A 72089-nucleotide genomic window follows, 5' to 3' on the forward strand; every position below is an offset into this window, starting at 1 on the left:
ATTTCAAGTTCCATTTCGTCCTTGTTTTCGAAGACCGAGTAACTTGAGGAATAAGATTATTAGGGCTGATATTGGTTCCACACGCATAGTTCCTAGACAAACTTTTCTTCAAACCCAACGAAGGGGTACGTTCCCATGCCTTCAATGCGCTCAATGTGCAAATGTCCTCAAAGGCCCCAAAGTTTCCCATCCCCTCACAGGTTTGGATATCCCAATACAGGGTTTCCACACTTGCGAGTCTAAATCTGTCATATATGCCATAAAATGCCCGTGTGGCAAAATCTATGTAGGGGAAACTACCCAGGCAATTAAAGATCGGATTTCACATCATAAATCGGACATACGTTGCTAACGGAATCACCTTCTGGTACCATATCATTTCAATACTACAGGACACACAATAGCACAGTTACGTTTTTTGGTGTTGGAGCAAGTTAATATTAATAGAAGAGGCGGGGACCTAGTACAAAGGCTTCAATTAAGAGAAGCATTTTGGTTTCATTACCTACAGAGTCTTGAACCTATGGGACTAAATAGGGAATACGACGTTACAGGCTTATTTTGAACTAATTCGGTTTTCAGAGATATATGTAATAATAAATGTAATAATAATTGTGCAGTAATGAGTATTTCTCATGCAATATTAATATTTGATCTCTAATTGCTCTAACATGATGTTTTATTACACATGGCGTTTCCTTATTTTCTTGTGTAGTGATATTATTTTATATCCTTATTGTTCCATGTTTAGACAAACTAAATAATGCTTCTCTTTAATATGCACTTTATTTAATGAGATCCTTTTTGATGTTTCCTAGGTCCCGTCATGATATTCCTTGTTTCTCTGATATTTCCTGTACACACGCTTTCCAGTGATGAGTCATCTCTCATTGATATTCCTGGACTGCCTCCTGCACTACTTTCTTCCTGTTTGTGTTCCACCAGTATATTTCACTGAGTACTTCCGTACAGAGAGATCCCAGTGACGCACTTCTGGTCTGCTTCACATAGCGTCCGCACTTCCGGGCACATCGCTATTTCAGAGCGTCCTGGTCACCGGTACTCTTAGGGCGCATTTCTCATCGGCTCTCACCGCTACCACAGAGCGCTCCGTCTCCCAGGTTCTTTTCACATGACACCTAACCGGTAAGACGCTTTCTGGGCATTTCCACGTTGTCTCTTATAATTTATGGTAATCTCACAGATGGTCTCATTGCTTTCAGATGCTCCAGCTTTCTATGTTTATGGGGCTTATTCACATTAGCATAAAACTGGTAAGCGAGGCCATTTACATTTTCTCTGTATTTTTCTGCATTTTCCTTTATATTCTAGCTTTAATATACCAGGTCCTCAGTGAAATCTACAGTATAGTGCACTTATGTATATCCTGAATATTCAAATATGCATTGAATCTCTATAAGGGTCATACTAAGATTGTACAATTGACTCATTTGAATCATGTTTGTTTTTCATTATTTTTGTAGTGCATTTGCTTGTTATTGACATACACAGCTATGATCGTACATTGTTCATGTTGTCCCTCCCCTCCTTTCATTATTTTTAATTTTTGCATGTTTTCTTGTGATTCACCTTTGATATAGGACATGTACTGATTCCACTATTCTATTTTGTTTGCTTATTTCAGTCTGATGAAGGTCACTGAATAGACCGAAACGCTATAATTTGGAAAATAATTTGGAAATATAAAAATTTTCTTCTATAGCAATCATTTGAGTGCCAGATTATTTTTTACACTTCTGTAATAGCTGACCACCTCTCACTCACCCCAATTGTGGTGGGTAAACTGGAAGCTGGAGTTTCATGCAAGTCGTTAACAAGTTATTGCAATTTTTGCCTTTACTGAGTTTTTTTTGCAAACCGTTCCTGTCAGACTAATCTGATGAGTTTCTATGAAGAAGTAAGTTCCGGACTGGACCAAGGGAACGCAGTGGATGTAGTGTATATATGAACTTTGAAAAAGCTTTTGATACGGTGCCACACAAAAGGTTGATACATAAAATTAGAACAATGGGGATAGAGGTAAATATGTGTAAGTAGGTTAAGAGCTGGCTCAGGGATAGGAAACAAAGGGTGGTTATTAATGGAGCACACTCGGAATGGGTCACGGTTAGCAGTGGGGTACCACAGGGGACGGTGTTGGGCCCGCTTCTTTTTAACATATTTATTAATGACATTTTAGGGGGCATAGAGAGTAGAATTTCAATATTTGCAGATGACACTAAACTCTGCAGGGTAATCAATACAGAGGAGGACAATTTTATATTACAGGAGGATTTATGTAAACTAGAAACTTGGGCTGATAAATGGCAAATGAGCTTTAATGGGGATAAATGTAAGGTCATGCACTTGGGTAGAACAAACAAGATGTATAATTATGTGCTTAATTGTAAAACATTGGGCAAAACTGTCACTGAAAAAGACCTGTGCGTATGGGTGGACGACAAACTCACATTTAGTGTCCAGTGTCAGGCAGCTGCTGCAAAGGCAAATAAAATAATGGGATGCATTAAAAGAGGCATAGATGCTCAAGAGGAGGACATAACTTTACCTCTATATAAGTCACTAGTGCGACCACACTTAGAATACTGTGCACAATTCTGGTCTCCTGTGTATAAGAAAGACATAGCTGAACTACAGCGGGTGCAGAGAAGAGCAACCAAGGTTATTAGAGCACTGGGGGGTCTGCAATACCAAGACAGGTTATTACACTTGGGGTTATTTAGTTTGGAAAAAGGAAAGCTTAGGGGTGTTCTTATTGCAATGTATAAACAAAGACCTTTCTAAAGATCAGCAACAATTTGGATTTATGGATCACGGAGTGAATTACCTTTACGATGGACTACTTGCTAGAGATGGGGTGCACCTTACGAAGACTGGAAAACATGTATTTGGAAGTCGCCTTGCTACACTTGTAAGGAGAGCTTTAAACTAGAACAACATGGGAAGGGAAGCAAAAGACCAGAAAAAGCCATACACCTGACAAATGCTATTGAGAACTCTGCTATTAGAAGTGGAAAAGAAGAACAAAGACAAAAGAATCTAATTAATAAAAATATTGGAGAAAGAGAAACCAATCACAAACTAAAATGTTTCTATACTAATGCACAAAGCATGGGCAACTAACAAGGAGAATTGGAACTACTAACACAGGAAAAGAAATATGATGTCATTGGAATCACTGAAACTTGGTGGTGCGATACACATGATTGGAATACAAGACTAGAAGGATACAACTTATTTGCAAGAAACAGACTTGATAAACGAGGAGGAGGTGTCGCATTGTATGTTAGAAACGCGTATATCTGCACAGAGATTGAAGCTTCAGAGACTGGGAGTTCTGTGGAAACTGTTTGGGTAAGAATACAAGGACAGAACAATGGAAAGGACACCATTGTAGGCATTTACTACAGGCCGCCTGTGCAAGCTGAAGATATGGATGAACTTTTTATGCATCAAATGGCCAAGTTCTCCAAAAAATATGACATAGTTGTCATGGGAGATTTCAACTATCCAGACATATGTTGGGAATCTCTCTCAGAAAAAACTAACAGGTCAAGGAAATTCTTATCCTCTCTTGCTGACAACTTTATCTTCCAAAAGGTAGGGGAGAAAACAAGGGGAACTGCTACCTTGGATCTAATCCTTATAAACAGGGAGGAAATGGTTGAGGAGGTAAAAGTGGCTGGGACCCTAGGAGGTAGCGACCATGCTATTTTAGAATTTTGGATAACTAGAGGAGGAAGACCTGTGAAGACTCAGACGTCAAGGTTAGATTTCAGAAAGGCAGATTTTAAGGGATTCAGAAAGAGAATTGGAGGGATCCAATGGCTGGATATCCTTAAAGACAAAAATGTCCAGGAAGGATGGGAAATCTTGAAAAAATGAAATTCTCAAAGCACAATTGTTAACAATTCCGAAAAGAGGGAAGAATAGGAAGCATTTAAGGAAGCCAGGATGGAGGAACACAGAACTTAAGCACATGCTAAAAAGGAAGAAAAAAATATTTATAAAATGGAAAGAGGGAGGCATATCTAAAGAAGAATATAATGCTGTCTGCAGAACCTGCAGGGCATAAATCAGATTATCTAAAGCTGACAATGAATTGAGGCTTGCAAGAGATGTCAAAAGCAATAATAAAGGATTTTGGGGATATATCAAAAAGTAAAAGAAAAGTCAAAGATGCTATAGGACTTTTACAGGATGAAAATGATGAAATGGTAAGACAGGATGTTGAGAAGGCCGAACTTTTAAATTCCTATTTTGCATCTGTTTTCTCTCAGAAAGGAAATGTAACATCAACTGTTCTTCACTGTCCTATTAAGGGAATAGAAGAATCCAGGATATCTATAAACAGAAAGATAGTGAGGAAACACTTAGCTAACCTAAATGAATTCAAGTCTCCAGGTCCAGATGAATTACACCCCAGAGTACTGAAGGAGATAGCAGAAGAAATTTTTGAACCCCTCTCCATAATCTTTGAAAATTCTTGGAGAACAGGAGAAGTCCCAGAAGACTGGAGAAGAGCAAATGTTGTTCCTATCTTCAAAAAGGGGAAGAAGGTGGACCCAGGCAACTATAGGCCAGTGAGTCTGACTTCTATACCAGGAACAAATTATTAAACAACATGTATGTCAGTACCCGGATTAGAATGAAGTGATTAAACAGAGTCAGCATGGTTTTGTAACTAATAAGTCATGTCAGACTAACTTAATTTCCTTCTATGATGGAATCACTGATTGGGTGGATCAAGGAAATGCTGTAGATATAGTATATCTTGACTTCAGCAAAGCATTTGACAAAGTATCTCATACAATCCTTATTGAAAAAATGACTAAGTATGGAATGGACAAGGCAACTGTTAGGTGGATTCATAACTGGCTTAGTGATCGGACCCAAAGAGTGGTCGTAAATGGCTGCACATCCAGTTGCAAGAATGTCTCAAGTGGGGTACCACAGGGCTCTGTCCTGGGCCCTGTATTGTTCATCATCTTTATCAACGATTTAGATGAAGGAATTGAGGGTAAACTGATTAAATTTGCTGATGACACAAAGATAGGGAGGATAGCTAATACTAGAGAAAAGGGAGAGAGGAGGATTCAAAAAGATATAAATAAACTGGAGAAGTGGGCAGCAACTAACAGAATGGTTTTTAACAGGGAAAAATGCAAAGTACTACATCTGGGCAATAAAAATGAAAAAAGCATATACAGAATGGGAGGAATAGGCCTAAGCAACAGCACATGTGAAAAAGACTTGGGTATACTAATAGATCATAGACTGAATATGAGTCAACAGTGTGATGCAGGAGCAAAAAAGGCAAATGCAATTCTAGGATGTATTAACAGAAGCATACAGTCTAGATTAAGTGAAGTCATTATTTCCCTCTACTCCTCTTTGGTCAGACCTCATCTGGAATATTGTGTCCAGTTTTGGGCACCACATTTTAAAAAAGACATCAACAAACTGGAGCAAGTTCAGAAAAGAGCAACCAGAATGGTGACCGGTCTGCAAACCCTGTCTTATGAGGAAAGAATGCAGGATTTGAGATTGCTTAGTTTGCAAAAGAGAAGACTGAGAGGAGACTTAATAGCTGTCTACAAATATCTAAAGGGCTGTCACATTGTAGAAGGATCAACTTTATTCTCATTTGCACAAGGAAAGACTAGAAACAATGGGATTAAACTGAATGGGAGGAGACACAGATTAGATATTAGAAAAAACTTTTGAAAGTTAGAGTGATCAATGAGTGGAACAAGCTGCCACGAGAAGTGGTGAGTTCTCCTTCAATGGAAGTCTTCAAACAGAGGCTGGACAGACATCTGACTGGGATGATTTAGCGAATCCTGCTTTGAGCAGGGGGTTGGACCAGATGGCCCAGGAGGTCCCTTCCAACTCTACGATTCTATGATTCTATCTTTTTACTCACAGACCTGAGACAGGAAAAAGGGGGCACTCTCTACGTCTGGAGGAAATAAGGTTTAATCATAATCACAGACGCAGATTATTTACTGTAAGAGCAGTGAGACCATGGAACTCTCTGCCGTATGATGTTGTAATGAGTTATTCACTACTAAAATCTAAGAAGGGACTGGATGACTTTCTTGAACAGTATAATGTTACAGGGTATACGAGTATATACTAGATTCTTTGATAGGGCGTTGATCCAAGGAACTAGTCTGATTGCCATATGTGGAATCGGGAAGGAATTTTTTTCCCCAATATGGAGCTTAGTGTTTGCCGCATGGGTTTTTTTTTGCCTTCCTCTGGATCAACATGTTAGGCTATGGGTTGAATAGATAAACTTAAAGTCTCCAGCCTTAAATACTATGTTACTATGTAAATTTGACAGATAATATGTGTTGGGTCATCCTTTGCAGTCTCAAAAAATGCCCCAGCTAGGCAACCCTTGCTACCTTTGCAAACTGCACACTCATGACCACTGCTGACCACAGCCAAAGTTGGGGCTGTGGATGCAGTGCTTGTCGTGGTTGCATTACTTTGTGTCTGTGTGGGAAGCCGCAACATAACCTCCTCATCTTCCTCCTCCTCCACCTCCTATGCTGAGCTACTCAGCAGGGTTCACACCAAGTGGTATCTACAACCACATCGTCATCCTCTCTTTTCTCACACTCCTCACCCTGAGAGTCACCCTTCTTCTCTTCCTGCCCTGGCATCACAGTACAGTCCGTGTGTGACTCTGGTATCTGAGTCTCATCAAGATCACCTCCACTCTTGGTGGTTAATGTTTGGTGATGAGGGTCTCGGCTCGGATCCTACTTCATCCAGCTCTGGATCCAACACGAAAGAATTTTGGGCATCGGTGCAGATACTTTTCTGTGACTCTTCAGAGTAGAACTTTGATGCCCATGGAATACAATGAGTGAACAGCTCTTCAGAATGGCCCATCTGAGGTTCCCCACAGTCAGTTGGGTGTTTGAAAATTTTTCATGCAGGCGGATACAAGGTTGATTGGGGTGCCACCTCTAAAGGCTGTATTGTGTGTGATGTTAAGGTGGAGGAAGAGGAGAGGCTACTTGATGCCATCCACTGGAGCACATGCTCTTTCTGAGCATCATGTACAAAGAGTACTGCTGTGCAGATGCCAAAGAAAGAGAGTCCAGTAGGCCAGCCTGTAACAGATGTTGTCAGTGGTCTTTGGATAGGACGAGACGGTCTTTGTTAAGTTTAGCTTTAATTCACATTAACACTTAACCCATGACCTTTTTCCCACTCATTTTGTAAGTAGCCCCTGCTGTTTCACAAATTTAGGCCCACAGCTGAAACACAGTTTTAGCACAAAGGATTTGGAGTAGCTAATTGGGCCTCGTGGCTGCATCACTATATGAGACCTAACAATATTTACGTGGAAATCGGGCCTTTTGATTTGCCACTGAAACACAGTTTTTGCACAAACGATTTGGAGTAACTAATTGCGCCTCGTGGCTGCACCACTATATTTGGCCTAACAATTTTTAAGTGGAAATCTGCCCTTCTGTTTTGTCACTAAATCAGAGTTTTAGCACAAATGATTTGGAGTAGCTAATTGGGCCTCGTGGCTGCAACACTATATTAGGACTAATAATTATTAAGTGGAAATCTGGCTTTCTGAATTGCCAATGAAACACAGTTTTAGCACAAACGATTTGGAGTAGCTAATTGGGCCTCATGGCTGCAACACTATATTAGGACTAATGATTTTTAAGTGAAAATCTGGCTTTCTAAATTGCCACTGAAACACAGTTTTAGCACAAACGATTTGGAGTAGCTAATTGGACCTTATGACTGTACCACTATATTAGAAATAACGATATTTACGTGGAAATCTGGCTGTCTAATTTGCCACTGAATCACAGTTTTAGCACAAAGGATTTGGAGTAGCTAATTGGGCCTCGTAGCTGCATCACTATATTAGGCCTAATGATTTTTAAGTGGAAATCTGGCTTTCTGAATTGCCACTGAAACCATCTTTTTTCCTTCATCAGATGTAATCCATAAGGAAAATGAAGAAAGTGGAGAAGACTGTCAATAAAATGCATGCAGGGAAGACAAAAAATTTGAAAATACCCCTCAATAAAAAAAAACATCATCTTTCTTAATGAGATGTAGTCCATAGGGTACACGAAAAAGACAAATAAAATAACTTTTGATAAAAACCATATTCTTTATTCATCAGACGTAATCCACAGGGAACAAAAAAAAGTGGAAGATATCTGTAAATAAAATCAACAGATGAAATCCACAGGAACCACAAAAAATGGAAAATACCCAACACTGAAAACCATAGTCTTCATATTCTAATATGAAAAAGTGGAAAATATCCATCTTCTATATATCTTCAATATCTATCTTCTTTCTTCGACAGATGTAATGCCGAGAGAACACAAAAAATTGGAAACTACCCAACAATGAAAACCATATTTTTTCTTCATCAGATGTTGTTCTGTCCTCACTAAATGAAGCAGAATTCATGTAGCTTAGACAGGCAGCTAAACCGCTATACCGCTGTCCAATAAGGAGACTGTAGGTTGAATCTGTGCTTTATTGAACGTGGTGGTATATTGGCGCAGTGAAACTACAATACAAACACATATACACTCAGTCAGTACGGGGTACATGGGAATACATATATACATAATAAATCAACATCTGCACTACTAGCTCAGCAGGGGAGAACTAACTAAGCAGGGTAGTATGAGGTAGGAATTGGAACAAGGAAACACAAGTACATACCCGCGATGCTGTCACAAGGGAAGAAGAGAAATGAGATGCTTCCTGAATGTAGGCAGAAGGAAAATGGTGGACTGGAGGGAAAATGGGGCTGAACTAACCATAATCCTTTGCAAAGGGCTACCAGAATGCATTGCTATCTTACCAGAATGCACTGCAAACGGAGGGAAATAGCGAAGTGAAAGCAGGAAAATGATTCATTGAAAGTAAAATAACACAATAACGCTGCGGTTATGACTCTGGTCACTAGCTGGAGCCAGAAAACACTGAAAACATTAACAAGATTAACATTAACAACAGGGATTATGAATTAAATTTCAGAGACAGAACACTCCCCATCTGGCATCAAACGGATGTCACTGTCCTTTTTCTCCGAAAACAACAGTAGGACCAGCTCAGTTACTGGTCTGGCGAATGTCTTAAGTTAATTCCCTTTGGCCATCCTAAGTTCGACTTTGCGGACGTTGCCATCCTTACTTGGGAATGTTGCAGTCACTAGTCCAAGTGGCCACTGGTTTCGGTGGACTTGACAGTCTTTCACAAGGACGAGGTCACCAATCCTCAGATTAGGCCTGGTAGATTGCCACTTTGTCCGTGGCTGCAGGGTAGACAAATATTGTTTGCGCCACCTGTCCCAGAAAGTATTTGCAAAACTTTGTACCTGTCTCCATTGGCGCTTGTAGAGGTCCTTTGCGTCCAATCCTCCTGGAGGGGCACTGGATAGTCCTGTTTTCTGGGTGAGGAGAGTAGCTGGAGTCAATGTATGAAGTGTAGACACCTGTGGATTTCAGCATCTGAGTCCTCTCTCACAAGTTCAAATGTGACTGGAAAACGTTCTTCAGTATACAATAGTTTTGGTCCTGAGAGCCATGTTGTGCTCCCTATTCGACTTGCATCAACTGCTCTAGTTGCGTGGTCTGTAGGATATTGGTCCATGGGAATGTAATGCCACTGTTTTGGATGAACTGATCCCCTAATTCGTAGCACTCTGTTGTTGACATAAACATAGAATCGTCTAGTTTCATTGTGGATGTATCCCAGGACTACTTTGTTGTCTGAGTAGAACTTGGCTTGTATCAGGCCGATATCCATCTCGGATGCGATGAACTCTGCTAATTCAATGGCTAAGACTGCAGCACAGAGCTCTAACCTTGGTATAGCGTGCTCTGGTTGTGGAGCAAGTTTGGCCTTCCCGATAATGAATCCAATGTGGCTCTGACATTTGAAGTCCACAGTTTTGAGATAGGCAACAGCAGCAATTGCCTTGACAGAAGCATCTGCAAATATATAAAGTCATTGGCTTTGTATTTCTGTAGAAGGCACAGGGGTGTATGGTCTCGGAACATTCAGGTTGGAGAGGGCTGCTAAAGAGTTCTTCCATACTTCCCACGGGATTCTCTTATCAGGTGGCAGAGGTGCATCCCAGTCAGATGTTTCCTTAGTTAAGTCTCTTAGTAAGGCTTTACCTTGTATAGTAACAGGAGCTGCGAAACCCAAAGGATCGTACAGGCTGTTGATGGTAGACAGAACACCTCTGCGTGTGAAAGGCTTTTCTTCCTGGCTGACCTGAAAGGTGAAAGTGTCTGACTGTAGATTCCAGAGAAGCCCGAGTGTTGTGAATTCTCTCTCTGGCTTCCCTCTGGTGATTACTGAAGGTAGTGGAGCTGGTCAGATTGACAGAGGGGTTGCGAGTTTTCTTTCTGGACTCCCTCTGGTGGTTACTGGAGGTAGTGGAGCTGATCTGATTGACAGAGGCTTGCCACCTGATAATGAGGAAGACGATTGGAGATCTGGGGTTTCTGATTGGGATTTAAGTCAGCTGACTCCCTCTATCCCTGCTGGTGATTTTCTTCCTGTGCCTTCTAGGTCTGATGTATCCTGCTCTTTCCCTGCATGGTTCAGCTAAGTGGTTCATTTGTTACTCTGTTTGCATTTGATCTGGTTTTGTTTATCTCTGCTTTGTGCGGATCAGCCAGCTCCGGCTGGGGCTGTGCTGAATCACCGCCCATATGTTACTGCATGTCCCAGTTTGTTTTGTCTCCTGTTATATTAGTCTCTTTTTGCTTTGCTTTCAGAACATACCAGAGTGCTGATATAGTGGGGGCGATTCTTGCGACTTCAGTGTTTTTGTACATCAGACGTGTTGGGTTTTTTGCGTGCTTGCAGACATGGTCTTTCCTTTCCTGTCCTGTCTAGTCAGTGTGGGCCCCATCGTTTGCTCAGTCTATTTTTCTGTCTGCGTTTGTGTTTTCATCTTGTCTCACCAACAATATATGTTTGGGGGCTATCTATTCCTTTGGAGTCTGCTCCGGGGAAGTTTAGATTTCCCCTTTCTTGCTTTATGCTTAGTTAGCTCTCCGGCTGTGCCAAGGCATCTAGGATCATCGTATGCACGCTCCACGGCTACTGCTAGTTGTGTGGACAGGATGAGGGGTCTGCATCCGCTTAGTTACCAACCTCTCTGGTTTTCTGTGGCTTAGCTTGGGCCTGCTGTCCTCCTCGAAGCCCATTCATAACAGAATCACCAGCCTAACTGTAGACTCTAGGGTACTCTAAAGAATGAAAGAATTTAAAAAAAAAAAGTCTCAGAATTTTTTTTTATTTTTTTTTCCTCTTTTTTTTCTGGGGCTGTAGGAGGATATTTTTTGTCTAAATATGGAGACTAAGCAATTGTCTGATCGTGTTGAGCAGTTCGCTGCTGAAGTGCGGGGAATTTCTGCCTATCTCGCTCAATCATCTGCTGTTGAACCAAAAAATCCCTACTACTGGGGATCGGTCTAAATTTTTGAATTTTAAGAATAATTGTAAACTATTTTTTGCTTTGAAACCTAACTCATCGGGGAGCTCTGTGCAGCAGGTTAAAATTTTCATCTCCCTGCTATGCGGCGATCCCCAGGATTGGGCCTTTTCTTTGACACCCGGAGATCCTATTCTGGCTAATGTGGATGCGTTTTTTCAAGCCTTGGGGTTGCTGTATGATGAACCTCATGCTATTGATCAAGATGAGAAAATTTTATTGGCATTGAACCAGGGTCAGGATTCTGCAGAGTTATATTGTCAAAAATTCTGAAAGTGGGCGGTCCTTACTAAATGGAATGACGATGCCCTAGCAGCTCTCTTTCTGAAGGGTTTGGCAGAAACCGTGAAAGATGTTATGGTGGGATTTCCTGTTCTCACTGGTCTTGACGACTCTATGTCATTGGCCATTCAAATTGATCGGCGTTCACGTGAATGTAAAACTACACGAGAGGCGTTGCCGCCTTTCGAACAAACTTCTGAACCCATGCAATGTGATAGGGTTTTGTCTAGGGCGCAACGTCAGGAGTTTAGAAGGCGTAATAAGTTGTGTTTTTTCTGCGGGGACGCCTCTCATACTATTGCTGTCTGCCCTAAATGAGAAAAGCATTTTGCTCAAACATTTGCGGTGGGCAGTGTACAGCCTAAGTTCCTTTTGGCGATTACCCTGATCTGCTCCTTGTCTACATTTTCCGCTAAGGCTTTTGTTGATTCAGGAGCAGCTTTGAATCTGATGGATTTGGACTTTGCTAAACGTTGTGGTTTTCCCATGATACCCCTGCGGACACCTATCCCTTTGAGGGGTATTGATGCTACTCCTTTGGCGTAGAATAAACCCCAGTTTTGGACCCAGGTGATAATGCGGGTCGCCCCGGACCACCAAGAAAATTGCAAATTTTTGGTGTTGCACAATTTGCATGATACTATTGTTCTGGGTTTCCCTTGGTTGCAAACTCATAATCCTGTTTTAGATTGGAAATCTGTGGCTGTGGTGAGTTGGGGTTGTCAATGTGTTCTTAGTGACACTCCTGTTTCTCCACCTTTCCCCAGTCTCATGATATTCCTGACTATTTGGCTGATTTTTCTGATGTATTTAGTGAGAGTAAGTCTGCGTCTTTGCCTCCTCATAGGAGTTATGATTGTGCAATTCAGTTAATGCCCGGGTGTAAATTTTCCAAGGGTCGGCTTTTCAACTTATCGGTACCTGAACATGATGCTATGCGATCTTATATCAAAGAGTCGTTGGAGAAGGGTCATATTAGACCTTCCTCTTCACCTTTAGGTGCTGGGTTTTTTTTTTGTGGCTAAGAAAGATGGTTCATAAGGCCATGTATTGACTATCGTTCCCTTAACAAAATCACTGTTAAATATTAGTAACCGATAGCCCTGATTTCTGATTTATTTTCCAGAGTTAAAAGTGCCTGTTGGTTTACCAAGCTTGACCTCGGGGGGGCGTATAATCTTATTCGCATCAAGCACGGGGATGAATGGAAGACGACATTTAATACTCCGGAGGGACATTTTGAGTACCTGGTGATGCCTTTTGGGCTCACTAATGCCCCTTCTGTCTTCCAGTCTTTTATGAACGATAATTTCCGGGACTTTGTGGATAAGTTTTTGATCATTTATCTGGATGATATTTTGATCTTTTTCACTGATTGGGATTCTCATATGGAACATGTCCAGACTGTGTTCTGGATTTTGAGGGAAAATTCTATGTATGTTAAGGGATCGAAGTGCCTCTTTGGTGTACAGAGGATTACATTTTTGGGATTCATTTTGTCCCCGTCTGCTATTGAAATAGACCCGGCCAAGATACAGGCCACTTATGATTGGGTTCAGCCCACTTCTTTGAAGGCTCTTCAGAAGTTTTTGGGTTTTGTTAATTTCTACCGTAAATTTATAAGTTATTTTTCTGGTATTGTTAAACCACTCTCTGATTTGACCAAAAAGGGCACTGATGTGGTGAATTGGTCTCCAGAGGCAGTTTCGGCATTTCAGGAGCTTAAGTGGAGATTCACTTCTGCTCCAGTTCTACGGCAACTTGATGCCTCACTCCCATTTCAGGTGGACGTAGATGCTTCTGAGATTGGTGCAGGAGCCATTTTGTCCCAAAGAGATCCGGTGACTTCTAAGATGAATCCCTGTGCCTTCTTTTCTCAAAAATTCTCCCCATCTGAACGTAACTATGACGTGGGGAATCGGGAATTGTTGGCCATGAAATGGGCATTTGAAGAGAGTGGAGACATTGGTTGGAGGGAGCTAGACATCAAGTTGTGGTCCTCACCAACCACAAGAATTTCATTTATCTTGAATCAGCCAAACGCTTGAATCCTAGACAGGCTAGGTGGGCCATGTTTTTCACGCGTTTTAATTTTGTGGTCTCTTTTCTTCCGGGCACTAAGAATGTTAAGGCGGACGCCCTTTCTAGGAGTTTCTTTGTGGATTCTCTTGATGTGACCGAGCCTACTACCATTCTAAATGAGAGTGTAGTTCTTTCCACCATCTCACCCGATTTGAGACATGCCCTGAGGAATTTCAGGAAGACAAACCTGAACGTTGCCCTATGGGAAAATTGTATGTCCCTGACCAGTGGAGAAAGAGAGTAATGTCTGAAATTCATTGCTCCGCGTTGGCTGGTCATCCAGGTATTTCTGGTACTAGAGATTTGGTGAGTCGGTCTTTTTGATGGCCTGCCTTATCTCTTGATGTCAGGAATTTTGTGTAGTCCTGTGGGACTTGTTCTCGGTCAAAGCCCTGTTCTCGTTCTACTGGGTTGTTGATGCCCCTGCTGGTGCCCAGGAGGCCATGGACTCATATCTCAATGGATTTTATTTCTGATCTTCCTGTCTCTCAGAGAATGACTGTTATCTGGGTGATCTGTGATAGATTTTCTAAGATGGTCCATCTTGTACCACTCCCAAAGTTACCATCTTCTTCTGAATTGGTGCCCTTGTTTTTACAACAGGTGGTTCGGTTGCACAGGATTCCTGAGAACATTGTGTCGGACAGAGGAGTCCAGTTTGTTTCCAGATTTTGGAGAGCTTTTTGCTCCAAACTGGGAATTCAGTTATCTTTCTCCTCTGCATATCATCCTCAGACCAATGGGCAGACTGAGAGAACAAACCAGACTTTGGAATCCTATTTGAGATGTTTCATATCTGCTGATCAGGATGACTGGGTCTCATTTTTGCCCTTGGCCAAATTTGCGCTAAACAATAGGGCTAGTTCTGCCACTTTGATGTGGCCCCTTTCCTGTAACTTTTGGTTTAATCCTCGATTTTCTTCAGGGCAGGTGGAATTTTTGGCCTGCCCAAGTGTGGATTCTGTGGTAGAGAGAATGCAGCAGATTTGGGACCAAGTGGTGGATAAGTTGTCCAACTCTCAGGAAAAAGCCCAACGGTTTTCCAACCGGCATAGGACCATTGGTCCCTGGTATAAGTGGGTGATATGGCTTGGTTGTCTTCAAAGAATATTCCTATGAAGGTTGCGTCTCCAAAATTCAAGCCAAGATTCATTGGACCTTATAAGATTTTGGAAATCCTTAATCCCATTTCTTTCCGTTTGGCTCTTCCAGTTACATTTAAGATTCATAACGTGTTCCATAAATCCTTGAAGAGGTTTGTAGAGCCAGTAGTTCCCATGGCGGTGCCTCCTGACCCTGTATTGGTTAAAGGTAATTTGGAGTATGAGGTAGAGAAAATATTGGATTCTCGTTTGGCTAGACGGAGACTCCAGTACTTGGTCAAATGGAACGGTTATGGCCAGGAGGGTAATTCTTGGGTCTCTGCTTCTGACATTCATGCCGAAATATTGGTTTGTGCTTTTCACCAGGCCCATCCTTACCGGCCTGGTGGCGTGGATGTGGGTTCGGTGACCCCTCCTCAAGGGGGGAGTACTGTTGTGAATTCTTTCTCTGGCTTCCCTCTGGTGATTACTGAAGGTAGTCGAGCTGGTCAGATTGACAAAGGGGTTGTGAGTTCTCTTTCTGGACCCCCTCTGGTGGTTACTGGAGGTAGTGGAGCTGATCTGATTGACAGAGGCTTGCCACATGATAATGAGGAAGACGATTGGAGATCTGGGGTTTCTGTTTGGGATTTAACACAGCTGACTCCCTCTATCTCTGCTGGTGATTTTCTTCCTGTGCCTTTTAGGTATGATGTCTCCTGCTCTTTCCCTTCATGGTTCAGCTAAGTGGTTCATTTGTTACTCTGTTTGCATTTGATCTGGTTTTCTTTATCTCTGCTTTGGGCGGGTCAGCCAGTTCCTGCTGGGGCTGTGCTGAATCACCACCCATATGTTACTGCATGTGCCAGTTTGCGTTGTCTCATGTTATATTGGTCTCTTTTTGCTTTGCTTTCAGAACATACCAGAGTGCTGATATAGTGGGGGCGAAGTCGTGCGACTTCAGTGTTTTTGTGCATCAGACGTGTTCGACTTTTTGCAGGGTTTTTTGCGTGATTGCAGACATGGTCTTTCCTTTCCTGTCCTGTCTAGTCAGTTTGGGCCCCATCGTTTGCTCAGTCTATTTTTCTGTCTGCGTTTGTGTTTTCATCTTGTCTCACCGACAATATATGTTTGGGGGCTATCTATTCCTTTTGCATCTCCTCCGGGGCAGATTTGATTTCCCCTTTCTTGCTTTACGCTTAGTTAGCTCTCTGGCTGAGCCGAGGCATCTAGGATCATCGTAGGCACGCTCCACGGCTACTGCTAGTTGTGTGGACAGGATGAGGGGTCTGCATCCACTTAGTTACCAACCTCTCTGGTTTTCTGTGGCTTAGCTTGGGCCTGCTATCCTCCTCAGTGCCCATTCATATCACCCGAGGCTGTGTTGCATTGGTGTGGGGTCTGACCCCAGGTCCAGGTCTCTGAGACCGTTACACAAGTCTTGTGGAGGAAATGCTTTCATGAGCTCTTGGCTGTTTGAGGCTATTTTTTGAAGCCTGAGGTTAGAGCAAGCAATCATTCCTTGGGCTCTCCTGAGAAGACTGATAGCAGTCTCATTTGAAGGCATGGCTTTCAGACAGTCATCAACATAAAAGTCTTTTTCTATGAATTGTCTGACATCTCATCCGTATTCTGCTTCTCCTTCTTGAGCTGACCTTTTGAGTCCATAAATGGCGACTGCAGGAGGACTATTGCCAAAGATGTGCAATCTCATGCAGCAATATTCTGTGACCTCTTTAGTAGGATCATTGACTCTGTACTAGAAGAATCTTAGGAAGTTCCTGTCTCTCTCTCACATGGAAACAATGGAACATTTGCTGGATGTCAGCGATGAAAGCAATAGAATCCTTACGGAAGCGCATAAGTACTCCCAGCAGTTTGTTATTGAGGTCTGGTCCTGTCAGTAGAACATCATTCAGGGAGATATAATCAAACTTAGCACTAGAGTCAAACACCACTCTGATCTGGCCCAGTTTCTTAGGGTGGTATACTCCAAACATGGGTAGGAACCAGCATTCTTCAGAGTCTTTGAGAGTGGGAGCTAGTTCTGCATGGCAGTTCTCAAAAATCTTTGACATGAAGGAGAAAAAGTGATCTCTCATCTCTGTTTTTTTTCTGCAGATTATGTTTAAGAGAGGAGAAACGTTTTAATGCCTGATTTCTGTTGTTTGGTAGACGTGGTCTGTGGGTTCTGAAGGGAAGAGGTGCGACCCAGCTGTTGGTCTCATCTTTTACAAGTCCCTTGTCAATTACCTCTAAGAACAATTTCTCCTCTACCGACATTGCCACTTGGTTGTCTTGCTTAGTTCTCTGAAAGACTGTGCACCCTAACTGATCCTCATAGCTTCCTGACACAATACTGCTGTCATGAGTAAAGTCTATTAAATGATTGTGCAGTTGGATACTGTGTGGTAGTTCCTTGACATGGAACTCATTGTTGCAAGGTTGAAACAGAGATGGGTGTCCTTTCTCCAATGTATTTGTTAGCATACTTGTCACAGAAGATGGGGCATGCATATGTCCCAAGCATACGTTTCCTATTATGACCCATCCTAAGTCTAGCCTTCCTTTGGGCATAGGGAGCAATGTGGAGTCCATTGATATGACTTCTCACTTTATGAACATGTAGGATATCTCTTCCCAACAGCAGTATTATCTGTACCTGATGGTCGAGATCCGGTATAAGGTGAGCTATGCGTTTTAAGTGAGCATGATGGATTGCCACATCTGGCGTATTTATTTCAGATCTATTATCTGGGATCTGGTTACACTCGATGATTGTAGGTAGTGGTAGGCAGAATTGTCCATCTAAGGGCTCAATTTGGTAGTCAGTAGCTTTCCTACCTGCTGTTGTCACAGTACCTGCACAAATCTTTAATGAGTAGGGAGTGCTTGGTCCTTTGATGTTGAATAGGTCAAAGAATGTTGATCTAGCCAAGGATCGATTACTTTGATAATCCAAGAGAGCATACAGTCTTACAGCTTTGTCTCTATGGCCCTTTGGGTGCACTCTGACAAGGCATATTTTTTAACAGGACCTACTGTCTATTGTTCTTTTACAGACTTCAGTACATTGTGAAGTGATCTCTGGCGTAGCTGCATCAGTGCTCCTTTCTTCCCCGCCATACTCACTGTCAGCTGGCGTGTTATGTGCACTCCATGGAGCTGGGCCAGGGTGTAGGGCAGTGTTATGATCTGTGGTGCCACATTCTGTTCATTTTACACTGACCTTACAATCCTTGGCGAGATGAGTTGTGGATGAGCAGCACTTGTAGCAGATACCATTCTCTTTCAGGAAGCTTCTGCAATCTGGCATAGATTTTCCCCTGAAGGCTCTGCATTTCAGGAGAGGATGAGGCTTCTGATGGAGCGGGCACTGCTTTCCAGGGTCCTGTACCTTTGTCTCTGATTGAAAGTGGCCAGCTGACCTGTAATTGGAACTTGGAGAAGAAACATAAGTCTTGTGCACTGCCACAGATATTCTGCGTGGGTTTGCAGCTGGTGACGGTGTGGCATATGACATTGCAAAATCAAAGCTGGGATCATTTCTGATTGTCGCTTGTTTGTGTATAAAGTCTACAAAAATGGAGAAGGGAGGGAATGGAGCACTGTGTTTGTATTTGTATGTGGAACCATGTGTGAGCTACCTCTCCTATAGATTGTAGGGCAACTTTTGGACTATAGGGTTAACACCTTTGGCTGTGTCAAGGAATGCAAGTCCTTGTAGGTCACCTCCACATTTGGCAACTAGGACTTCCTTTAGCAGGTCACCTAGTTCTCTAAGTTTCTGGAGACTTTTGTTAGAAATTTTAGGAAAGTCATCAATTCTTTTGAACAAGGCTCTCTCTATTACCTCTGCTGAGATGTAACTGTTAGGCGTCTGGTTTCTGCGTCTGCTCTGCAGGAATCCAGAGCCTCACATTCTGCGTTCTCCTGCTGTCTATCCACTGCAGAGAAGATTACTTTGCAGCAGACCGCTCCAGAGACTGTTTCTTTGTGCTCCTACTGGGCATGCTCATGAGGCGATCTCCCATTGGAGATCAGGAGTCATGTGCCCAGGTCCTGCTCCAGATCTCATTGGTCCATCTCGGAGATCTAGAAGGTCCCGCACGGCTATAAAAAGCGCGCATGACCGTTCGGCCATGCGCTAGTGTAGACTATACTTGCTAGATGTGTGAATGGTGATGGATGTATGATTTTGGTGACTGACTCATTAAGAAACCCCTTCTCTCTGATATTACCAGCTCTTTCAATCTCTGCTCTGAATCATCTCCTGTGTTTCTCCACTCCATTCAATGTCAGCAAGCAGTTAATCCTGATTGCTATATATGTGTTTTCAACTATGCAAGCTTATATCTGGTATATAGTTATTTCAACTTACTCTGCTTGTCCCCTTATGTTGTGAGGTCAAGAAACTTTTCAAAGTGCTTTATGATCCATGTAGTGCTTGACATCTGTTTATCTGACCACAACATTTTATTGGGTCCTGCTGTCTCAATTTAGTTTGATTGATTAACGAGAAGAGAGAGAGCACAAAAATAAAAGAAATCTAAGCCTTTGCCTCCTATATATTCAGACATAGCTTGGGGGAGCATTTATGCAGGGGGCATTTGTGCACATATAATCGAAGTACATGTATCAAAGTACTGGCAGCTATAACATGGCAGTTAGACAGGGCAGGAGACAGGTAAGACATTTATATAAATCTACTCCCTGTACATTTGGAGTACAACAAATATATACTATATGCATTTATGTAATTTGTATCCTGGCTGCTGCATTCACACACATCCACCACCCTGGCATTAACTCTCTACACTCCATCCATATCGGTCCCTCGCTCCTTTCCTCTCCTATGTATAGCACTCACGCTCTTTTCACATTGTTAAATTGCACAGATCCAGTCAGTCCCACCATTCAACATAAGAGACACTCTCACAAATCACTTAACCATCTGCTCACTCTGTCTATCCTCCTTCTCCTAGTCGCAGGAGACATTGCTCCAAACCCTGGTCCCCCATGTTATAGAAAGTCAAACCCCCAATTGCTACACTCAGAAACCCCTCTAATCTTATTAATATTCCCTGCATGCCATCTGTCTCTCTTAATTGTGCACTTTGAAATTCTCGCTCATTGTGTAACAAACTCTCCTTCACTCATGACTTTCTCCTTTCTAATTCTCTTAACCTCCTGGCTCTTACTGAAACCTGGATCCAGCAGTCAGACACTACCACTGCTCCTGCTCTTTCATACGGGAGACTACACTTCTCTCATACCCCAAGATCAGACAATAGAGCAGGTGGAGGCGTTGGTCTGCTCCTATCACCAAAATGTACCTTTCAGGTTATCCCTCAACTACCCTCACTAGTCTGTCCATCTTTTGAGGTCCATGCTATCAGACTCTACACCCCTTCTCCATGCGAGTGGCGGAGGTGTATCATCCTCCCGGCCCCTCCCATCAGTTCCTGGATCATTTTGCCACTTGGCTTCCACATTTTCTCTCCTGTGACATCCCTACCCTCATCATGGGAGATTTCAACATCCCCATTGCTCTTCCCCTCTCCCCATCTGCTACTCACCTTTTATCTCTAACCTCCTCGTTTGGCCTTTCGCAGCTTACTAATTCTCCTACGCATGAAGACGGAAACTCCCTCGACTTTGTCTTCTCCCGCCTTTGTGCAGTGGATGATTTTGCAAACTCCTCTCTCCCGCTCTCTGACCACAACCTTCATTCATTCTCTTTCAAGAACTGCCAGTCCGCTCAGGTCACCCCCACTGTCCATACTTATAGAAGCATACAGGCCATTAACACCCAGAAACTTATGAAGAACTTGCAGTCTTCATTGGCCCCTATCTCATCCCTCTCATGTCCTGTGTCATGATCTCATTGCGGGTTTGACTCGCACACGTGGGGTTAATGTCTGGAACCAGTGCTGATGACTGGCATTTCTGGGGTTAAAGGTTGTGATCCCGATGCAGGCTTACCTGCACACCTGGGGCTATGATTATGGCCTCTCCCTGGTTCTGGGGGTAGGCTTCTTATAGCCTCAGGACGCTCCCATCCCTGTCAGTTATACTCTTGCCCTTGGCATTGTGTGGTGACCCCTGAGTGTGTTAGTGCTGTGTTCTGGTTACTTGATTCTCTGTGTATGACTCGGTCTGTTCTCTGGATATCGCTTTGGATTCTGTCTGGTACCTTATATGTCTGTTTGGTTTAGATCTCTGCTTGGCCCTGATTATCCGCTCTGTCTCATCCCTGGTACTGTACTGTGATCCTGTGTATGACCTTTGGCTTTGTCTGACCTCCCGTCTGTTTGTCCCTCCTGTACTTCGTTTGCCCATACTGTTGTGACCTCCGTTTTGCCTGACTCTGAGTTGTTGTATGGTGTGCTGTCATATCTGAAAGCAGGACGCTAAGCCACGCCCCCTTGCAGTCACATGACCATAGGTCCCGTGCAAGCTTGTTCATTTTCAGTGTCCGCAGGTCCCGTGCCTCTTTACTTTCCAGCGCTGACTGGACCCTGACACTAATAGCTGAAGCACGCCTGGTCACCTCTGCTGTCCTGCTCCCCAGGTAACTCTTAGCACTGCTTCTGTACTCAGGACACGCACACTGGCTCTATGAGCAAGTGTAGTGCGGTGTCTATGACATCCTGATTCTGCATTGAAGCATTACAATGAAACACTTCAAAGTGCCCTGGATGAATTTGCACCCCCTATAAATAGAACACCACAGCACAGACAGCGACAACCCTGGCACACCCTGCAAACACGTTTCCTGCAGCGGTGCTCCAGGTGCGCCGAACGTCTGTGGAGAAAATCCAATCTACACGAAGATTTCATCTATTATAAGTTTATGCTTAGAACATACAACACTGCCCTTCACCTCTCCAAACAAACCTATTTCAACACCCTCATCACCTCACTGTCCAATAACCCAAAACGTCTCTTTGACACTTTTCATTCTCTACTCAACCCAAGAGTACACGCCCCAACCACGGAGCTCCGAGCTGACGATCTGGCCAATTACTTCAAAGAAAAAATTGACCAGATTTGACAGGAAATTATCTCCCAATCACCTCATACCATGCACTGTCCTCCCTCCCCCACTGCATCTAGCTCACTCTCTGATTTTAAACCAGTCACAGAAGAAGAAGTAAGCAGGCTCCTTGCATCTTCTCGCCCAACCACTTGAACCAGTGACCCATTTCCGTCACATCTCCTCCAGTCCCTTTCCCCTGCTGTCACCACTCACCTAACTAAAATATTTAACCTCTCTCTCTCTTCTAGTATCTTTCCCTCCTCATTTAAGCATGCCATCATACATCCACTACTTAAAAAACCATCCCTCGACCAAAACTGTGCCGCTAACTATAGACCTGTCTCTAATCATCCCTTCATCTCTAAACTCCTGGAACGCCTGGTCCACTCCCATCTTATCTGCTATCTCTTTGATAACTCTCTTCTCGACCCTCTCCAATCCGGTTTCCGCTCTTTACACTCTACTAAAACTGCCCTCACTAAAGTCTCTAATGTTCTACTAACAGCTAAATCAAATGGTCATTACTCCATGCTAATTCTCTTGGATCTCTCTGCAGCATTTGACACTGTGGATCATCAGCTCCTCCTCCTCACTATGCTCCGTTCCATTGGCCTCAAGGACACCATTCTCTCCTTGTTCTCCTCCTATCTCTCTGACCGCTCCTTTACTGTATCTTTTGCTGGTTCCTCCTCCTCTCACCTTCCCCTTACTGTTGGGGTTCCTCAAGGATCAGTTCTAGGCCCCCTCCTCTTCTCCTTGTACACTGCCCCTATTGGTCAAACAATCAGTAGATTTGGTTTCCAGTACCATCTCTATGCTGATGACACCCAATTATACGCTTCTTCTCCTGACATCACGCCAGCCTTTCTAGAAAACACCGGCGATTGTCTAAACGCTGTGTCTAGCATCATGTCCTCACTATATCTGAAACTGAACCTGTCAAAAACTGAACTCCTTGTGTTTCCTCCCTCTACTAATGTACCTTGTTATGAATGGGAAACCAAGGAGGAAAAACAAGACAACAAGCTAAGTCTCAGAAAACCAGAGAAGTTGGTAACTATGCAGATTGCAGATCCCTGTTCTTAACCGCACAACTAGCAGCAGTCGTGGAGCGTTCCTACATTGGTCCTAGACGCCTCGTCACAACTGGAGAACCACATAAGGCTAAAGCAGGAAAAAAGGAAAACTAACTGCCCCAGAGCAGACAAAGGAAAGACAGCCCCCCACATGTATTGACGGTGAAACAAGATGAAAATACAAACAAAGGCAGGAAAATAGGCTGAGCAAACGATGGGGCCCGGCTAACTAAAAAGGACAGAAAAGGAAAGACACTGTCTGCAATCTGCCAAAAACAACCTACAAAAATATTGTCCAACACTTCTGATAGCAAAATTAACCCTGAAGTCACTAGACTTCTAAACCAATATCAGCACTCTGAAATATTCTGAGACAGAGCAAAAAAGAGGCCAATCTAATAAGGGACAAAAAGCAGATTTTCAAATACTGATTAATAGGAGTGGAATTTCAGCATAGCCCCAGCAGGGGCAGGCTGATTACACAACAAACTGAATTGACCAACAAGCGCAAGTGTGAACATTAGCAAAAAACAAACTTAATTTGAGAAGACTGGAAGAGAGCAGAAGTCCAGGACCTGAGAAACAGACTGAATCACCAGCACTTGGATAGGGCGTCGGCTGTCTTATATCCAGTCTGATACTCCAAAGATCCAATCGTTATCTTCCTCATCAGGTGGCAGATCACTACCACTTAAACCAACCGCACTATCTCCTGTCACCACCAGAGGGAGAACGGAAGGGGAACTCTCAACTGGTGGAGCAGAAAATGAGTTCATGACAGTACCCCCCACTTGAGGAGGGGTCACACCGAACCCTCATCTATGCCACCAGGCCGATCAGGATGGGCCCTGTGAAAAGCACGAACCAATTTATTGGCATGAATATCAGAGGCAGAGACCCAAGAATTAACCTCCTCGCCATAACCCTTCCATATGACCAAATACTGGAGTCTCCATCTGACCAAACGAGAATCCAATATTTTCTCTACCTCATATTCCACATTGCCTTTAACCAACACAGGATCAGGAGGTGCCACCACAGGAACTACTGGCTCAACAAACCTCTTCAACAGTGACTTGTGAAATATGTTATGGATTTTGAACGTAACTGGAAGAGCCAATCGAAAAGAAACAGGATTAAGAATCTCCAAAATCTTATAAGGTATAAATAAATCTTGGCTTAAATTTTGGAGATGCAACCTCAACTGGTGGAGCAGAAAATGAGTTCATGACAGTACCTATACCCGACATTGCCATTTCTGTGTGTGGTTCCACTATTACTCCCCAGCAGCATGCCCACTGTCTTGGTGTCATACTTGACTCTGAGCTTTCCTTTGCCCCCCACAGTCGATCACTGGCTCGCTCTTGTCATCTGCACCTCAAAAACATTTCTAGAATTCGACCTTTTCTTACTTTTGACTCTGCAAAAACTCTTACTGTTTCTCTTATTTATTCGCGTCTCGACTATTGCAACTGTCTTCTAATCGGTCTCCCTCTTACCAAACTCTCCCCTCTCCAATCTGTCTTGAATGCTGCAGCCAGGATCATATTCCTCACCAATCGTTACACCAATGTCTGTACCTTGTGCCAGTCATTACACTGGCTACCCATCCACTCCAGAATTCAGTATAAACTTATTACCCTCACCAACAAAGTCCTCCATGGCTCAGCACCAACCTACATCTCCTCCCTTGTTTCAGTATACCACCCTACCCGCGCCCTCCATTCTGCTGATGACCTGAGGTTAGCATCCTCAATAATCAGAACCTCCCACTCCCGTTTCCAAGACTTTACATGTGCTGCGCCAATTCTTTGGAATGCACTTCTCAGGTCAATACGATTAGTCCCCAATCCCCACAATTTTAAGCGTGCCCTGAAAACACATTTATTCAGACTGGCCTATCGCCTCAACACATTAACCTAATCTATCCCTGTGTGGCACAGCCAAAAGTTTTACCATAACCAGGTTCCCTGCATCATGTTCCCACATGCTTTATGCATCCATTAGCCCTCTGTGTCTCTACTGTTACACACTTAACATTGTGGCTGGTCCATACAATCAGGGCAACTGTTACCACCCACCTTTCATGTCTACCTCTTTCCTCATAGATTGTAAGCTTGCGAGCAGGGCCCTCATTCCTCTTGGTATTTGTTATAATCCATGTGATTATTGTTATGCTGTAATGTCTATTGTCTGTAGAAGTCCCCTCTGAAGTGTAAAGTGCTGCAGAATATGTCGGCGCTATAGAAATAAAATTTATTATTATTATTACGCATGTGGATAGGGAATTAGTTCAGCAGTCAGCGCCAGTCAGTGGCAAGCCTTAGGCCACTGTGCACACCGCACCTCTACGCTAGCATCCGACATTGCGTTTGCTTTCTAGCTTTGTCGTCGAGTGGCAGTGTCCTACGCCGCGCTGCAGTTGCAGTCCTTCTTGGCGCTCGCAGTAGCAATGCCGCACACACGGTAGGTCTAGACAGACGCAGCTCCACTGTCTTAGGTCCTGCTCCTGTGACCAGATACCGTGTGTGCATTTACCTGAGGCCTGTGACACTAACAGGATCAGCGGTTTTGTATGTTTATGTTGTGGTGCCTCTGTGTGTGAACAGAGCCCGCTCTGCGCACTTCGGGTGAAGTTGAACCCGTGCGCATTATACCGCCATATTGCTCGTCTCTCAATACCTAGCAGCGGTGTAACACCTACTGCACGGTGGACCCCGAGCGGCGAACGCACTTTATTGTTTATTTTTATTTAGTGCGTTCCACCGTTCCTAACATTATACTAGCCAGGGTCTGGCTAGTAATGGCAGATCAGCAGCAACTCCTTCAGTGCATTCGCCAACTAGAGGGCCGGTTGGCTACTCTTGAGAGTGTTATCGCAGCGGCAAAGTCTTCGGAGGTTGCTGTACAGGTGATCGCAGAGGCGGTTTCACGTATGTCCACGTCCTCCCCTGCGCCGACAGCTTCCCGTCTCCCGTTGCCCGATAAATTTTCTAGTGATTGCGCCTCCTGTAGGGTTTTTGTGAGCCAGTGGTCTATGCAGCTGGAGTTACTGGCTGCGTGATTCCCTACGGAACGGGCTAAGGTGGGGTTTATTATTTCCCTTCTGTCGGGCAGGGCGTTGGAGTGGGCCACGCCACTGTGGGAGCGTGGTGACCCTGAGGTTCGGACCGCTGCTCAGTTCTTAACATCTATCAAGCAGGTTTTCCTGGGACCACGGGTCACGCACGATACCTCTCTTCAGCTCCTTGCATTAACTCAGGGATCCCTCTCGGTCAGCCAGTATGCCGTTCGTTTTCGGACACTGGCTTCCGAGCTGGGTGGTCTGATAGAGCCTTCGTCCCTGTGTTTTGGAGAGGTTTAGCTGAGCATGTTAAGGATGCTCTATCTACCAGAGAGGTTCCTGCAAGTCTGGAGGAGCTGATTGCCATTGCCACCCACATTGATCTCCATTTCTCGGAGCGCGGGCTGGAGCGTGCTTAATCCAGACGGAGGGTTACTCGGGCTCCCAACCTCTTTGAACCTCTGGAATCACCCAAGCCAGAGTGTTCCACCGTTCCTAACAGTAACACTCATCTTACCTTATCCAGATCTCTATAAGGCCAATTTGAGGGTGGTTTATATTAATGTCTCTGATCCTTACTGCGTGTTTGACTGACTCTTCTCCCAGGTATTTGACTAAGAGATCTATCTCTTCCCTGTGTTGTAGCCCTAAGTCTCTAGTGACATTTTGGAAGGAAGCTTTCCAAGCTCTGTAACCTTCAGCTTGGTCAGTGAATTTCATGAGTCCCTTGGCAACCAGATCACGTCGTGTGAAGTACTTAGCAAATTCTGTTGTGAACCGGTTGTCAGCAGAGTATACTGGTGATGGGTCACCCTGATAGTGATGTGAGGTGCATTCATACCTGTTTTGTATCCTCAGGGTGGCACCAGCCAGTGTCATATTACTTCGGTCTGACGTGCCTTGTGTCAGCAATGTGATTCACGTTAGATACTTGGTGAGGAGCAAGGTAGTGATTAGCAGAATTGTTTTGCTCCACGTTTTCCTGGAGCTGAGCCTCATGATGACTCTCACTCGCTTCACTTTATGTGTCATGTTCTTGGTTATAGTTTGGATCAGGAAGTTCATTAACATACATTGTTAATGGGGATTTATAGTATTCAACTTGTGAATCCAGAAGATCTCTTTCCTGTTAAGAGTCTGGACTCGGTTGGGGTTATCAAGGGGAACATGGTCAATAGGGATCACCCTGAAGGAGCTCCTTTTGTTATGATATAACGTATAATGCCTGGAAAGGCCATGCTGTAGAAATCCTTCTTTTATATTATGCCTATGCGAGTTTATTCTTTTATGTAGCTGTTGCGATGTCCTGCCCACATATAAATTCCTACACTCCCCATGGACTCAATGAAACAGATGATTTGTTCAACTGATTTATTTATGGAGTGTGCTCTGTTCCCCTGTACAACCCACCTCAATTTTCCTCTGTATTTTGTGATACAGTTCTGACAAACATATGCTCCATGCTATGAAGGGGTTCATCCCTTCATTGCTTTTTTTTCCTTCTTCTTCTTCCAGGGTTTTTTTTTCTTCTTGCAGAGTTTTTTAATGCACTATCATCTATTTGATTTCAACTACCACCAAATAAAAAGCTCCAGTCAAATCCTTCTGTGGCTCAATGGATTAAAACACAATTAGTTAACACCATAGGTTCAAGCACTCCCCCAGCTTGCAAAGTTTTATGTATTTATTGAATTACTTTTTTTTTATTGTGTTTCTCTGTATGTAGATTTTTAAATGTATGAACAATGGTTTTAAGTTATATACTCTATTATATTTTAAGATTGTTTGTTGTGTTTACGATGTATATATGTGCTTAAGTCTGATTCCCCGCCCATTGGGTGTGGCCTTTTTTTTAAAAGGAGGCGTCTCCATCTGCCTCCTTTGCTATAAGTAGCAGACCCTGTATCTGTATGTGTATAGACTGTCCTGAGGAAGTGGTGTGATCATCACGAAACGCGTAGAAATAAAGTCTATTTTCTATTACATCCACACATCCACATGGACTCCTCTGGTACATCATCCTGACAGGCGAGCAGCGCAGTCTGAGGCCCCATTCTCTTCACCTAGCAAAGGATCATCACATCGGGGCTTGCAGCAGCCGCCAATGCTATGTGCAGTGGTTGTGTCTCACACAACCATAATAGGTGAGTGAATTTGATTATCCCTCACGAATATTCCTTTTATCTCGAATAAGACCCTATGTGCGCTCTATATTCCTTCTAGGTACATCGTTTCTTAATTAAATGCAATTTACAGGGAACACAAAGAGGGGACAAAATCTGTCCATAAAAGCCATCTTTATTCTTCATCTGATGTAATCCTCAGTAAAAATGAGTGGAAAATACCAGACACTAAAAATTATCTTCTATATTAATTGGAAAAAATTCACAGGAACATGAAAAGGTGTAAATACGTAGCGAATCATCGAAAAAAAAACAAGTTCTTTCTTCATCAGACGTAATCCAAAATGAATGTGAAAAATTGGAAAGTATTTATCTATAAAAACCATCTTCTTTCTTCATCAGATATAATCCAGCGGGACAACAAAAACAGGGAAAATATCCATTAATGAAATCCATCTTCTTTTGTCATTATGTAAATCACAGGGAATGAAAAAAATCAAAATTAGCCAGCAATAAAAAACATTTTCTTTTTTTCATCACATGTAATCCATAGGGGGGGAAAAAAAACGGAAAATACCCATCGATAAAAAACATCTTTTTTCTACACCAGGTGTAATCCATAGGGAACAAAAAAAATATGAAAAATACTCAAAAACTAAAATCCATATTTTTTCTTAATCAGATGTAATCCACGAGGAATGTGAAAAAGTGAAAAATACCCATCAATACATACCATCTTCTTTCTTCATCCGATATAATCCACATGGAACACAAAAAAAATTGAAAACACCCACCAATAAAACCCATTTTATTCCTTCATCAGATGTAACAAAATGAAAAAGTTTAAAATATTAGACACTGAAAACAATCTTTTTTCTTCATCAGATGTAATCCACAGAGAACACAAAAGTTTTTAAAAAATTGTCAATAAAGGAAAAGCAAAAAACCTGAAAAAACTTGACACTAAAAACGATTTTCTTTCTTCAAAAGATTAAATACATAGGGAAAATGAAAAAAAGTGGAAAATACTTGTCTCTAAAAACCATCTTCTTTCGTCATGAGATGCAATACACAGGTAATGCAAAAACGGGAAAATACCTTTCAATAACAGCCATCTTCTTTCTTCATTAGATGCAGTCCAAATAAAAAATTAGAAACTATAAAATACTTGCCAATGAAAACTAACTTCTTTCTTCATTGGATATATTCCACAGAGAACACAAAAATGGAAAATGCCCATCAAGAAAATCAATCTTGTTTATTGGGTATACTTCATAGGGAATAAAAAATCACCAACAATAAAAACCATTATCTTTCTTCATCATATGTAATACACAGGGAGAAGAAAAAAGTGGAAAATACCTGTCAATAAAATCCATCTTCTTTCTTCATCAGATGTACTCCACAGGAAACACAAAAAATTGCAAATATCCCTTGGTAAAAAACGTCTTTCTTTTTTTCTCAAATACAATTCATAGGGAACATGAAAAGTGGAAAATAACCGTCAGCAAAAACCATCTTCTACCTTCATCAAACAAAATCCACAAGGAATATTAAATAGTGGAAAATACCCTCATAAAAATGGATCAAATAAAAATATTAGAAACTAGAACATATTCTACACAAAAATGATCTTCTTTTTTCAGCAGATGTATTCTACAGGGAACACAAAAAAATGGAAAATACACGTAAAGAAAATCCATTTTCTTTCTTCATTTGGTATATTTCATAGGGAATAAAAAAATAAAAAAAATCATCAACAATAAAAACATTATCTTTCTTCATCAGATTAATCCACAGGGAACACAAAAAAGTGGAAAATACCCAACAGTAAAAGCCATCTTATTCCTTCATTACATGTAATCCAAAGGGAAAACAAAAAAGTGGAAAATACTAGACCCTAAAAAAAATTTTCTTTCTTCATCAGATGCAATCCAAAAGAAAAACAAGCAACTGTAAAATGCTCTACACTTACAGCTATGTTCTTTCTTTATCAGATGTAATCATCACAGAGAAATGAAAAAGTGGAAGGTACCAGTTACTAAAAACTATCTTCTACCTTTATCAGAAGTAATCCATAGGTGACAAATAACAGTGAAAATTGCCCATCAGAAAAAAAATTATCTTCCTGCTTCATAAGATGTAATTCATTGGGACCATCAAAAAATGGAAAATAAAACCATCTTTTTTCTTTATCAGATGTAATCCATAGGGAACACAAAAAAATTGAAAATATTCGTCAATAAATTCCATCTTTTTTCAATAGGTGTAATTCAGAGGGAACACAAAAATGTAAATTCATTAGACGCAACCCATCAATAAAAAAAATAAAAAACATCTTTTTCTTCATCAGTTGTAATCCACAAGGAAATACAAAAAGGTGAAAATACGAAAAAATGGTTGCATTGTTCTTCATTAGATGTAATCCACAGGAAATGCTAAAAAGTGAAAAAATATTGTGATAAATGCCATCTTCTTTCCTCAGCAGATATAAACAATCCAAACTACCCAACAATAATAGCCATCTTATTTCTTCTTTAATCTAATCCAAACTAAAATGAAAAACCTGAAAATTCTCAACAATAAAAATGATTTTCTTTCTTCATCAGATGTAATCCATAGGGAAAACAAAATAAGTGGAAAATAGTTATAGATAAAAACCATCTTTTTTCTTTATGATATGCAATACACAGGGAATTGGCACAGTACCACCCCTCAGGGTGTCTGGGATGCAGTTACTGACAGCTCAGCCGTCCAATCCGGTACAGGGGCATGCTGAATCTGTCAGTACATTGACAGCATGGCCATCCAATCTGGTTCAGGGGTGTGCTGAGCTGCCAGTGTGTTTATTGATGGCTCAGCTAACCTACTGGTGACTGTGAGGCGTTGCATTCTCTAGGTGTTCTCTCTCCGGGGTAAATGCCATGCTTGCTTAACTGAGCAGCGTTACACCTGGTCCCGGTGCTGGCACTGCACCCCGGTCTGCCGCTGCACCCCATCCTGGACACTCACCTCCATCCCTTCATGCTGTCCCTGGACAGCAGCGATCTCCCTGTCTAAGGTCTCATGCTCTCTCTGCTTCTCAGAGTCCTGCTCCCTCCCCCATCTCCTGGTGTCCTGTCAGCAGACTTTCAGGGAAAGCTATTAGAATGCGAGCGTGCGCTCCTCTGATTTCTTAAAGGGACAGCATGCATTTTTTGAATTTGGTAATTATCCAATGGCAGTGCACTGATTACTATTTCTGGCCTCTCCTCCATAGGGAGGGCGCCGGAGCAATGAGTATTTACCATTGCTACATCCGGTTCTGTTTCTTCTGATCTATCTGCGCTGTGTTAGCAGTCTCTGTAAACTTACTCATACTATTTGTCTCCACAGAGTATCAGTATCTGTATCCTGCTATCCCTGACAAACTCTGCAATCACCTGTGCAAGTGCCATCCCGTTCCGCCAACAGCCATCTGAATCCGTAGACAGAGACAAGGTTACTGGAGCCTGCTTGCTACCATCTACCCAGAACCAGGACCTTCCTCACCTGTGTCTACTTCTCTACGGTCTCTTCCATTATATCTGTTACCCCTTTTGGTCCCGCTGGGACAGCTGCCACGTGTCCGGGGTCTAACTAGAGGTAGCACCTGTGTCCTCTGGGTATTCCACTCTGGTCCTGTCCGAGGGACTTTACTACGGGTACCCGGGGATCACTAGTTACGCCCCCCTCCGGAGCCCCCAGGACCATGGTCCCAAGATTCCACTTTAAAAATAAAAAGCAAATGTGAACTTCACCATCTCTGCCTCCGCTTCCATTCGTTATAAGCAGCTTCTCCCAGACCACGGCCAGAATTACATTCATTTTGTGAGGTTTGTGCTTTGTGCTCCCTGTGCCTTGAGTTCTATGTGCTTGATCTGTTGCCGACCTTGAACTTTGTTCTGACTATCCGCCTGTTAACCCCTTCAGCTCTGATCTGTTATCCTCCCAGTACTCTAACCTGTGAACGTTAATTGACTACACTTTTGTCTCTTCCTTCTGTTTATGACGTACCCTCCTGGCTTCTGACCTTGGACTCCTTGACCACTCTGACTCACGACTTGGCCGTGAGAAGTGACTAGCGTCACAGAATACAAAAAGTGGAAAATACCTGTTAATGAAAGACATCTTCTTTCTTCATTATATGTAAGCCAAATAAAAGACAAGAAGCTATAAAATACACGACACTCGATCTTCTTTCTTCATCAGATGTATTCCACCGGGAACACAAAAAATGGAAAATACCCGTCAAGAAAATCCATCTTCTTTCAATAAACAGATGTAATCCACATGAAATACAAAAAAATTGCAAATATCTCTAGGTAAGAACTATCTTTTTTCTTTATCACATGTAATTCATATGGAACACAAAAAGTGGAAAATAACTGTAGACAAAAATCCTCTTCTTCTTTCATCATCCATAATCAACAGGGAATGTTAAAAATTGGAAAATATCCTTATAAAAAATCTATTTTCTTCATCAGATGTAATCCACAGGGAAAAGAAAAGAAAATGAAAATACTCAAAATGAAAAACCATCTTTATTCTTCATGAGATACAGTACGAGGGGCGATCCAAAAGTAATGATAATCAATAATAAACACAATGAATATAGTCAAAATTTTTTTTTATTTTTCTACATAGTCTCCTAACAAGTCTATACATTTAGTCCATCTCTTTTCGAAACTTAGAATTCCCTTCGAAAAAAATTCTTGATCTTGACCCTCAAAAAACTCCCCAACAGCGGTTATCACGTCGCTACTGTCGTCAAATTTCTTGCCCCGGAGGCAACTGCAGCTTTGTGAGCCGGTGAGTTATCTTGGTGAAACAGCACTCCAGCCCGTAGTTTGCCACGCCTTTTCTCCTTGATAGCCTCCCGCAATCTTCGTATTTGTTCTGCGTAGTAGGAGCCCATAATAGTGGCTCCCTTCTCCAAATAGTCCACCATAATAATTCCTTCAGCGTCCCAAAAAACGGACGCCATAACCTTCCCAGCTGAGCTTGACACTTTGAATTTCTTCGGCGTCGGTTCGTCGGCACGTTTCCATGTCATCGATTGTTGTTTAGTTTCAGGATCAAAGTGGTGGACCCCGGTCTCATCCATGGTCAAAAAAAAGAGGAAAAAAATTCTCCTTGTCTGCTTGGAACTTTTCGAGATTTGCTATTGAAATGTCAACTCGTTTCTTCTTTTGCTCGTCGGTTAACATTTTTGGCACCCAACGCACGGAGACCTTTCTCATATGCAATTCTTTTGCAAGGATTCTTTGAATACTGCCATATGAGATCCCTGTGACCTCAGCTACATGCCTGATAGTCACTCTTCGATCTGCCAGCACAACTTCTTCAACTTTTTTCACGTTTTCTTCATTGAGGGACGTGGATGGGCATCCTTCGCGATGTTCATCTTCCGTCGATGTTCTTCCCAGCTTAAATTCCTTGGCCCAGCGTGCAACTGTGGAATATGGAGGAGAAGAGTCCCCCAATGTTTCCACCAAGGCGCTGTGTATGTCTTTGGTAGACATTTTTTTCAAGCAGAGGTATTTGATGACAGCTCTGAGCTCGTTTTTTCCCATTTTGATGTTCACTCCTTGGCAGTTCATATTCAAATGAATGTAGCTCCCGGGAATCGTGGCCTATTTAAGTGATTTTTTTTCCTGGACTAGTGGGTACCTAAGAGAGAAGAAAACATTTTATTTTAATTTCTGTGTGCAATAGAAATAACCGATTATCATTACTTTTGGATCGCCCCTCGTATATTCCATAAGAAATAGAAAAAAGTGGAAAATAAATGTGCATAAAATCTATATTCTTTCTTCATCAGATCTAATCCACAGGGAACGTGAAACATTGTAAAATACCAGTCCATAAAAACCATTTTATTTCTTCATCAGATGCAATCCACAGAGGCCAAAAAGAAGTAGAATATATCTGACACTAAAAGCTATCTTCTCCTTTTATCAGATGCAATATATTGGGAAAAAGCAAAAAGTGTAAAATACCCTTTGATAAAAACCATCTTTTTTCATGAGATGTAATCCACATGGAACACGAACAATCAAAATACCAAACACTGAAAACCATTTTGGAAGTGCCAGTCAGTTTTTTGTCATTTGTATATTAGCTCTCTGACCGAGCATTCTGCCCTTCAGCATGTGGTGGATTTTAATTGCAACAGGGTCCTACCTAATCATAAATTCAGGCTTTGAAGAGAGGTAATCACATGTACCCAGAAATTCAGACTTCAATCTTAGAGATGTATTCACACTAGACACGTAAGACCCAGCAGATCTGAGACCACCATGTCATTGGCTGCTGGGCATGCATGAATTGGCCAAATTATGTGCTAAGCATCTCAGTTTTTTCCTAGTATCCAGAAGCAGTATTGCTCTTCATATTTTATCTATTTCATATTGACATGCTTTAGCACTATAGAGTGCAACCTTTTTGTTTACTTTTCAGATATACTCCATGGGAAAAATGAAAAAAGAGGAAAATACTTTTCAATAAAAACCATCTTCTTTCTTTATCAGATATTTCACAGGGAAAACAAAAAGTTGAAAATAACTGTTAATAAAAGACATCTTCTGTCTTTATCAAATGTAATCCATAGGAAAAATGAAAAAGTGGAAAATATCGAACTATAAGAACTATAAAAACTCTCCTCTTTCTTTACCAGATGTAAATCACAGGGAACACAAAAAAGTAGAAAAGTCCAGTCGATAAAAAACGTTTAAAATACTGATCAATAAATACCATTGTCTTTCTTCATCAGACCTAGTCCACAAGGAACACAAAGAGTGGAAAATACCTGTCAATAAAATCTATTTTTTACTTCATTAGCAGGTCCGTATTTAGAGTTTATGCTGCCCTAGGCACTTTGAGTGCTGCTTCCCCATTGGTGAGTATGACTAATGCAGACACATTGGCAAAAATCGCTCATGTGAAAGCAGCTTTTTTTCCCCAGTGCACCCATCTCCCCAGTGCAGCCATCTCTCCAGTGCAGCCATCTCCTCAGTGCAGCCAACTCCTCAGTGCAGCCATCTCCCCACTGCAGCCGTCTCCCCAGTGCAGTCGTCTCCCCAGTGCAGCCGTCTTCCCAGTGCAGCCGTCTCCCCAGTGCAGCCATCTCACCAGTGCAGCCATCTCCTCAGAGCTGCCATCTCCACAGGGCAGCCATCTCCCCAGTGCAGCCATCTACCCAGTGCAGCCATCTCCTCAGTGCACCTAGTCATCTCCCCAGTGCAGCCATCTCACCAGTGCAGCCATCTCCCCAGTGCAGCCATCTCCACAATGCAGCCGTCTCCTCAGTGCAGCCTGTTATGATTGAGTCACCGTAGGAGGCAAAAATAGAAATGCTAGCTAAGTCCAGAAAACCAGAGAAGTTGGCAGCTATCGGATTGCAGACCCCTGAACCTATCAACACAACTAGCAGTAGCCGTGGGGGGCTCCTACGATGCCCTAGGCCCCTCGATCACAGCCGGAGGACTACATAGCCTAAAGACAGAAAGGGAAATCTAAACTGCCCCAGAGCAGACCCCAAAGCAAAAGGCAGCCCCCCACATATAATGACGGTGAAGCAAGAAGAAAGAACAAAACACAGACAGAAAGATAGGCTGAGCAAAGATGGGGCCCATGCTAGCTTAGATAGGAAAGGACAGGAAGGCTGCTGTCTGCAATCCGTAAAAAACCCTATGAAAATAAGAGCCAACAAACTGACAGTGAAAAAAGGCCCTGAAGACGCTAGGCTTCAAAAAAGCTATGTCAGTACTCAGGAATATTCTGAAGACAGAGCAACAGGCAAAAGGAGATTCAGCTCACCCCAGCAGGGAATGGCAGAATCCAGAAAAGCAAGGAAAACAAAACACTAATGCAAAAAGGCAAAGCAGAAATCTTAGCTTTAGATGAGCAGGAATCAGACTGGTTTCCTAGAAGTCCAGAGAAATCACCAGCAGGCCAGAAGGGCGTCGGCAGCCTTATATCCAGTCATTAACTCCAATCAGCCAGTCATCATCATCAGCCCCAGGTGTTTGACAATCAGGCTCACTACCTTTCTTCACCAGAAGAGGGAGTTCCTCGGGCCTCAGTAGTGAAGGGGAAAATGAACTCACAACAGCAGCCGTCTCCTCAGTGCAGCCATCTCCTCAGTGCAGCCTTCCCCCCAGTGCAGCCATCTCCCCAGTGCAGCCGTCTCCCCAGTGCAGCCGTCTCCTCAGTGCAGCCCTCTCCTCAGTGCAGCCATCCCTTAAGTGCAGCCGTCTCCTCAGTGCAGCCATCTCCTCAGTGCAGCCATCTCCCCAGTGCAGCCATCTCCCCAGTGCAGCCATCTCCCCAGTGCAGCCATCTCCTCAGTGCAGCCATCTCCCCAGTGCAGCCATCTCCTCAGTGCAGCCATCTCCTCAGTGCAGCCATCTCCTCAGTGCAGCCATCTCCCCAGTGCAGCCATCTCCCCTGTGCAGCCATCTCCCCAGTACAGCCATCTCACCAGTGCAGCCATCTCCTCAGTGCAGCCATCTCCCCAGTGCAGCCATCTCCCCAGTGCAGCCATCTCCCCAGTGCAGCCATCTCCTCAGTGCAGCCATCTCCCCAGTGCAGCCATCTCCTCAGTGCAGCCATCTGCACAGTGCAGCCATCTCCTCAGTGCAGCCATCTCCCCAGTGCAGCCATCTCCCCAGTGCAGCCATCTCCCCAGTGCAGCCATCTCCTCAGTGCAGCCATCTCCCCAGTGCAGCCATCTCCTCAGTGCAGCCATCTCCTCAGTGCAGCCATCTCCCCAGTGCAGCCATCTCCCCTGTGCAGCCATCTCCCCAGTACAGCCATCTCACCAGTGCAGCCATCTCCTCAGTGCAGCCATCTCCCCAGTGCAGCCATCTCCCCAGTGCAACCATCTCCCCAGTGCAGCCATCTCCTCAGTGCAGCCATCTCCCCAGTGCAGCCATCTCCTTAGTGCAGCCATCTGCACAGTGCAGCCATCTCCTCAGTGCAGTCATCTCCCCAGTGCAGCCATCTCCCCAGTGCAGCCATCTCCCCAGTGCAGCCATCTCCTCAGTGCAGCCATCTCCTCAGTGCACCCATCTCCCCAATACAGCCATCTCCTCAGTGCAGCCATCTCCTCAGTGCAGCCGTCACCTCAGTGCTGCCATCTCCACCGTGCAGCCATCTCCTCAGTGCACCTAGTCATCTCCCCAGTGCAGCCATCTTCCCAGTGCAGCCATCTCCCCAGTGCAGCAATCTCCTCAGTGCAGCCATCTCCTCAGTGCAGCCGTCTCCTCAGTGCACCCGTCTCCCCAGTGCAGCAATCTCCTCAGTGCAGCCATCTCCTCAGTGTAGCCATCTCCCCAGTGCACCCATCTCCCAAGTGCACCCATCTCCCCAGTGCACCCGTCTCCCCAGTGCACCCGTCTCCCCAGTGCAGCCGTCTCCCCAGTGCAGCCGTCTCCCCAGTTCAGCTGTCTCCCCAGTGCAGCCATCTCCCCAGTGCAGCCATCTCCCCAGTGCAGCCATCTTCTCAGTGCAGCCATCTCCTCAGTGCAGCCGTCACCTCAGTGCTGCCATCTCCACCGTGCAGCCATCTCCTCAGTGCACCTAGTCATCTCCCCAGTGCAGCCATCTTCCCAGTGCAGCCATCTCCCCAGTGCAGCAATCTCCTCAGTGCAGCCATCTCCTCAGTGCAGCCGTCTCCTCAGTGCACCCGTCTCCCCAGTGCAGCAATCTCCTCAGTGCAGCCATCTCCTCAGTGTAGCCATCTCCCCAGTGCACCCATCTCCCAAGTGCACCCATCTCCCCAGTGCACCCGTCTCCCCAGTGCACCCGTCTCCCCAGTGCAGCCGTCTCCCCAGTGCAGCCGTCTCCCCAGTTCAGCTATCTCCCCAGTGCAGCCATCTCCCCAGTGCAGCCATCTCCCCAGTGCAGCCATCTTCTCAGTGCAGCCTTCTCCCCAGTGCAGCTATGGCACCCCTGAGGATTCAGTTGCCACAGAGGTACTGCACCTCCTCCTGAGGTGTGGTACCCCTCCATCCAGGTGAGTTGGAGGCTCCTAACCACGCTCCGACACTCACATTCCACACAACATGGTAGTTCAGCAAAGCCATATTGCGGCTCCCTGCTTGGAGTGTAGCAGAGCACCTTTGGTAGCTCCCTGCTTGGAACATGAAACGTGCTGGGAGGCGGGTGGAGTTTAGAATCCATAAAGAGCGGGAAGGTTTAGTCAGTCAGTCAGTCAGTCAGGGAGACAGAGAGAGTCACTCAGAGAGGAGTGAGGATCCCTGGAATAGGGATGGAGGAAGGAGTGCTGCAGCTGCCTCAGTGATCTGAGCCAGCTGGCACAGGAAAAGAAAGAAGGAGAAAGACATTGGACTGAAACCTGATCTTCTATGAGAGAGAGGGATTAGTACGGAACAAAGGAGTAAAAGAGAACAGAGAGGACGTGGGTTAGAGGAGAACCCTGCCTAGTGTCATGATACCAGTGCTGGGTGACCGGCACTGCTGGGGTTAATGTTCTGACCTCAGTGCAGACTCTCACCTGCACACCTGGGACCTATTTTGGTGGCCTCTCATTGGTTCTGGGGAGGCTTCTTATAGCCTCAGGAAGCTCTCATCCCCCATCAGTTATACTTTCGCCCTTGGCATTGTGTGGTGACACCTGAGTGTGTTAGTGCTGTGTTCTGGTTGCATGATTCTCTGTGTATGACTCGGTCTGTTCTCTGGATATTGCTTTGGATTCTGCTTGGTACCTTCTACGTCTGTTTGGTTTTGATCTCTGCTTGGCTCTGACTATCCGTTCTGTCTCATCCCTGGTACTTTACTGAGATCTTGTGTATGATCTTTGGCTTTGTCTGACCTCCCATCTGTTTATCCCACCTGTACCTCGCTTGCCTGTATTGTGCATGACCCCCGCTTTGCCCGACTTTGAGTTTTCTACCTTCTTTGAAGGCAGGATGCTAAGCCCTGCCCCCTTGTAGTCACATGACCGTAAGTCCTGTGCCTGCTTTCTAAACTTCTACATTCAGGTCCCGTGCATCTTTATTTTCCGGCTGTTCTTGTCCCCAGGGGTCCCTACGGTGCGGGTGAGTCCCTGCTTAGCGGAGGCTGTACGCCGGCTCTGTCAGGACCCTGACATTATAATTGACCATTAAGTTTTTTGGGGTTTTTTTATGCAGAGAGTTATGGATCCCATACAGTCTCTGGCTGACCAGATGAAAAGTCTGAGTCAGATGTTTCAGGGTTTATCTCTGGAGCAGCAAGCTCTGGCTCGTTCTCAGCAGCAGGTTTCTGAGACAGTGTGGGGAGCTCTAGCTGCTGGGTCTCTGAGGACTGGGGCGAGTGATGTTGTTTTGGTGTCCCCAGAACCACCTGTTAAACTGCCTGACTTTTTTTCTGGAAACCAAAAGGAGTTCAGGGTCTTCATGGAGGGGTGCAAACTTTTTTTTAGTTTGAGACCACGTTCCTCTGGGGACGAAAGTCAGAAGGTTGGGGTGATTATGTCTCTGTTAAGAGGGTCCCCACAAGCTTGGGCTTTCTCCCTTCCTCCCACTGCCCCTGAGAGAGTGTCTGTGAATGCATTCTTTGAGGCCCTCTGGCACATTTATGATGAGCCTGACCGAGTGCGATTGGCAGAGGACATGGTGATGAGTGTCTGTCAGGGGAACACTCAGCTGAGTGGTTTTGTACTGAGTTCCGCCGCTGGGCCGCAGAGATTTCTTGGGACGACGCCACACTCCGAGGACTCTTTCGCAGAGGCTTGTCCGAGCAGCTGCAGGATGCCTTGGCGTTACATCCCCCACCTAACTCTCTCGAGGACGCCATGACCCAGGCTGTCCGGATGGACCGCAGGCTGCTGGCCAGAGGGGTGATGCAGGTGGAAACTCCATTGTTCCCCAGTGGAAAAGAGACTGCCTCTGAGCTCACGGATGTAGGCGCCCTCTCCCTGAAGGATACGGAGAGGAAACGCCGGAAGGACAAGCAGTTATGCTTTTACTGCGGTAAAACGGGACATTGGAAAAGGGAGTGTCCTGATTGCCCGTCTTCAACCCGGTCGGCAGGAAACGACTAGGTCTGGGTAGTCAACGGGGAGACTACTCAGACCCTCAGGTACCCTTTTCCTCATTTTCTAAAGTCTTACTGCATGTGGAACTGTTTGTGGATGGTAGTTCTTTTTCCTCTACAGCCTTTGTGGACTGCGGATCATCGATTAACCTCATTGACTCCCAATTGGTCACACACTGTAAGATAGGGACAGTTAGGCTCAAGGTTCCGATCAAGGTGATGGCCATTGACTCCTCTCCCCTCACTAAGGAGGGAATTCTCTTTATGTCTGACTTGTTTTCACTCAGAGTGGGCGCTACTCATGTGGAAAACCTAAGTTGTTTTGTTCTGGACAATCTACCTGCAGGGTTGGTGCTGGGCATGCCCTGGTTACAACGTCATAACCAAGTTATTAACTGGAAAACGGGGGAGATTGTTCAATGGGGGTTTAATGATTTTAAGTTATGTGATAAATCTGCACTGCTGGTTGAACCTGTTAAATCTGTGTCTGTATCATCTGTCGAGCTGGAAGGTATTCCGGAATGCCTGAAGGACTTAAAAGATGTATTCTCCGAAAGCGAGGCTGAGATGTTACCGCCACATAGACCCTTTGACTGCGCTATTGAGCTGGTCCCGGGGGCTAAATTACATAAAGCCCGTCTGTTGAATTTGCCCGGTCCTGAGCGCTTGGCTATGAAGGAGTACATTGCGGAGTACATTGCTGAAAGTCTGTGCAAAGGGCACATACATCCTTCAGTCTCACCTGTGGCGGCAGGTTTCTTTTTTGTAAAGAAAAAAGATGGCGGGTTATGTCCCTGTCTCGATTTTCGGGAGCTTAATCAGATTACGGTACGGAATACATACCCCCTTCCGCTGATTCCCGATTTGTGTAACCAACTATCAGGGGCAAAGTGGTTTTCGAAACTGGATCTTCGGGGGGCATATAATTTGATAAGGGTCCGAGAGGGGGGTGAATGGAAAACCGCGTTCCTCACGACCGAGGGACTGTTTGAAAATTTAGTCATGCCATTTGGTCTTACCAACGCCCCCGCCATATTTCAGAATTTCATCAACGTGGTATTCTCAGATCTCATTGGTCGTTTTGTCGTTATCTACTTAGATGATATTTTGATATACTCTTCCGACAAGCATTCTCATTTGGAACATGTACGAACTGTTCTCCAAAGACTGAGAGAAAATCATCTGTATGCCAAATTGGAGAAATGTGTATTCTGAGTGCAAGAATTGTCATTTTTGGGATTAATTTTATCCGGTGAGGGTTTTCGCATGGACCGCAAGAAGGTGCAGGCCATTGCGGATTGGGTGCAACCCCGAGATCTTAAGGGTCTTCAGCGCTTCTTGGGGTTCGCCAATTATTGCCGCAAATTTATCTGGGGGTTTTCGCAAGTGGTCAAACCTCTCACGGATCTAACATGCAAAGGTGCGGATGTGAGAAATTGGTCCTCGCTCGCAAAAGAGGCCTTTGCGACGCTGAAAAAATGTTTTATGTCTGCTCCTGTCTTGGTACAGCCAGATCCTTCCAAACCATTTGTGGTGGAGGTGGATGCCTCCGAGGTGGGGGTGAGGGCAGTGTTATCTCAAGGGTCTGCCACTCTTACCAACCTCAGGCCATGTGCTTTCTTTTCCAGGAAGTTCACTGCAGCTGAAAGAAATTATGATGTAGGCAATAGAGAGCTTCTTGCGGTCAAGTTGGCGTTTGAGGAATGGAGGCACTTTTTGGAGGGGGCCAGTCACCCGCTTACTGTGATCACTAATCACAAAAATTTGTCATACATTGAGTCTGCTAAAAGATTAACGCCCAGACAGGCCCGTTGGTCACCTTTTTTTTCTCGTTTCCAGTTTACTTTTACTTTCTGTCCAGGGTCAAAGAATGTGAAGGCTGACGCCTTATCTCGTAGTTTTCACCCTGTGTCTGCCCCTGAGCCACCGTCCTCCATCCTGCACCCTGGGGTGGTGTTAGCAGGGATCTCGTCTGAATTGGAACGGGAAATTGAGGGGGCCCAGTCGCTGGCTCCTGCGGCCAAGCCAGGGGGCAAGTTGTTTGTCCCAGAGCAACTTCGCCTTAAACTCTTGCAAGAGTTCCACGAATCCAAGTTGTGTGCTCACCCTGGTATATCAGCCACGCGACTGGTGGTGGCTAGGATCTTTTGGTGGCCTACTCTTGGTTCTGATATAAAGAAATTCATTTCTGGTTGTGGGGTCTGCGCTCGTTCTAAAAGCCGGCCGGCGGGGGAGCTGATGCCCTTGGAAGTTCCCGAAAGACCGTGGACCCATCTGTCCATGGATTTTATTACCAATCTTCCCTCTTCCAGGGATAATACTGTGGTATGGGTAGTGGTGGACAGATTTTCAAAGCAGGCTCATTTTGTACCCCTGTCCGCATTACCTTCTGCTGAGACCTTATCCAGAGTGTTTGTGCAGCATGTGGTCCGCTTGCATGGGGTACCCCTGAATGTGGTGTCTGATCGTGGTGTGCAGTTTGTGGCTAAGTTTTGGTGTGCTTTCTGCAAAAAATTAGGGATATCTCTGTCCTTTTCATCTGCATACCATCCTGAGAGTAATGATCAGATGGAACGCACTAATCAGTCTCTGGAACAGATCCTCAGATGTCTGACTTCTGCTAGACAGAATGACTGGTGTGATATACTGCCGTTGGCTGAATTTGCCTTCAATAGTCGGGTGAGTCAATCCACTGGTCTGTCCCCTTTCTTGATCAACTATGGGTTCAGTCCTCATTTTGGTGAGTTTTCACGTCTGGATTCGGGGTGCCCCGAGGCTGAGGACTCCCCAGTGCACCCATCTACCATTGCTACATCCGGTTCTGTTTCTTCTGATCTATCTGCGCTGTGTTAGCAGTCTCTGTGCACTTACTCATACTATTTGTCTCCACAGAGTATCAGTATCTGTATCCTGCTATCCCTGACAAACTCTGCAATCACCTGTGCAAGTGCCATCCCGTTCCGCCAACAGCCATCTGAATCCGTAGACAGAGACAAGGTTACTAGAGCCTGCTTGCTACCATCTACCCAGAACCAGGACCTTCCTCACCTGTGTCTACTTCTCTACGGTCTCTTCCATTATACTGTATCTGTTACCCCTTTTGGTCCCACTGGGACAGCTGCCACGTGTCCGGGGTCTAACTGGAGGTAGCACCTGTGTCCTCTGGGTATTCCACTCTGGTCCTGTCCGAGGGACTTTACTACGGGTACCCGGGGATCACTAGTTACTCCCCCTTCGGAGCCCCCAGGACCATGGTCCCAAGATTCCACTTTAAAAATAAAAAGCAAATGTGAACTTCACCATCTCTGCCTCCGCTTCCATTCGTTATAAGCAGCTTCTCCCAGACCACGGCCAGAGATACATTCATTTTGTGAGGTTTGTGCTTTGTGCTCCCTGTGCCTTGAGTTCTATGTGCTTGATCTGTTGCCGACCTTGAACTTTGTTCTGACTATCCGCCTGTTAACCCCTTCAGCTCTGATCTGTTATCCTCCCAGTACTCTAACCTGTGAACGCTAATTGACTACACTTTTGTCTCTTCCTTCTGTTTATGACGTACCCTCCTGGCTTCTGACCTTGGACTCCTTGACCACTCTGACTCACGACTTGGCCGTGAGAAGTGACTAGCGTCACAGAATACAAAAAGTGGAAAATACCTGTTAATGAAAGACATCTTTCTTCATTATATGTAAGCCAAATAAAAGACAAGAAGCTATAAAATACACGACACTCGATCTTCTTTCTTCATCAGATGTATTCCCGGGAACACAAAAAATGGAAAATACCCGTCAAGAAAATCCATCTTCTTTCAATAAACAGATGTAATCCACATGAAATACAAAAAAATTGCAAATATCTCTAGGTAAGAACTATCCTTTTTCTTTATCACATGTAATTCATATGGAACACAAAAAGTGGAAAATAACTGTAGACAAAAATCCTCTTCTTCTTTCATCATCCATAATCAACAGGGAATGTTAAAAATTGGAAAATATCCTTATAAAAAATCTGTTTTCTTCATCAGATGTAATCCACAGAGAAAAGAAAAGAAAATGAAAATACTCAAAATGAAAAACCATCTTTATTCTTCATGAGATACAGTATATTCCATAAGAAATAGAAAAAAGTGGAAAATAAATGTGCATAAAATCTATATTCTTTCTTCATCAGATCTAATCCACAGGGAACGTGAAACATTGTAAAATGCCAGTCCATAAAAACTATTTTCTTTCTTCATCAGATGCGATCCACAGAGGGCAAAAAGAAGTAGAATATATCTGACACTAAAAGCTATCTTCTCCTTTTATCAGATGCAATATATTGGGAAAAAGCAAAAGGTGTAAAATACCCTTTGATAAAAACCATCTTTTTTCATGAGATGTAATCCACATGGAACACGAACAATCAAAATACCAAACACTGAAAACCATTTTTTAAGTGCCAGTCAGTTTTTTGTCATTTGTATATTAGCTCTCTGACCGAGCATTCTGCCCTTCAGCATGTGGTGGATTTTAATTGCAACAGGGTCCTACCTAATCATAAATTCAGGCTTTGAAGAGAGGTAATCACATGTACCCAGAAATTCAGACTTCAATCTTAGAGATGTATTCACACTAGACACGTAAGACCCAGCAGATCTGAGACCACCATGTCATTGGCTGCTGGGCATGCATGAATTGGCCAAATTATGTGCTAAGCATCTCAGTTTTTTCCTAGTATCCAGAAGCAGTATTGCTCTTCATATTTTATCTATTTCATATTGACATGCTTTAGCACTATAGAGTGCAACTTTTTTGTTTACTTTTCAGATATAATCCATGGGGAAAATGAAAAAAGTGGAAAATACCTTTCAATAAAAACCATCTTCTTTCTTTATCAGATATTTCACAGGGAAAACAAAAAGTGGAAAATAACTGTTAATAAAAGACATCTTCTGTCTTTATCAAATGTAATCCATAGGAAAAATTAAAAAGTGGAAAATATCGAACTATAAAAACTATAAAAACTCTCCTCTTTCTTTACCAGATGTAATTCACAGGGAACACAAAAAAGTGGAAAATTCCAGTCGATAAAAAACATTTAAAATACTGATCAATAAATACCATTGTCTTTCTTCATCAGACCTAGTCCACAAGGAACACAAAGAGTGGAAAATACCTGTCAATAAAATCTATTTTTTACTTCATTAGCAGGGCCGTATTTAGAGTTTATGCTGCCCTAGGCACTTTGAGTGCTGCCTCCCCATTGGTGAGTATGACTAATGCAGACACTTTGGCAAAAATCGCTGATGTGAAAGCAGCTTTTCTCCCCAGTGCAGCCATCTCCCCAGTGCAGCCATCTCCCCAGTGCAGCCATCTCCCCAGTGCAGCCATCTACCCAGAGCAGCCATCTCCTCAGTGCACCCATCTCCTCAGTGCAGCCATCTCCTCAGTGCACCTAGCCATCTCCCCAGTGCATCCATCTCCCCAGTGCAGCCATCTCCTCAGAGCTGCCATCTCCACAGTGCAGCCATCTCCTCAGTGCACCTAGCCATCTCCCCAGTGCAGCCATCTCCCCAGTGCAGCCATCTCCCCAGTGCAGCCGTCTCCTCAGTGCAGCCGTCTCCTCAGTGCAGCCGTCTCCTCAGTGCAGCCATCTCCCCAGTGCAGCCATCTCCCCAGTGCAGCCATCTCCTCCGTGCAGCCATCTCCCCCGTGCAGCCATCTCCCCCGTGCAGCCATCTCCCCCGTGCAGCCATCTCACCAGTGCAGCCATCTCACCAGTGCAGCCATCTCCTCAGTGCAGCCATCTCCTCAGAGCTGCCATCTCCACAGTGCAGCCATCTCCCCAGTGCAGCCATCTCCCCAGTGCAGCCATCTCCTCAGTGCACCTAGCCATCTCCCCAGTGCAGCCATCTCCCCAGTGCAGCCGTCTCCCCAGTGCAGCCGTCTCCCCAGTGCAGCCGTCTCCTCAGTGCAGCCGTCTCCTCAGTGCAGCCGTCTCCTCAGAGCAGCCATCTCCCCAGTGCAGCCATCTCCCCAGTGCAGCCATCTCCTCTGTGCAGCCATCTCCCCTGTGCAGCCATCTCATCAGTGCAGCCATCTCACCAGTGCAGCCATCTGCTCAGTGCTGCCATCTCCACAGTGCAGCCATCTCCTCAGTGCAGCCATCTCCCCAGTGCAGCCATCTCCTCAGTGCAGCCATCTCCCCAGTGCAGCCATCTACCCAGAGCAGCCATCTCCTCAGTGCACCTAGCCATCTCCCCAGTGCAGCCATCTCCTCAGTGCACCTAGCCATCTCCACAGTGCAGCCATCTCCTCAGTGCACCTAGCCATCTCCCCAGTGCAGCCATCTCCCCTGTGCAGCCGTCTCCCCAGTGCAGCCATCTCCCCAGTGCAGCCATCTCCTCAATGCAACCATCTCCCCAGTGCACTGAGTTTAGCCTCCGCTCATTCTCCACCCCTCTCACTCTCCCCCCTGCCACTCACTCTTCCCCCCGCTCACTCTCCATCCTCCCCATGCCGCTCACTCTCTATCCCCCCCACACCGCTCACTCTTCATCCAGCTCACCAGCTGCTGCATGTCTCGTCTAGCCAGGCGCCGGTATATTTTCTTCTTATTTGTGTCATGAATATGGGTGCCACGCCTATGAGAGTGGAGTGGCATCCATATTCATGATCTTAATGAGCGGTACCACGTGACCGTGTGCTGACACAGGAAGAGCAGATATCGGCGCAGCTCAGGACCATTGGAGCTGCTGTGCAGGCACCGCTGGAGGAGGTGAGTGTGATGGGGGGATGAGGGGAGGGACGACCCAGGACTGAAAAAAAAACCTTGTTCAGGTGCCACCCTCCACAGAGTCCTGCCCTAGGCACATGCCCACGAGTGCCTAATGACAAATACGGCCCTGTTCATTAGATATAATCCACAGGTAGCACAAAAAAAATCAAAAATACAAACACTAAAACTCTTTTTTCACCAGATGTAATCCATAAGGAACAAGAAAAAGTGGAAAACACCTGTCAATAAAGAACATCTTCTTTCTTCATCAGACAGAATCCACAGAGGGCTTAAAACAGTGGAAAATACACAACACTAAAAGCCATATTCTTCTTTTATCAAATGTAATCCACAGGAAAAACGAAAAGGTGTAAAATACCCAATTCTAAAAGCTATATTAATTCTTCATCAGATGTAATCCATAGAGAACACGTAAAAGTGAAAATTACCTGTCGATAAAAAACATCTTCTTTCATCTTCAGATGCAATCCACAGAGAGCATGAAAAAGTGGAAAATACCCAACACTAACACTCATCAGATGTAATCCGTGGGGAAAAGGAAAAAAAATGGAAAATACCCATTGACAAAAACAATGCAATTTACAGGGAACAGAAAAGGTGATAAACATCTGCAAGAGATTGGGTATTAGCTTGACCTTCTCCTCTGCCTACCATCTCGAGATCAATGGTCAAACGAAGAGGACCAATCAGTCACTAGAACAGATTTTGCGATGTCTTGCCATGTCCCAGCAGGATGATTGGTGTTCCTCATTGCCCGTGGCTGAGTTCGCATTTAATAATCGGTTTAATCAGTCCACTGGCACCTCTCCGTTTTTCTGTAACTACTGTTTTCACCCCCATTTTGGTGAATTTTCCAGGCCGGATTCGGGGTGTCCAAGGGCTGATTCGGCGGTTCAATGGTTAGGGAAGGTTTGAAGGGAGGTCCAGAAGAACATTGGGGTGGTTCAGGGCAAAAAGAAACATTTTGCTGATAAGCGACGATCTGTAGGATCTAAGTTTCTGGTAGGACATAAAGTGTGGTTGTTTACCAAGAACATACATCTGAAACTTACTTCAGTTAAGCTGGGTCCCAAGTTTATTGGTCCTTATGAGATCATTGAGCTTGTCAACCCAGTTGCCTTTCATTTACGCTTACCTCCATCGCTTCGTATCCCCAATGTGTTCCATAAGTCCCTCTTAAATCATTTGTACCTTCCTCTGCTTCAGTATCTTGGGTCCCTGCATGATCAGTCCATGCTGATTGGTTAGTTTGGGCTTTTCATGCACGTTATCCTAGGAAACCTGGGGCTCCGGAGGCCCCCCTTGAGAGCAGGTTACTGGTATGATCCAGACTGGGTTTTGGGTCTTGTCTCTCCTTTCGCAGTCTGGATATGTCAGGGGTTAACTTTCTCTGGCTTGTTCTGGTGTTGAGTCTGCTATTTCTCTGCACTGCATCCTGCAGGCAGTGCCAGTTGTATTTCCTGCCTATGGTGTGTGTAGCTGGCTCTGCTGAAACCCTGATTTGTCCTGCTGCGTTTAGCTGGCTTTGCCCATGTCTGTTCACTCCTCTCCTACCTGTCCCGACTCTGTGTGTCCTTGTGTGTTTGGATTCCCTGGTACTCGACTCTGCTTTGACTCTGACCTGATACTGTCTCTTCCTTCTGGTACTTCTGCTATGGATCAGTACTGACCTTTAGGCGCTCCTCTGACTCTGTGTTTGAGATTCCCCTTGGTACTACGCAACTCTCTTGTATCAGCCTGGCTTGTCTGACTATTCTGATGCCACCTGGTGGTAGCCTCCCTGCAGTTCTGCTGGTCTGCTCTGAGCAGGATTTCAGCCCTCTCTCCACTATGCCACCCTCTAGTGGAGTTTGCGTTTCTCTGCATTTACCTGCAGTGCTGCAGCAATCACATCTGTGTGCGCAGAAAATTCTGCCATTTTTGTGGTACTATAAAAAATTTTTGGAGCGTCTTATACAATTTCTTGACACCATTTTGCTGCCAAAAATTATTTAGCTGAAAAAAAATATTTAGCTACAGGGCAGATTTTTTTTCCATGGGGTTTTGTCCGTCACACGGAGCGCATATCATTGCAGTCAAAATTGTGCCATTTCAGGCCTCCATAGAATTATTTTTGTTGTGTCGTAGCCTACTTATTGACACAATTTTACTGGCCAAAAAGAAAGAAAATACAGGCCACATATTTTACAATGTGAAATCTCCATCACACGCCTCATCTATCAGTGGGCTAAAAATTGTGGCATTTCAGGCCTACATTGAACTGTTTTTGCTGTGTGCTATCCTAGTTTTTGATACTATTTTCCTGTAAAAAAAATAAAAATGCAGGCAACATATTTTACAGTGTGGTATCTCTGTCACACGCCTCATCTATCTGTGGGCTACATATTGTGGCATTTGAGGCCTCCAGTCAACTGTTTTTGCTGTGTGTTATCCTAGTTCTTGACACTGTTTTCCTGTAGAAAAAATAAAAATGTTTTTGCTGTGTGTTACCCTAGTTCTTGACACTATTTTCCTGTAAAAAATAAAAATAGAGGCTGCATATTTTACAGTGTAGTATCTCCGTCACACGCCTCATCTATCTGTGGGCTGCAAATTGTGGCATTTGAGACCTCCATTCAACAGTTTTTCCTTTGTCTTAGCCTAGTTATTGACACCAGTTTGCTGAAAAAAAATTGTCACCTACAGGCCAGATATTTTAAACTGTGGTTTTCCTGCACACGGATCATATATAAGTTTGCTCCAAATTCTGCCATTTGTAGTGAACATGAAAACTATTGTAGTCCACTTAAAATGGGCAAGGTGCGTGGCAAGGGACGGTGAAGTGGACGTGATGGTGATGATGCGAGTCCGAGGCTGCGGACAAGCTGAAATTGGACCACAACAAGCACCCACATCTTCTCGCTCGACCTTCCTGTCCCAATTACTAGGGGACCCCAGCAGCACACGACTATTGAACCCAGAGTCAAAAGGTTGTTGGTTGGATAGTGGATAATGCTTTCAGTCACTTTGCCACCACCACCACCCTGTTTTCCACATGGTCAATTCTGAGTAGCCATGAGTCAGGACCGCATAATACTCACCTTGATCCTCCTTCCTCCCACCATGCCGAGTGCCCAGAGACAACTGATCCTACGCTTGGACACTCCGAAGAGCTGTTCACTTTTCCATTTATAGATTCGGGCCTCTCACCTCATCCACTTGAAGCGGGGCAAGATGAGATGGCATGTAGCGATGCCCAAATATTTGAGCAGCCATGGTCACACGAAGGAGACAGTGGGAAAGTGTCACGAGAAGTGGACAATGATGAGACACAATTGCCAGAAATTTAGGAGGACCAGGGTGTGGAAATTAAATTCGAGGTGGAGGATGATATAGTAACTGACCCAACCTGGCAGGAGGACATGCAGAGCGAGGACAGCAGCACACAGGGGGAGGGAGGCATACCACCCCAACAGGCAGGAAGAAGCAGTGTGGTGGCCGCAGACAAAAAGCGGGTAACTGTTACTTGTAAAACCAACATGATGGAAGTTGGCAGTACAACTGTTAGGTCTTCCCGAGTCTGGTTGTTTTTTAACTACTCTACCGATAACCCCAAACAGGCTATTTGCACCACCTGCCATGCCCGCATCAGGAGGGGTAGCAAAACTACCAGCCTGACCACCACCAGCATGATCAGGCACATGGCAGCAAAGCACCCGACTTTCTGGGCCGAACCCCAGGCTCCAGGAACAGTGTCTGCAGGTGACACCACTGCTTCTTCCACTGTTGTGCGTGCAAGCCATTCCCCTGTCCACAGTGCATGCAAAGATGCCTCCTACCCTGCACCTGTTGTTGCCACACTCAACTAGCACCATCATCAAGCACATCCATGTCCTTGTCCCAGCGCAGCCTACAGTTGTCTATACCCCAGTCATTGGAATGCAAGAGTAAACACACACTCAATGGCACACAGGCCACAGTACTAAATTCACACATTGCTTGTCTGCTTACTCGCTAAATGTTGACTTTTAGGCTCGTGGTGATGGAAGCTTTCTGCAACCTGATGTCGGCGGCCGTCCCTCAGTACTCGATCCCCAGCCGCCACTATTTCTCCCGCTGTGCTATCCCGGAATTACACAAGCACATGTCCCACAACATTACCCATGCCCTCAACAATACTGTTACTGGGAAAGTCCACCTAACCACGGACACGTGGACAAGTGCGTGAGGGCAGGGACGGTACATCTCACTGAAGGCACACTGTGTTAACATAGTGGAAGCCGGGACCCAGGCGGACCTTGGCATGGAACACGTCCTCCCGACGCCGAGGATTGCAGACCCTATATCAATCAGGGTTGCTCCAACAGTCTACAGCTCCTGCACCTCCTCCTCTTCTCCCTCCATCTTCGAAATGACCACATCAGTCACAAGCTGGAAGCACTGCAGCACTGTCTCAGCCAAGCGGTAGCAGACTGTGCTGAAGCTAATATGCTTAGATGACAAAGGGCACAATGCTGAAGAGTTGTGGACAGCTCTGAAAGAGCAGGCTGATCTGTGGCTGACACCGCTGAACCTACAGCCAGGCATGGTCGTGTGTGACAATGGCCGGAACCTGGTGGCGGCTCTGAGGCGAGCTCACACACCTACCCTGCCTGGCCCATGTGCTTAACCTCGCTGTTCAACGGTTTCTCAAAAGCTACCCGAAGCTGCTGAATCTGCTTGTGAAAGTACACCACCTGTGTCACCATTCCACTTCTCTGTATTCTGAAAAGCTCTCTGCTCACAATGAAAGAGGATGCATTGCAGGCGGTGCACGATGAGATGGAGCAAGGAACCATACAGGGTGATCACACACAGCTCAGCCTCATGTCATCTCAACATGGACTGGTTTACAATGAGGAAGATGAGGAGAAGGAAGAACAGGAGCTAATTTCATGCGCTATAGATGGTACTACAAGCACAACTGTCATACCGTCTGTTCAGCGTGGATGGCCTGAGGACAGGAAGAAGGAGGAGGAGAGCATGGTCATTCGTCCTCTTGGTGAGGACACGGAAGTCTTGACTATTAGCAGTCTGGCATGCATGGCTGACTTTATGTTGCACTGCCTTTTCCGTGACCCTCGCATTCTCAAAATTTTCTGTCTTTGAATTATTGGGTATCCAAGCTGGACATGTGGCATGAACTGGCTCTCTATGCCTTGGAGGTCCTGGCTTGCCCTGCCGCTAGCGTTTTGTCAGAGCAGGTTTTTAGTGCTGCTGGTGGAATTATACCTGATAAGCGCATCTGCCTGTCAACTGAAAATGCTGACAAGGTGACTCTTATAAAAATGAGCAAGGGCTGGATTGGTCCAGACTTCTCTATACCACTGAATGATAACAGCGAAACATAACCTCAAATCTAGTGTCTTTTTTTGGGAGATATATTCCCATGCACCTCTTCACACCCACACGTGGGCATACGCTTCCTGATTTTGCCTATTTGCTGTTATCCTCCTCCTTCTCCTCATCCTCATCAGCCACCACCACTAGATCACCATGGTGACCGTGGTCTGTGATGCAACAGCCATGTTATTGTGCTAAAGGTTGTTTTTGATGCCAGTAAAAAATTTTTTACACATTATGTTGATGTGTACCCCCCAGGGGGAAATGTTTGACAGCCCATACACTTAGTGTATGGGCATTACAGCCATAGGAGACCCACTCCTTTAAATTGGGAAAAGATTTTAGTACGCCATCCTCCACTTCTCTTCCGACACCACCACTAGGTCACCAATTGAGAAAAATGGGAACTTTGGTTTCATGAGGCCATCCAGTACGCTGGTTTAAAGGGTTATTGGGGTGCAAGTAACTTTGAGGCAGGACAGGCCTTGCATTCAATGCATAGGCTAACAGTATGGCAGTACCAAATAAATAAGAATGGAAACTTTGGTTTCATGTGGCCATCCAGGATGTCTGTTCAATGAGCTATTAGGGTGCGTCCAAAATTTGGGTAAGGCCTTGCAATCAATGCATAGGCAATAACAGTATAGGAGACCGAGTGTTTAATAATGGGAACAACAAAGCATAGCCGGCTGATAGCTCTCTTCTCTAAGAATAGTGAGAACAAACTCCTTTAAGAAGATTAAAGTCCACCTGATGGCCCTCCTCCTTTAACAGTCCCTCCTTCATAAATGAAACAGGATGTGTCTGATGATGTGTCACACACCACATGGCCAGCTAAGGTTGTAAAATGTTAAAATGACATTTCCCAGTGAATGCATTTGGCTTGGTTGAAAGCAATGCTAATGTTGAAAAATGCATCAAAAACGCTACGTGTTAACATAGCCCAAGTGGTGGAGTAACATTTTTGTTTTGGAATATTTATTTTGCCTTACATACAAATCATTACCCTGGAGAGGATGATCCTTAACATATTTCCCAGAAAAATCAATTTTGCTTTTTTTTTTTTGTATGTTTTATTTTGCGCCTGGAAAAGTAAGACTCTGACATTGTCCACAGCAGTGACTTGAGAGTCAGAAATACTTCCAGGTGTCTTCCCCATGATGTTCCCATGTCATTTCAACACTGTTCCCATCGATTTCAGACGTTTTCAGACCCTAAAAAGAGCCCTGTGGGAGGTCGCAGCAAAAATGCTCGGGTTCCCATAGACTTACATTGGGCTCGTTGCTCGGGTCGAGCACCCAAGCATTCCAATTTTCTTGACCCCAGTAACAAGCACCTGAGCATTTTAGTGCTCGCTCATCACTAGTCAGCAGCCATTTTAACTATTCTAGCCTGAACTTTCTGCCTAAAAGGTAGTATCTCAGAGAATTGATTGCCCACTTGATGACCAAGCACTCTTTCTCTACGATGGCATAGTTCTCCTCACAGGAGGAGAGTTTCCTACTCAGGTATAGGACTGGATGCTCGTCCCCATCTATTTCTTGGGACAACACAGCTCCCACACTGACCTTGGAGGCTTCCGTCTGGAGCACAATCTCCTTAATGAAGTCAGGTGTAATCAACACCAGCTATCTGCACAGGATGAGCTTCAACTCCTGTAATGCCTTCTCAGCTTCAGAGGACTATTTGACCATCGATGATTTTGTGCTCTTGAGAAAATCTGTCAGGGGGCGGCTATCATGGCGAAATTCGGGATAAATCGCCGATAATATTCCACAATTCCACAAATGCCCTAACCTACTTTTTGGAGACCGGCTGGGGCCACTTTTGGTGGGTTTATCTCGTCCCTTCCAACGACATAGCCCAAGAACTTTGCGTCTTCTTTCTCGAGAGCGCACTTCTTTGGGTTTATAATAAACACTGCAATCCTCAGTGCATCCAGTACCACCTGGACCTTCTGCAGTTGACTTACCCAATCCGGGCTGAAGATCATGATGTTGTCCAAGTAACCGGTGTCATACTTCTTGTGAGGGCCTAAGATTCGGTCCATAGCCCTCTGGAAGGTAGCTGGGTCTCCTTGTAGTCTGAATGGCAACCGGGTATATTTAATACACCCCTCAGGTGTAGAGAAGGCCGTCTTGTCCTTGGCACTTGGAGACAGGAGAATTTGCCAGTACCCTTTCATTATGTCCTGGGTGTTGATATATCTGGCTGAGCCTAGCCTCTTAATAACCTCATTGACCCAGGGCATCGGATATGCATCGAACTTGGACACCTTGAACAATAGGGTTGGACGGTTTCAGCAGGTTAATGTGGTACACCTGGTATTGTTTTCTTATCCTTGGCTGGTGGACTTTGTAGTTGATGTCAATCAACTTTTTGACCACCTTGTATGGCCCTTGCCACTTGGCCATGAACTTATTTTCAACGGTGGGGTTCAATACCAACACCCAGTCTCCAGGGCTTAACTGTCTCAGTTTTGCCAACCATTTATAGACCCTTGCGTGGACCTCTTGTGCTTGGAGTAGGCTCTCCCTCACAATCCGCATCACACTCGCAATCTTGTCCTGCATCCGGACCACATGTTCGATAACGCTTCGGTGGGGTGTTACCTCCGCATCCCAGGTCTCCTTTGCAATGTGAGGAAGACCTTGAATGTTCTGTCCGTATAAGTTCTTTAACGGCGAGAAGCCTGTATAGGCTCTAATCACTAATGGAGAACCATAAGTATGGCAGCAGGCAATTCCAATCTCAGCCATCCTTCTCCCCGACCTTCTTCGATATAGATTTCAAAGTCTTGTTGAACCTCTCCACCAGACCGTCTGTCTGCGGATGGTACATCGACTTCCTAAGTTGGGTAGTCTGAAGGGCCTTACATAACTCCCTCATTACCTTGTCAGGATCTCCTTTTGACAGGCACTTCTGGGAGAAAATATGAACTAGCTCTCGTGCTATACTGCATACGGAGGAGTTTCTCAGTGGTACCACCTTTAGTTACCGTGTAGCATAGTCCATTACCATCAGGATGTATTGATGACCCCAGGTGGACTTAACTGCCCTTTCTGTAATGTATATATGCCCCCAGCCACTCCTGTAATGTATATATGTCCCCAGACCCTCCTGTAATGTATACATGCCCCCAGCTCCTCTTGTGATGTATTTGCCCCAGCCCCACTGAGATGTATATACCCCAGCCCCTCCTGTGAGGTATATGTCCCAGCATCTTCCTTTGATGTAAATGCCCCCATCCCCTCCTGTGATGTATATGCCCCAGAGTCTCATGTGATGTGTGTGCCTCGGCTTCTCCTTTGATGTACATGCCCCAGCATGTCCTGTGATGTATATGCCTTCAGGCTCTCCTGTGATGTATATGACCTGACTTTTCCTCTGGTGTATGTGCTCTAGCCTCTGTGTTCAGAACTTACTCCTGCAAGTTATTTTCAAAATTCATCGTGATCTAGGCCGACGCAAATCTGGAAAAGCAGTTACGAGTAGCAATATCATCCATACCACGTAACATCACACTACAGATTAACTCTTGATCAAATGAATGGGCACTGATCTGCAGTAACCGACCCGAAGATGATGACTGCTGCTCAGTTTGAGTGGTGGGTGTTGGAGAAGCACCGATCTGACGTTAATGACCTATCCCATCAATAGGTCATCAATATGTTAGTCCTAAACAAATATTTTTAACATAGAAAATTCTGAACCAGTTGATTCATTCTGCCATCACAATGACTGCAGATAACACGGGTATGTTTGACAAGTTAGTGGTTAATTCTAATCTATCATAATAAATATAATTTACAGGTGCGCACTATCCAAACAGTGATATCCTGGAGAATAACATCCTATGATCTGACATCAACATGTGCAATGATTGTTTTTTTTTTCTTTCCTCTTTTATCTCATAGACCATGAAATCCCTTAAGATATCCTACAAATGAATGAACAGTTTATTAGGATTAGTAAAATTAATCCTGGCACAGAAAAACAAATGACATTAAAAAAGCAAGGAGGAATGGAGAAAACCTAGCTGCCATTCATCTGACAATTGACATCTGCTAGTTAGCACTGAGCCAGGATTGCCTGTTCCAGATCACCAGGGTGAATAATCCAATCTTTAATGACAAAACTAAGTTGACAAGTTTGAAGCAGCTTCATGGTGATCTCTCAGATTAAACAGAGAGGTGTGAAGCGAAGATTGAATGAGGGATTTGAACCATTAAGCTCCCAACACATTAGGTGTTAAACAAACAGTCACCCTTTTTGAGGTGAATGGTACTACATACACATCATTTTGAGATAACATTGCAGGATAGGTCATAACCCAAACACAGCATCTCCCCTTACAATGACTTTTAGCAAAACTCCCCCTCAGGTGCTATAGGGTTCAAATAGGATACTTTACACTTAATGGTCACAAATGGCTAAACAGGAGCTTCCCTAATAAGGGGGAATGCAAACACGGTCTCAGAATTCCCTGTCATTTCTTAGTTAACTAAAGACCCAAAAGACGCTAAGAGATTGACCAGCTGTAATAGATATGACAGGATTCAAGACCATCACCACAACAAACAGCTTAATGGCACAGGATGACTCCTGACACAGGGGAGAGTGGCAAGGGCTTAATATCCCAAATTCTTTCTTGTCATGTCATCTTTACACTTGTCTAACTAAAGGCAGGTTTCCAGATATTAATATTGAATAAAACTGCTTACAGCGAATATCTCACTTGATTTCACAAGACAAACAGTTTAAATTATTAACAAGATCTCTTAGCCCTGGTGAGACTGTTGCACTTACATTGAGGATCCATGTCACATTAGCTGTTGTATTCCTTTTAAAAGGATAGGACTAGAATTATAATGCATTTGAATCCTAAATACCTATCTACTTAATGTCACAATCTAATCATTTTTGCAATATACTTTAATTTAAAAGTCCCAATCTTCACTCACTACTCTAACTGCTTTATTTTCTCCTTATTTTCAAGTACGTTTCATTTGAGAATCCAAGTGCACGCTGGAATAGTTAAACAAGTCGGCATCAGGTGCCAGAGGCTAGGGTCACTGAAACACCATCAGCAATGTCTGTTTCAGAAGCTGGGCTAGTCCCTGCTCTACTGAGCATGCATCGCCTGTCAATTCAGACATATGCTTATGTGGCGCCCAGCTCCTTAATCGCCCAAAAGGGTTAAATATGTACTGTTCTGTATGTGTTTTGTGAGTAATAGGAGTTATGCTTTATCTGCTAGACACACACACAATTTGCCTCATTCCCTCATTTGTCTGGAGCTGAGTGCTTTGCAGACATACCCTAACTGGGAGGGGACAACTTGTTGTTCTCAGTGTGAAGAAGGAGGAAGTAGCCTGGATGCCATGATGATATGTGGCTGATCCAGGAGTGAGAGCTAAAAAGCAGGGAACCAGCCCCTAGATCATCCATGTTTTCCCTCAGGAATACTGCAATAACCTGGAATCAGTGAAGGACAGTGCAAGTGGGAACTTGAGTTGCGTCACAAAGGATTCAGACTGCAAGTTGCTGAAGGCGAAATACACAGTGGGGAAAGGCAAAACTGGGAAGTTCTAAACTCTAGAAAGCCTTGGTCCCAAACGGGATTAGAATATCAGGAGGTACACTGAGTCACAGCAAAGAGAAAGATAACTTCCATTCTCCAGAGCAGACTGTAACCTGATGAGAGTTGTAATATCTCCTCTGAACTGCACATGAACTACAGTAAATACTAAAGTGACTCTCCTTGTCTCCTGCCTTATTACTCTGTGCCTTCTACTTGCATCACCATCTCTGCAGGTCCTGCCCTGGTTGGAGAAGGTTTTAACATCTGCAATGCCATCACCATCTACTCCCCCAGGGATCATCTGCAGTGTCGGCTACACTACAGCCGATCACTCCAACTGGCGTCACGAATCACTACATAAACTTTATCCCCATCAAATTCTACCCCTTTTACAGTTGTGGCCAAAAGTATTGACACCCCTGCAATTCTGTCAGATAATACTCAGTTTCTTCCTGAAAATGATTGCAAACACAAATTCTTTGGTATTATGATCTTCATTTAATTTGACTTAAATGAAAAAACACAAAAGAAAATGAAGCAAAAAGCAAAACATTGATCATTTCACACAAAACTCCAAAAATGGGCCAGACAAAAGTATTGGCACCCTCAGCCTAATACTTGATTGCACAACCTTTAGCCAAAATAACTTCGACCAACCGCTTCCGGTAACCATCAATGAGTTTCTTACAATGCTCTGCTGGATTTTTAGACCATTCTTTGGCAAACTGCTCCAGGTCCCTGATATTTGAAGGGTGCCTTCTCCAAACTGCCATTTTTAGATCTCTCCACAGGTGTTCTATGGGATTCAGGTCTGGACTCATTGCTGGCCACCTTAGAAGTCTCCAGTGCTTTCTCTCAAACCATTTTCTAGTGCTTTTTGAAGTATGTTTTGGGTCATTGTCCTGCTGGAAGACCCATGACCTCTGAGGGAGACCCAGCTTTCTCACACTGGGCCCTACAATATGCTGCAAAATTTGTTGGTAGTCTTCTGACTTCATAATGCCATGCACACGGTCAAGCAGTCCAGTGCCAGAGGCAGCAAAGCAACCCCAAAACATCAGGGAACCTCTGCCATGTTTGACTGTAGGGACCGTGGTCTTTTCTTTGAATGCCTCTTTTTTTCTCCTGTAAACTCTACGTTGATGCCTTTGCCCAAAAAGCTCTACTTTTGTCTCATCTGACCAGAGAACATTCTTCCAAAACGTTTTAGGCTTTTTCAGGTAAGTTTTGGCAAACTCCAGCCTGGCTTTTTTATGTCTTGGGGTAAGAAGTGGAGTCTTCCTGGGTCTCCTACCATACAGTCCCTTTTCATTCAGACGCCGACGGATAGTACGGGTTGACACTGTTGTACCCTCGGACTGCAGGGCAGCTTGAACTTGTTTGGATGTTAGTCGAGGTTCTTTATCCAACATCCGCACAATCTGGCATTGAAATCTTGTCAATTTTTCTTTTCCGGCCACATCTAGGGAGGTTAGCCACAGTGCCATGGGCTTTAAACTTCTTGATGACACTGCGCACGGTAGACACAGGAACATTCAGGTCTTTGGAGATGGACTTGTAGCCTTGAGATTGCTCATGCTTCCTCACAATTTGGTTTCTCAAGTCCTCAGACAGTTCTTTGGTCTTCTTTCTTTTCTCTATGCTCAATGTGGTACACACAAGGACACAGGACAGAGGTTGAGCCAACTTTAATCCATGTCAATTGGCTGCAAGTGTGATTTAGTTATTGCCAACACCTGTTAGGTGCCACAGGTAAGTTACAGGTGCTGTTAATTACACAAATTAGAGAAGCATCACATGATTTTTCGAACAGTGCCAATACTTTTGTCCACTCTCTTTTTTATGTTTGGTGTGGAATTATATCCAATTTGGCTTTAGGACAATTCTTTTTTTGTTTTTTTCATTTCAGACAAATTAAATGAAGATAATAATACCAAAGAATTTGTGTTTGCAATCATTTTCAGGAAGAAACTGAGTATTATCTGACAGAATTGCAGGGGTGTCAATACTTTGGCCACAACTGTACATGACCGCCTGGGGCCATGGACCGGGTCACCGCCGCTGTGACATCTCCCATTGAAGTTAACGGGATCGGTACCGAGTAACCCATGGCCCCTCGGGTGCATCAATTTTTGGCGTCACGAACAGGATTCGAACAGGATTATCGTGCATGCCTAAAGTCCTACAGGAGCAACGACCTGCAGCAACTGAAATGGTGAGTCGCACCCCTGCAAAGGTTAACTAGGGGGAAGATGCTTAATCCCAGCGACACTCAGGGAGCAGCAGCTGCAGCTCCCATATTCCCTCTCACCATGCCTTATTTACCGGGTGCAACATGGCTGCCACAGTACAATGGTGAATCACACATCTTAAGTGACTTTAAAGGGAAGCTGCGCAGCATGTTTGAAATTTACCCTATGTCAGAGGAGCAGGAAGTCAGTATACTTACAAGTCAGCTCAGTGGCGCTGCCCAGAGAGAAGTTAAATCTTGGCCAGCGACTGATAAAAAGACTGTAAAAGACATTTTTGCTAAGCTAAAGGATACTTTCGATACTCGCACTGCTTCAGAAATAAAGATGCGATTTTTCAGCTGCAGACAGAAATCACAGGACACTGTCAGAGTCTATGCCCTTAACCTGCAGGAGGCGCTGCGGAAAATTAAACAAATTGATCCAGACAGTGTAAGAGATGAAAACAAAATGCTGAAAGAACAGCTTATTGAAGGTCTTCTGTCTGACTCCAGTAAGGCACAACTGCGCATCATGTAATTACAGAACCCTGACATGGACTTTGTTCAGTTTAAGGACAGATCCATCCGTATCTTAAGAGAATCTACCTATGTCTGCACTGAGCCAGTTAAACATCCAGCAGTTGTGTACCACCAGGGGGCAGTATCCTCACCCCAGATACCTGCAGTACAGCACGTGCAGACTCCAGCTGATGATTCTATTGCAGACTTATGGCTGCAAGTACAGGAACTGACTAAAAATATGGCTGGTCTAAGTAAAACTGTTCAGACTCTCCAGACTTGTCCCCCCAAAGAGAGAATCCAACTAGCATCAAGTCCGGTTGATCTCCCATGGCGACGGCCAAAGAGGATGCCACAACATCAGCGACGACTGACTCGCACCGGCAGGAGAACAACGGACCGATTTGACTCTTCTGGAAGACCCAACTGCAGACGGTGCAATAAGGTGGATCGCATCGAAAGAGAATGTCCTTTAAATGGGCGACCCCTGGGGCCGAGGACCAACCCCCAGGAGTAAGACAATCTGGTCCAACTAAATGGAGAAACATGTATGTTGGAGGACGTCCACTTATACCCATGGTAGTGGATGGTATCCCCTTCACCGCCCTCCTGGACACTGGATCACAGGTAACCACAATGCCTCACACACTGTACCAAAGATATTGGACTGAGACTGATTTCACCCTACTTCCAGATGGTAACTTGCCATTAATAGCCAGTAATGGTCAACCTCTGACACAGTTGGGGTACAAAGAGGTTGTCATTAAAGTGGGGAAGGTGGAGCTCAAAGCTCAAGGTCTTGTGGTGGTAGAGGTGGAAAGAGGAGAGTGTCCACCTATTATAACATTGGGCACAAATGTGATTGAAAATTGTTTAAATGAGGTCATAACCAATTTGAAAGACATAGCCAAGTTGGCCCCATACCAAGAACAGCATGCCCTCAATAAAGATATCAAGGCCCTTGTGCAGCAACAGCAGGTGGTGTTAACTGGTGGAGAGATTGGTAGTGTGAAGGGGGTTTTGCACATAGCGATAACGCTAGCAATATCGCTAAAGCATCACCGATTTGGTGACGCAGCAGCAATATCGCTAGCGATATCGCTATGTGTGATACTTACCTCAGACCGGCTCCCCCGCTGTCTGTCGCTGATCGCGCAGGATCGCGCAGCTCCATTTCTCGTCGGGCGCTTCCTGCTGGTGCCGACGAGCGACGCGTGGACGCGGGCGGGAGGATGTCAGGATCGCCACGTCTGAAAGGTAAGTAACAACTGCTGTATCGCTGCTGCATCGCTGTGAGATCTGCCTGTGTGGCAGCTCACTAGCGTCCATTTAGCGATGCACCAGCGATCCTGACCGGGTCGTATCTTGGTCAGGATTGCTGGTGCATCGCTAAATGTAAAGGGGCCTTAAGGGTGAGTGATCCCTACTCCATTATGCTTCCCCCTAGGAGTGAGACCCTCATCTGGTGAAGAGCAGCCATAGGCATCAGAGGACGGGACTACCAGGCTCTCCTTGAACCAGTCTACTCAGATAGCAGACCTACTGTGCTGACGGCCAGGGGAATTGTTGATGTTAAAAGGGGCAGGGTTCCGGTACGTGTTCTGAACTGTGGAGAGGAAGAAGCTGCTTGCCCCATTATGCAACCATAGCCAAACTGTTCACAGTCAGTAACAATGATATTCAGGCTGTAGAACCCTTGACTCCGTCAGAAGCGATGGATGGCAAAGGCTCTTCTGTTCAGACGGAGGAATGGTTCCAAAAGATACATGTTGGCACCGACTCCACTCCTGTACATCAGAAAAAGGGAATGCAGCCGGTGGTGCAAGAATACAAGAGGGTGTTCAGTAAGCATCCTTTGGATTTTGGGCAGGTTAAAGGGTTTCAACATAACATCCCCACAGGAGATCACCCACCTATCAAAGAAAGGTATCGTCCTGTACCTCCAGCTCGCTATCAGTGTGCAAAAGGTATGCTAAGAGAAATGAAACAAGCAGGGGTAATCAGAGATAGCTACAGTCCTTGGGCAGCTCCCCTGGTGTTAGTCAAAAAGAAAGATGGTACAATGCGCATGTGTGTAGATTACAGACAATTCAACAAAATTACTCACAAAGATGCATTCCCCTTACTGCGCGTAGAGGAGTCTCTAGCAGCATTAAAATCAGCTAGGTACTTCTCCACTTTGGACTTAACCAGTGGGTACTGCAGGTTCCTGTTGCTGAGGCAGACAAAGAAAAAACTGCACTCACTACTCCTATGGGGCTATGTGAGTTTAATTACTTGCCATTCGGATTGAGCAGTGCTCCTGGGACCTTTCAGAGAATTATGGAATGTTGCCTGGGACATATGAACTTTGAGACTGTGCTATTTTACTTGGATGATGTGATTGTATATTTCAGGACCTATGAGGAACATCTGCAACACCTGGCAGAGGTCTTGGAGGCGTTGTCCAACTTCGGCTTGAAGGTAAAACCATCTAAGTGTCATCTCCTAAAGCCCAAAGTGCAGTATTTAGGCCATGTCGTGAGTTCAGAAGGAGTAGCACCCGACCCAGACAAAGGGACTGTCATCAGAGACTGGCAAGTACCCACTAACATCCAAGAGGTCAGACAATTCCTAGGCCTAGTGGGGTACTACAGACTAGAGTTGAGCGAAACGGGTCGGTCAATTTCAAAAGTCGCCGACTTTCGCAAAAGTCGGGTTTCATGAAACGAAACCCGACCATAGCGTGAGGTCGGCCACGAGGTCGGCGACCATGGCGCCAAAGTCGCGTTTCAAAAGATGCTTCCAGCGCCATTTTTCAGCCAATGATGAAGGACGCACACTGTGGGCAACGCGATGACATAGGCAGCGGTCACCACCATCTTTGAGAAGGGCATGCAAGTGATTGGCTTGCTTTGTGTGGCGTCACAGGGGCTATAAAAGGACGTGCACACCGACCGCCATCTTACTTCTGCTGATCTCAGAATAGGGAGAGCTGCTGCTGCTGCTGATTCTGTAGGGAGAGCATTAGGCAGGGAAGAAGATACAAAAAACTGCTTCTGCTGCTAGTGATTATGCCTGTACAACACACCAGTTAGTGTGCAGTGCAAGGGGAGGCTATATTTTGGTGCATTCAGCTCTGTTGGTTATTAGGCTGCCTTATAAGGCTCCCTGATAGCTGCATTGCTGTTTTCACACTGCTGTGCAAACTGCTTTTTTAAAAGCAAAAATACTTTCATCATCTTTTTTGCCCAGTTACCAAGCGTTCATTTTTCCACACTTTTGTGTGCAGCAGTCCTGCTTATTAGGCTGCCTGCTGCCATACTTGGGACTGAGAGCATCATTGTCAGCTTGCTAAAATCTCTAGGGAGATTCAAATTCACCCCAGTCCTATATAGACATTTTATACACCATCCAATTTCAGCCTGTTATATTGAGGTGTAATCTACACTGGGCCTGAGATAATAGTTCAGTGTCCTCAAGTCTGTAGGGAGTTGCCAGCTGGTAATGATGGTGTTGGTGGTGGTGGTGGATCTGCTGGTAGTGGCAAAAGCACAATAGCACCTAATGCAGGAGGTGTTGAGCCTGCGTCATCGTCTGGCTCCACAAGGCCTCGAAGGCTCCCTTTTCTAGGAGTAGGTAAACCGCTTTTAAAGCCGGAGCTTCAGGAACAAGTTTTGGCTTACATTGCTGACACAGCCTCCAGCTCTATCGCCTCCTCTTCTGAACTTTCAAAAAATAAAAGCACTAAGTCGTCATTGGAGGCTCATGGTCAGGAACCACACCTTTCCTTGTGTCCTTCACCCCTACCAAAAGTAAAGGATGCGGCAGGCCACACTACAGATTATTCCATGGAGCTCTTTTCACATACCATGCCTGGGTTATCAAGTCAAATCGTGAATTACCCAGTCCAAGAAGAATCTGACATGGAGTGCACTGATGCACAGCCACTGCTAGATTTATCTGTTGGTACACTCACTCAGAGCACTACATTGTCCTCGCAGTGTACTGAGCCAGAATCTGACCCTGATGAAACTCAGGTGCCCCTTCCCGCATACTATACCACCTTACATGGTGACACAGAGGAAGGTGCACATGACATTGAAGAGGAGGTGATGGATGACCCAGTTGTTGACTCAGATTGGCATCCATTGGGGGAAAGGGTGCTGCTGCCAATATCTCAGAAGAGGAGGAGGAACATCCGCAGCAGGCATCGACATCGCAACAGCTGTTATCTGGCAGGCCCGGAGCAGTCCAAAAACGGGTTACAAAAACCAAAAGAGTTGCAGGACAGCTAGGCCAGACGGTCAAATTAGCACAGCGTGCAAGGCCTCAAAATGTCTTCCATAGTAGGAAGAGTGCAGTGTGGCACTTTTTTGAACAAAATCCTAATGATCAGGCAAAGGTTATCTGTAAGAAGTGCGCAAAGACGTTTAGCCGAGGGAAAAATCTGAGAAATTTGAATACCAGTTGCATGCTTAGACATTTAACCACCATGCACTTGCAAGTGTGGATGGACTACCAAATCTCACGTACCACTTGTGCAACTGCTCCCAATGAAGGTAGTCAGCAACGCTACATCGTTTCCCCCAATGTAAGCCCACCGGTTAGCACACCACCAGCAGCAAATGTTGAGGTGTCGTTGCAAGGCCAAAGCAGTCAGGGAATCACAATGTTATTGCTACGAAAGACTGAATCTAGGCCATCAGAAAGAACACCAACTCCATCACCATCATCAACCCTCTCTCAGTCCGCCATGTCCACAGCTAGTTCCACCATATGCAGCTCTCAAGTCCAGCTCACCCTGCCAGAGACTATGAGTAGGACAAGAAAGTACTCATCCTCTCATCTGTGTACACTGGGTTTGAATGCCCACATTGCCAAACTAATCTCGTTAGAGATGATGCCCTACCGGTTGGTTGAAAGCGAAGCTTTCCGCGAACTCATGGCCTACGCAGTACCACGCTATGACCTACCCAGTCAGCACTTCTTTTCTCGCAAAGCCATCCCAGCCCTCCACCTTCATGTGAAAGACCGCATTGTCCATGCACTCAAGCAATCAGTGAGTGGAAAGGTGCACCTCACAACAGATGCAAGGTCCAGTAGGCATGGCCAGGGCCATTGCGTGTCCATCACTGCGCACTGGGTTAATGTGGTGGATGCAGGGTCCACAGAGGACAGCTGTGGTGGGACAGTGCTGCCTAGCGCACGGTATAGTAAACAGTTGGCTGTAGGCATTCGACCCTCCTCCTTCTCCTCCTCCAGAAGCAAAAGCTCGTCCACAGAGTGCAGTCGCACGAGCACTCCATCCGCAGCTGGCAGTGTTGCACACGAGGTGTCCTACTATCGAACAGCTAGTGGTAAGCGTCAGCAGGCTGTGTTGAAGATGATGTGTTTGGGCGACAAATGACACACCGCGGAGGTACTGGCTGACTACTTGCAGCGACAAACTGAGTCATGGCTGGGCAGTCTACATCTTGAGGCAGGCAAGGTAGTTAGTGATAATGGCTGGAATTTTGTGGCAGCCATAGCTCTTTCAAAACTCCGACACATACCTTGCCTGGCTCACACCTTGAACCTGGTGGTGCACTGCTTCCTCAATAATTAACCAGAGTTAACAGGCCTGCTCCAGAAGGTCCGAAGACTGTCATCGCACATCCGCCGGTTGCCCGTACACTCCAGTCGTATGCAGAAGCTGCAGCGATTGCTCCAACTTCCCAAGCACCACCTAATTATCGACGTTGCAACAAGGTGGAACTCCACCCTGCACATGGTTGAGAGACTGTGCGACCAGAGGCAGGCTGTAATGCATTTGTGGGAGGATACATGGCCAGGCACTTTGAGGGCAGACATGGAGTTGTCGGGTGTGCAGTGGTCGAAGCTGAAAGACCTCTGTAAAGTCCTTCAGTGTTTTGAGGAATGCACGCGACTGGTAAGCGCAGACGATGCCATCATAAGCATGAGCATCCCACTTATGCATCTGCTCATGCAAACTTTGACGCACATTAAGGAGCAGGCGTCTGCAGCCGAGGAGGATGAGGAAGAGGAGGAGGGAAGCCTTGATGACAGTCAGCCATTGTCTGCTCTGGGACCTCTCCTGGACGAGGTGGAGGAAGAAGAGGAAGAGGAGGAGGCGGAGGAGGATGGGGATGATTATTTAGGGGAGGAGGATGCTTCTCGTGGGGCAAGAGAAAATGTTGGCGTGGCAAGGTCAGGTACAGGGTTTGTGCGTGACTGGAGTGATGTGGATTTGCCAGAAAGTGCTCCTCCACCCAGCACTCGCAGTGCATCATTGACACCTGGAACATTGGCCCACATGTGTGATTATGCCTTGCAGATCCTAAAAAGGGACCCCCCACATTGCCAAAATGATGAACGATGACAACTACTGGTTGGCCAGCATCCCAGATCCACGCTATAAAGGCAAATTCCAAAACATCATGCCACAGGAGAACCTTGACCTAATATTGGCTAACAAACAAGCAACTCTGGTAAACCGGTTGGTTGAGGCATTCCCAGCACACAGCAGCGGTGATGGTTCTCCAACGAGCCGTAGGGGGCAGCATGGAAGAGGTGTTCGTGGTGCACACATCAGAAGTGGCGTTGGAGACAGGGGTTTCATGACCATGTTGTGGACTGATTTTTCAAGTCCCGCTCACACGACTGGTAATACTGCATCGATTGAAAGTGACAGGAGACAGCAGTTATCAACTATGGTTACAAACTACTTCTCCTCCCATATCGATGTTCTCCCTCACAGGTCATTCCCCTTTGACTATTGGGCCTCTAAACTGGACGCCTGGCCTGAATTGGCACAATATGCCTTACAGTAGCTCGCTTGCCCTGCTGCTAGTGTGCTATCGGAAAGAGTCTTCAGTGCTGCTGGCTCAATCCTGACAGAAAAAAGGACCCGTCTGTCGACCCAAAATGTTGATGATCTAACCTTCATTAAAATGAACCATGCATGGGTTTCAAAGGATTTTGTCCCACCTTCCCCTGATGACACATAGGTGGCCAGAAAAATGGCTCGCTTTTGTCCTCCTCTTCCTCGGACTTCTCCAATTCCTCCATTTGCAGCTGCTGAATGTCCAACATCAACATATGCCATTTTTTAAACCTCCCTAACTGGGCTGCCTCCCCCCCATGGCTGGGGTCACCACGTAGCGCACGCAACCGTGCGAGTGCCATTGCCCTGGACAGGTGGGTGGGTCGACTCTTGGGAGCCGGCACTGGAACAGGGTCCCTCATAGTGCAATCAAGTGTCTCTGACGGTGGGGGTGCACATCTGCCATCAGACACACCGGCGTACTATGAGGGGCCCAGTGCCAGTACCGACGCCCCCCTTGCTTGGGCAGGGCCCCAGCATTTGCAATATTTACCTCTCCCTGCTCCTCCGCTGTATAGGCTGGGCTGTCAAATCCTTCCCTGGGACTGCCACTACAAATTTGGTGAACTGATAGATGATGGTTAAGATGTAGCTATGCCCTGTTCTGCTGGCCGGGCTCTAGCTTCAGATGATCAATGGCTTCCATTTCTCATGGACGTCGACTCACAATAAGATGCAGTGGTGGTTTATCATCAGCTTTCACAGTTTTCCTACTCACAGTCGTGTGACATTCCTGTACACATTTTTAAATGTGCCCTCTCATGCCAATCCAATAGAATCTCCTACAGCCTGTGGCTTCTGTCTTTTGCACTCCAAAGTTACCTGACAGATCATGATAGGCAGTGAGGACCATGTCTACATCTCTCCCTGTGATCAAAATTTGATGTAGAAGAGTAACAGTGATGGGATCAACGGTACTGCAATACAGCAACCCTTTCTTCACAAGGAACTGTTTTCACTGTCTCCACACACAAAGTAATTGAGGGTCAGCATCGCCTCTGAGAATTCTCCCGGGAGTTTTTCCCGTGATTAGTAATTCCTAAATTTCTGCAATCACTCGACTTTATGTCTGTACTTTTATCCATCTCGTTTCCTCTTGCGGAGAGTCTGGACTGTCTTACTGAGACAGAAATATATATGAAGATTTAAAAATACCCCAACAGTGTATACTGGTGTATGCTTCAAAAACATTTCCTTTTTTCTACTTTTTAGATTGTTGTCTAATCCATACTGAGGCTGTGAGTGTCTTTGTCGGACTCCGGAAATAAACACAGAGATTTTGAATGCTTAAACTATGCTATATATACCTGTTATCCGGTGATACTGTACCCTTTCTCAACTTTCTGCAATCTTGTCGAGTCCATACTGTGCCTGAGACCGTCTGAGTCTGCCTCCTGATTACAGATGAGTGGTGTTTGAGTGAAACTGTTGGCCAAGTTCAAATTCTAGCTGTTATGGGTGGTGTTCGATCCGTTTGTCGAACTACAAAACTTTGATTAAAATTCGGCTGTTCGAGTTTCCGTTCGAGAACTTTTCGTTAAACAAAAGCGTATCTTTTTTTCCGCATTAATAATGGTTTTCAATGATAATAGACAGTTTTATGGCATAGTAGTGGTGTCTGGTAGCCAGCGGTGTAGTACACCTGTGAAGGAGCTACACCGTGTTTGTTTCTAATAATTTTTTACCGCATATTGTCCTGAAAATCCTTTTGAGCCTAGTAACTGTGTCTGCTACTCAGAAGAGGAGCCCACCCATGAACCGAGCTATGCCGCCTGTTTATGAAAGAACCAGTTTTTGACTGCATTTACACCACTTAATACTTTGGGCCTAGTAACTGTGTATGCTACTCAGCAGAGTTGGCAACCCGTGAACCAAGCTATGCGGCCTGTTTATGTAAGAACTGTGTGCTACTCAGCAGAGGAGCCCAGCTGTTAAGCAAGCTACAGCACCTGTGGTTTGGACACTTAATTTTTTCACATTCTTTCTGGAATGCCGTTTAGGCCAAATTCTGGAATTACGGTTGACCTGCACTTACTGGGAAATGCTAGCTCGCGGGGAAGAATTGTAATCCCAGATCCCCATCACTAACGGGGTTCAGCGTGTTATCCGCACCTGTAAGCGATACACGCTGGTCCTTTCATTGTAGCATGCGTGCAGCCCCGGACATGTAAGGGCATGACAGACCTGTTTTTGGCCAATCTCACGTGCCAGAGCCTCACGTGTCCCTCTAGTAAGCTGGACGTGGACCGCGGGGGCATGCCTGAGTCACATTCGTTAACGGAATTAAGCTTGCAATCTGTGCAGCTTTTTTGTTGATGGCATGGTTGAGGTTGCCCGTGTTGAGTCCAATTAAGCCGCAGGCTCCACTCCTGGTGGTGCCCTTCTGGACATTCCTTTAAGGTTCAGCTTTGCAACCATACTGCCCCCGAAAACCAAACACTTTTCCTGACAGTGACATTCTGGTCAAACAGCGCGATGACATCACGTCTGTACGCCCTCTGCCCAAACAGTCCAAGAGCAGAGAGATGGAAGATGGGGACGATGAGGAGTCCAGAGTACAGGGATTTCTTAGCGAGGAGACTTATTTAATTGTTTTAAAGGTTGGGAGCAATTTTTGTGGAGCACGATACTCTGGAGAATGATATCTGGGGCCCACCATACACTGGAGCATTCCAAAGGTGGACATCAGTCACTGGAGCAGCATTTACAGGGCCCATTATACACTGGAGCATTAGAAATGGGGCCCATTATATATGGAGCATTATTTGGGCCCATAAGACACTGGAGCTTCATCCATGGTGAACAGCATATACTGTAGCATTATGTGGAGCTCATCATATACTGTATCGAACATTATATGGGACCAATGATTCTGTATGGAGAAATATATGGGCCTCATTACTCTGTATGGTGCACTATGCGATGGCAATAATACTGTATGGAGGAATATACTGTCTGTTTTTGGAGCTATTGGAGAATTTAAAATGGATATCAGTCATGTGATGTAAGAATTGAAGTATTTTTCATTGTACTGTACTGCTATTTCTCTGCCGTATCAAAGGATCATGAATTGTGTCATGTGTTAAAGGAGCCCAGTGACTCTCTTTGGCCCTGGGCCCACGGAAATCTGGAACCAGCACTACCCCCCCCCAACTTTAGCCAAATAACCCCCAGTTTTCAATGCCTAACTATTATTATAAAGTAAATTAAGGTTGACAAGCTTAAGGAATAAGAATTGATGTTTTTGGCATTAAAATGGGCACTGTAGGTGTGTTTCCTGTCCTCCACTCACTGCCAACTTTTCTTCTCCATTGACTTACATTGGGTTTCGTGTTTCGACTTTTCACAATAATCGGCCAATTTCGTTCGACCCGACTTTTGCGAAAGTCGGGTTTCGTGAAACCCGACTCGACCCGAAAAAAGGCAAAGTCGCTCATCTCTACTACAGACACATTATCAAAGACTTTACTAAATTGGCAGCCCCTCTTCAAGATCTCCTAGTTGGATAATCCAAAAAGGCCAGTGGCAAAAGTCCCCTGATAGAGTGGAATGCTAGGTTGGATGAGTCATTCAACAACCTTAAGCAAGGACTTACTGGAGAAGAGATCTTAGCATACCCAGACTATGATCAGCCGTTTATCCTGCACACCGATGCCAGCAATGTTGGGTTAGGAGCTGTCCTATCTCAAGTGCAGCAGGGTAAGGAGGAAATCATTGCTTATGCTAGTCGGAAGCTTTGTCCTACTGAGAGGAACCCTACCAACTATAGTTCCTTCAAGCTAGAATTCTTGGCTATCGTCTGGGCAGTGACCGAGAGGTTCAAGCACTATTTGGCCTCATCCAAATTTACCATCTATACGGACAACAACCAGTTAACCCATCTGGAGACTGCCAGGCTTGGTACCTTGGAACAAAGATGGATGGCTTGGTTGTCCAATTATGAGTTTTTCATCAAATACCGAGCTGGCACTAAAAACACCAAAGCTGATGCCTTGTCCCATATGCCAAATGTTCCTGATCCAGCAGAAGATCTAGAAGACCAGGAAGAAATAGAGATGCCAGTATTCCATCACCACGGTGTCTCCCAAGACTCTAACCATGTGACAGGGAGAAGTCTTGCCGTTCACGAAGTTTCCCTTAATCCACTACCTCACCATGGTTGGGCAGAGATGCAGAGCAGTGACTCGGCTATATGTATGGTCAAAGAACTCTTTGGAGAAGCAGATTCATCTCCAGCTCCTGATGCACCTGCGGATGTCCAACAGTTGTGGAAAGAGAGAAAGAAGCTGTTCCTTTATGAAGGCAAGTTGATCCGAAGAGCTATTAACCCACGTATACATGAACTGGTATGGTAAATCGTGGTCCCCAGAAAGGACGTGCCCATGGTCTTAGAA

General features: G+C 45.0%; 1 long non-coding RNA gene across 1 annotated transcript; it reads left to right on the forward strand.

Annotated features, from left to right (window-relative positions):
- Window positions 1-921: 921 nt before the first annotated feature.
- On the forward strand, window positions 922-43726 carry LOC141048976 (uncharacterized). The gene is made up of 7 exons (XR_012220224.1): window positions 922-1146; window positions 1224-1274; window positions 28202-28317; window positions 31672-32150; window positions 32527-32639; window positions 35158-35215; window positions 43252-43726. It is a non-coding gene; the product is annotated as an uncharacterized lncRNA (long non-coding RNA).
- Window positions 43727-72089: the final 28363 nt, after the last annotated feature.

This window comes from Dendrobates tinctorius, unplaced genomic scaffold (genome assembly GCF_039654945.1).
Source record: "Dendrobates tinctorius isolate UK_male_01 unplaced genomic scaffold, ASM3965494v1 ptg000139l, whole genome shotgun sequence".
Lineage (NCBI taxonomy): Eukaryota > Metazoa > Chordata > Amphibia > Anura > Dendrobatidae > Dendrobates > Dendrobates tinctorius.